This window comes from Poromitra crassiceps, assembly GCF_964638095.1.
Source record: "Poromitra crassiceps genome assembly, chromosome: 13".
NCBI classification, from domain to species: domain Eukaryota; kingdom Metazoa; phylum Chordata; class Actinopteri; order Beryciformes; family Melamphaidae; genus Poromitra; species Poromitra crassiceps.
The window spans coordinates 38,236,735-38,296,734 of NC_139644.1; the positions used below are offsets into that span (position 1 = coordinate 38,236,735).

Genomic DNA, 60,000 nt, shown 5'->3' on the forward strand with positions numbered 1-60,000 from the left:
GATGCGTTAGTGAACACCACTGTGATGTGATGCGTTAGTGAACAACACCACTGTGATGTGATGCGTTAGTGAACACCACTATGATGTGATGCGTTAGTGAACACCACTGTGATGTGATGTGTTAGTGAACACCACTGTGATGTGATGCGTTACTGAACACCACTGTGATGTGATGCGTTAGTGAACACCACTGTGATGTGATGCGTTAGTGAACACCACTGTGATGTGATGCGTTAGTGAACACCACTGTGATGTGATGCATTAGTGAACACCACTGTGATGTGATGCGTTAGTGAACACCACTGTGATGTGATGCGTTAGTGAACAACACCACTGTGATGTGATGCGTTAGTGAACACCACTGTGATGTGATGCGTTACTGAACACCACTGTGATGTGATGCGTTAGTGAACACCACTGTGATGTGATGCATTAGTGAACACCACTGTGATGTGATGCGTTAGTGAACACCGCTATGATGTGATGCGTTAGTGAACACCACTGTGATGTGATGCGTTAGTGAACACCACTGTGATGTGATGCATTAGTGAACACCACTGTGATGTGATGCGTTAGTGAACACCACTGTGATGTCATGCGTTAGTGAACACCACTGTGATGTGATGCGTTAGTGAACACCACTGTGATGTCATGCGTTAGTGAACACCACTGTGATGTGATGCGTTAGTGAACACCACTGTGATGTCATGCGTTAGTGAACACCACTGTGATGTGATGCGTTAGTGTGATGCGTTAGTGAACACCACTGTGATGTGATGCGTTAGTGAACACCACTGTGATGTGATGTGTTAGTGAACACCACTGTGATGTGATGGTTAGTGAACACCACTGGGAATAACTTGCACCTTACAAAGTCCTCCCCTTCCTCTCTTTAATTGTGTTGCCTCCCTTCTCTCCCCTATTTCTTCACCTTTTCTGACAGGATTAATTCAACAATCAGCTGCATGCCAGAGGCAGGTGTGGGACTGAGGTGTGTGCGTGTGTGTGTGTGTGTGTGTGTGTGTGTGTGTGTGTGTGTGTGTGTGTGTGTGTTCGTACGTGTCTGTGCGTGCATGCGTCCATACACGTTGCAAGCATACTCAATCTGTTTCTGTCTGTCTGTCAGCCTGTCTGTATGTGTCTGTCTGTCTGCCTGCCTGTCTGCCTGCCTGCCTGCCTGCCTGTCTGTCTGCCTGCCTGTCTGTCTGCCTGCCTGTCTGTCTGTCTGTCTGTCTGTCTGTCTGTCTGTCTGTAGTCTGTCTGCCTGCCTGCCTGTCTGTCTGTCTATGTCTTTCTTTCTGTAGTTAGTCTGTCTGTCTGCCTGCCTGTCTGTCTGCCTGCCTGCCTGTCTGTCTGTCTGTCTGCTGTCTGCCTGTCTGTCTGTCTGTCTGTCTGCCTGCCTGTCTGTCTGTCTGTCTGTCTGTCTGTCTGTCTGTCTGTCTGGTGGCATTAAGTGCTGATAGGATCCTTGCAGATGTGGGGACTGGGTTTGCTCAACGCACCTTTAAAATATCTTTCAGTGACTATCTTGTTTCCCAGACTTACAATAAAACAAAGATGATAAATCATAAGCTTTTCAAGTTGTGCCAATTAGCCGCTCTCTATGTCAGAGCAAAGTTTAGTAAGTCAGGCGTAACCCAGTTTACAAAGTGCCATACAATGTTAGCCTGAGGCTAGTCACCAAGGTTTCAGGAGGCAATATTGTGCAGACTGACAGCTGGTTTCCACCAACAAAGATTAGTTTTAAACTGAATTAAAGGATAAATTCCCCCAAAAATGAAAATTCAGTCATTACTCACCCCTATGCCGATGGAATGGCGGGTGAAGTTTTTTAGTTCACAAAACAGTGGAGAGTTTCACAGCAGGACAAAACAACAGAAGTGGAGGTGACCAACTTTCAAATGTTAAAAAAGAAAAGCTCCATAGTCCCCATCTCCCATGAGCCAAGTCTCCAGAAGCCCCGAGATGCCAAGTTGAAAATACATCATTTACACCCTGTTTTTATCTGAAAAGTGTGAGCAAAGGTGCCATCTTGTGTAAAACAAGATGTCCTTGCTTCTTTTTATGATAAAGGACTTGGGCGTGCTATACTGTATAAACATCATGGAAGTCTCACAGCATGGTCCCCAGATAAAGTCACACCCGACATGTAAGGGAAAAGTGCCTCCAAACGAGTCGTTTTGACTTCCGTGATTTTGTGACATCACAAAGTAACACTCATTTCATTGCTAGCATAGCTGTGTAGAATTGAAACATTTACAGAAAACAATCACTGCACCAAAGATGGATCTATCCAAACAGATCAGATCAGATCATCTTATCTTATCTTATCTTATCTTATCTTATCTTATCTTATCTTATCTTATCAAAACAGCACATAGTTAATGAGAGGAGAGACAGAGCACATAGAGAAGTCCCACAGAGGCTGGATTTGATGTAGATTTTTTTAATCCCATTTTCTCCCCAATTGTACTTCGCCAATTATTCCCCCTGCTGCCCCGGTCAATGCTCCACCCTCTGCCGATCTGGGGAGAGCCGAGACTAGCACCATGCTTCCTCCCAGACATGATCAGTAGCCAGCCGCTTCTTTTCACCTGACAGCTGGAGCCTCAGGACATAGCACGTGGGAGGATCACGCTATTCCAACCAGTTCCCTTCCCTCTGAACAGGCGCCCCGACCGACCAGAGGAGGCGCTAGTGCAGCGACCAGGACAAATACCCTCAAACCGGCTTCCCTCCCGCAGACATGAGCCAATTGTGCCTGTATGGACGCCCGACCAAGCCGGAGGTAACGCGAGGATGCGAACCTGTGACCCTCGCGTTGGTAGGCAGGGACTTTACCGCTACACTACCCGGACGCCCTAGAATTCATTTTTTTTGCAACAGAATTGATAACCTTGTTTTAAAGACCCATAAGACATGTTTTATAAAATAGCAGGGATCTTTAAAGTGAAAGTAAAAACAGGACATTCAGCTCATGGCTACAGTGAAGATTTCAGCTGTTAAAAACAGGGTGTAAATGACGTATCTTCAAGTCAACCTGCATGGCATCTCTCTCTCTTTTGCTATGAAACTCCAGGACTGTTTTGTGGATGTTGCCTATATCGCCTATCAACACAGTTGGCCGAAACAGCCCGTTAGCAGGCTGTTCAAATGGACATTGAGATTCTACAATGTGTTGCGGTGTGGATCAACGTTGCTATTTTACAATTATCTTGGAGATTGTGTTGACCTCGATTAACTTTGAGCAGGGCTAACTTCTGGTGGTGTAACTTTCAAGATGGCAGCACTTTTGAAGTAGATGGCGGAAACAGAGTTCAGACTCTGCCACAGTTGTCATCTTCTTCCAAAAGAAACAGAACTCTCTCTCCTCTCTCCTCTCCTGCTGATACATTGAAGTCTTCTGCCAGTTGAAGCAGCACATTAACGGTGTGTTGTCTGTTTTCTTGTCCTCTAAAGCTGAAGGGATCAAACAGTAAAAAAAAAAGTATTGCAATAACCCACTATCTTGGTTGATATAATTTAGATTTAGGTTGAAAGAATTAATCTTGATTAATTTTCATAGGATAAATTTATATTGTGTGATACAGCTCTGGATAATGTTTCTTTGTGATATACAAGGAGGTTTGGAGTTTTATGATTATGTCACCTCTATAGTATGCTATAGTAGTTAGATTTCAACATACTGGTGAACAATGAGATGGGTAAATTCTCATTTTAGCCTTAGGCTAAGTATTGTGACCTTTTCACCAGTTGACATTTATTCCCGCTGATCAGTCAGAATGAAAGACAAAAACAAACAAACATGAATCCCGACAAGACAGTTAAGTCTCAATAATTTGCTGAAAAACGAAGAAGTTAAACAAGTTGAGTAAATACAAAAATGGATAGCCTATATTTTGTTCTTTGATTTTGATGGAATCCACTCTCTGAAAAGGTTGATGATGATGATGATGATTGGAATTTCCTTCCTGCCTCAAAAGACAGCAAACGCATGTGGATCACAATTCTACACGTCAGATAACACGTCAGCCCACACTCGCTGGCACCAAACTCCCTGAAGAAGCTCCTGCAAGCCTGCACCCATCTGACCTGTGAAACATGTCAAGCAGCCCTCACACCCTTCCCTCTGCTCTCTCACTGTTGATCCAGACACATATTTCACCTGGGTGAGGTGGAGCTGCTCCTTACGTCTGTTTCATTTACTACAGGAGGCATTGGGCTCTTAACGCCTCCCAGCAAGGCAAGCAATAGCCATCATCATTTCAACATGTCGTCTTATAGCCCCAATTTAATCAGCTATGATTGACCCACTTCAAGCCAAAATTATCTTTAAATTGGGTAGACAATAGTTTTTTTTATGATATTCCATCACGAAAACAAAGACAACAGTGGTTATAAGGTGTTTACAGTAGTTTGATTTCTTTGACATGGTCTCTATAGACACAATTTAGCTCCCAATTTGACCGGCTATGTGCAGCCCACTTTTAGCCAAAACTGTTTAATTGTAGCTCATCTAGCTTTTGTCTGCGCAACTTTTGAGATGGCTACTATTGCATCGTGTTTGCAATGTCAATAATACCCAGTGAGCACCAACCGGGATTTCAACGTTGATTTCTAGTTGAAAACCCGGGTGATATGGTGGGAGGAGGGAAGGGGCATCTGCTGTCAAAAAAGAAAATCTGAAGGAAAGAATTAATGTTTACTGTTCATGTTTGTCATGTTTGTCTGTGATCTGGTGATTTCAAAGTATCACTCCTGTCACATGGAACACTCACTATATTATTGTATATCCTGAAGAAGTTTCAATAAGTTTGATGATTTTGGCCTCTTACATAGCTGTATTTGGCCGCAGGGAGAATATCGGCTCCAGAGTCCTGTTCCACTCTGGAGCCGATATTCTCTGTGGATCAAAATACCTGCAAGACAAATTCTGCAGAGTATAGAGTAGACTTTAAACCTATCCTTTAATATAGATACAACTACAAAGCAAGCCTCTCTCCGTTTATTCTCTGTATTTACAGCATGGAGGTTATGCTCCAAAACCAATGCTGTGCATTGCTGTATTTCAGCATACGCACCTAGCTTGAAATGAACTGCTGCCCCGGTTTACAAAAACAAGCTAAATAAAGAAGACATGGATGTGACAAGTTTGCTCCGCCTCCACTCCCGGGACTCAAACCCACGTACAGGCTGCTTGCTGTGTGACAACTGATGAAGTCCCACTGCATTCACTCTACAGGGAAGTTGTGCACTATTGCTGAAAGGAATGGTTCATTTTTAGCATGAAAACGCTCTAATTAAGGAACGGCTCACGTCATGTGTCACAAGTTGTTGACATCAGAGGATGTGTTGTCTAGCCCCCGCCCCCACATCTCTCTATGTCACACACACACACACACACACACACACACACACACACACACACACGCACGCACTCACACACGCACACACACACACATGCACGCATGTACATGTACACGCACGGACGCACATGCATGTACGCACACGCGTGTGCCTCAGAAAGGAAGGATTTATAACATCACTGATGATGTCACAATGTCTATGACATTACTGATGATGTCATAAATCAGTGATGATGTCACCTAAACAGTGACATCATCAGTGTGCTTGTGCCAGCACCAGAAGGACAGAAATAATCCAGACTCCAAATATTTGCGTAAATCACACTGTAGATGTAAGGTATTCATCCAGGTTAGTTGAACAAAATGAACGAACAAGACGAAGGGTCAATGTTGTCAGTGCTTCTTAATGAGCTGCATCTGGAGGAGTCAGTGTGTGAGGCGGTGATCAGAGTGGATGATGTGGAATTCAACGCCCACAAGGCCGTCCTCTGCACCTGCCAATACTTCCACGCTGTCTTCACCCATGGCTGGACGTCCCAGGACAACATCTATGACATGTGTCAGCAGACATGATGCGTCTCAGTCCGCCTACACCCGCTCTGTCCTGGTGACCGAGGACAACGTGTAGGAGCTGTTGATAGCAGCAGACTACCTTGGCATCATGGGGGTCGTCCACTCCTGCTACGAGTTCCTGGAGGCGCGGCTCTGCCCGGAGAACTGCATCGGTATCTTTAAGTTTGTAGACTTCTACTACTGCCCGGACCTGAGGAGCAAGGCCTTTCCCTTCATCCTGGTGCACTTTAAGCAGATCGCCACGGCATCCGAGGAGTTCCGGGGACTCTCTGGAGCAGCTGATGGACATCCTGGTGCCGGATGATCTGAATGTGAGACAGGAGAGCACGGCGTTCGAGGCCGTGCTCCGCTGGATCGCCCACTCGCCCGAGGAGTGTGCCGGATGATCTGAATGTGAGACAGGAGAGCACGGCGTTCGAGGCCGTGCTCCGCTGGATCGCCCACTCGCCCGAGCAGCGTGAAGGTCACATCTCCATGCTGCTGCCTAAGATCCGCCTGGCCTTGATGACCACCGACTACTTCATCAACCAGGTGAAGAACAACAGTCTGGTTAAAGACAACGCCGAGTGTGAGGCGATCATCCTCGATGCAGAGAGGGCCATGTATGATGTCATCACCAACAGACCCTCCAACCCTCTGACTCGCCCACGCCTGCCTCATGCCATCCTGTTGGCCATGGCAGGCTGGAGTTACAGTGATGTAACCACTAGCATTGAGGTACACGATCCCCGTGCCGAGCTCTGGCTCAATGTACCAAACGTTGGACTTGAGTCTCCCCGGGATTACTACGGTGCCGCTTTCCTAAATGGCATTGTCTACTGTGTTGGCGGGTACAGCAGCATGTGTGGAAGTTCGACCTCCGTACCCGTACTTGGCACGATGTGGCACCCATGCATAATTGCCGCTGCTCTGTCAGCGTGGCAGTACTGAATGGCAGTATCTATGCCATGGGAGGCTACAACAGAAACGTCCATCTCGACAGTGCCGAGTGCTATGATCCTCAGACTGACAAGTGGACTCTGCTCCCACCCATGAATGAGCAGAGGAGCTACGCCAGCGCCACAGTACTTAACGGCAAGGTGTACATCTGTGGTGGTTACGATGGGAAGAGGAGCCTGAACACAGCTGAGTGCTACAACCCAGACACCAACCAGTGGATGAAGATCGCCCACATGAGCAGCAGGCGCTGCCGCTTGGGCATCATCGCCTACAGACAGCGCGTCTACACAGTGGGCGGCCGGGACGACAACGACCGCCTGCGCAGCGCCGAGGCCAGTGGCGTAGGCAGAAATTCAATTATGGGTGGGCCTGGATAAAATTGGGTGGGCCTGGATAAAATTGGTGGGGCAATTGCATGACGAAATTTTGCGCGCAAAATTCTTATATGTCGTGAAGTCGTCATGCATTAGACTCTGGAGATGATGTGCCCTGCGTTTTTAAGCTACAAAACCATTAGCTAGCAAGGCAGCAGCAAGTTTGCCTCTAGAAAACAACCAATTAAAAACAAAAAAACATTTTTTTTTTTTTTTTGTTTGTTTTGGGTGGGCCTGTGCCTACCCAGGCCCACCCGTAGAAACGCCCCTGGCCGAGGCCTACGAGCCGCTAACCAACACGTGGAGCGCCGTGCCCGACATGCTGAATCCACGCAACCAACACCTTTGGCATTGAGGTGATGGACGACCAGCTGTTAGTCTGCGGAGGCTTCTACAGAGTCTTCAAACCCTCCAATAAGGTGGAACGCTACGTCGAGAGCACCAATGAGTGGCACGAGGCCTGCAGTATGAGGATGCCACGCGCCGGGCTCAGCTGCTGTGTGGCACATGGACTGTCCAACATGGCCGAGTACGCCGCGCCTCGCCCCGCCCTGCCCCCCGGCATGTCAGGGGGATCCATCTAGTTTAGTTTATATGTTTGACAATTCAATTTAAAAGGACAATTCATCTTCTTCAATCATTTACTTTAGTTTATGTTGTGTGCGTGTGTCTATCTATCTATCTATCTATCTATCTATCTATCTATCTATCTATCTATCTATCTATCTAGGGCTTGCTCACGTGAAAATTGTTTCAAGTCTAAAATAAAGAGCCTGTCTTTTACCTGCTCCATTTGTAAAGCATCTTGAGATAACTCGTTATGATTTGGCACTATATATAAATTGAATTGAATTGAACTAGACATTGCTTTGTGGTGGTGTAAACACCTGGGGAGCATTACTGTTTGGTGTTGGTGTGTCAACTCAGCCTGACCTCCAGGTGTTGCTGTGTTACATGGAGCATATGAGTTGGAGGACATGTTGGTTACAGGAACGGATGTAATCTTGCATCCAGCACTTGAACAGGGCAGTCGCTTTTCTTTCTCGCTCTCCCTTATCTCCCTTCTTTCCCTCTGCCTGCAACAACACCCAGAGCAAACTTGGATTCGTCTACTCGAAATGACAAATATGGATTTATTGGATTTACTAAGCTGGTCTCTCAACGCAAATCAACTAAACTTTGAAGAATGCGGGGTCCGGGGAGCCCCCACCCTCTGCCCAGACGGATCTTTTCGCCGCGGGATACGGGAAGACAACAGCGATTGACCCTAGGCTGTGACGTCATGAAAATTGAGACGGGCGGTCAGTGAATTTGAACTGTGATATATCATAGAAATTCCACTGATCTGCAATAAGAACTAAGTTGTGAATCAGAGACTTGACACCTGCTGTTGACTTTCTGGTCTGTGTGACCCTGGTCTGTGTGACGTGAAAGGAATTCCAGGCAACCAAAACATTTAATCCTAATCTGGACTCTCTACTGCCAAGGACGCAGCTCTCCTGATATTTCGTCTACAACTGAGCTCTTCCCCCCCCCCCAAACCCCCCGGCATTGTTCCCCCCGACAGCTCTTGCATCATCCACCCCCCCCCCTCTCCCTCTTCCTCCGATACATTCCATCTGGCGCTGATGACAGCGAGCCACTTGCGATGTTTGAGGAGCTAATGCAACGGTGGCGCTGCGCACGCGGCGACCCGGCTGAGGGCAGTAGATGGTCTTTTGGAATCTGTACATAATGCAACAAATGTTTATGTATTGTATAATATTGAAGTGTGCCTTATTACTTTTTCAAACTAGTAATAATGTATCTCAATTCTGAAGTGTGCCTTCATTACTACTATCAAATTAGTAATGATGTTGTAATTTCCACTACTGTCTGATGTGAACCAAAGTGCCCTTCTGGGACATGTATTAAACTGATTGATTGATTGATCTTATTTATCAGTTTAACAGACGTTTACATCAGCTGGCTACATGTGCCCTCATTCGTAACCAATAAGATTAGTTTGTCCACCCCGGGTTGTTAGCAAGCTTGTCCCCGACGAGGTGGGCACTGTGGGTTAACCCTTTCAAACACATAAATCAACCTGGGTATATAACCCTGGTTGGACCTTGGTGTGAAAGGTGTGTGTGTGTGTGTGTGTGCGAGTGTGTGCGTGTGTGTGTGCATTTAAGTGGGCTCATTGTGTCATCCTTGTCTCTATTGCTGCTGCCTGAGGCTGACTGCAGGTCTGGCGTCATCATTATCATCATATCAATATGATGGGCTTGGAATGCTCAGCTGATTGCATGATGTTACAATGAATTCTGGTGGCCCTGTGTGTGTGTGTGTGTGTGTGTGTGTGTGTGTGTGTGTGTGTGTGTGTCCTGGTAGCGAAGTCTCTCATCTCCATAATTGTGCAAGGGAGAGAGGAGATAGTTTCTATTGAAATGTGTGTGTGTGTGTGTTTGTGTGTGTGTGTGTGTGTGTGTGTGTGTGTGTGTGCTAGACAGAGACAGAGCCACCACTATCCTACAGCCCAATCATCCACAAAAATAAAGCCATCATCCTTCACACATAATGCAGATTTGCATGAAGGCCATGTGGGTGTGTTTCACTGGATGGGAGATTTGCATTAAGTGCGTTTGTTTACATTATGCAGACGTAATGACCCTCCCACTCCCCTGGCTCTCCTGCAGCAGAGCAGAGTGGTGGGTGGGGTCATCAGTGGTGGGTGGGGTCATCAGTGCTGATAGACTGCACCTGGGCCCCATGTGCTCCTTGGCCTTAGGGGCCAGAGTGCCTGCTGCACGAAAGAAAGCAGAGTAGTTGGCGGAGGGGGGGGGGGGGGGGGGGGGGGGGGGGGGGGGGTTTGCTCTCTACGGCTTTACAGGCCGAGTTGTTTGTTTGACTTTACGATGGAAAGTGAATGGAAATATCTTCTAACTAAGGATCTCGTGCGCTAGATTCCTTGGCTAGCTAACTCGCTAGCTGCACCCTGCAGCTCGCTGAGCTGGCCCTGCAGCCCCCCCAAGCTCGACGGCTGCGCGGCCTCGTCTGGTAAATGGTAAATGGTAAATGGTCTGCATTTATATAGCGCTTTTATCCAAAGCGCTTTACAATCAGTAGGTAGTCTACATTCACCCATTCATACACCAATGGTGGCAGGCTACCACGCAGGGTGCCTGCACACCATCGGGAGCAAGGAGGGTTAAGTGTCTTGCCCAAGGACACAACGACAGCAGCTGGGAGGGAGCGGGGATCGAGCCGCCAACCCTTGCATCATTGGCCGACCCGCTCTACCTCCTGAGCTAAAGCCGCCCCGCAGCTCGGCTGGCACTCGAGCAATTGTGATGTCACTGATGATATCATAGACATTGTGACATCACAACTGACACTGTGACACCAACGTCTATGACATCATCAGTGATGTCACTCGAGCAATTGTGGGTTTTGGTTACACTCGCGCAATTGTGACTGATGATGTCACAATGTCTATGACATCATCAGTGGCATTACGATGATGTCATAGTGACATCATCAGTGACATCACAATTGCTTGAGTGACACCAAAAATGTTACCACCAAAACGTGACCAAAATTGCAGAACTCCTTTTATATAATAAAGATAAGATATTTTCTAGGCAGATGCTATTTGCACCCGGGTGTAAATTCACCACCACGGATTATTTCCCCTCTCTCATCAACAGCGCTGTGCTGGAGACAATTCTTCCATGTCCCAAAAGTGAAAGGAAGAAGTGGCCAAAACAGAATGGGAAACTATCCATCAATCATCTAAATATATATAGTCCAAAACAAGCAGTTTTATTAGCGAGCATGTATTGACGGTGTGTTAGATGATGTCATCATTCCTACTATGATGTCATAGATCACTGATGATGTCGCAGACGGTGATGATGTCATGATTCATAAGTGTCTTAAATCATGTCGTCTCTGATGGCCTTACTGATGAGGTCACTACGCAGTGTGATGTCATAGTCGGGACCTATTCACCTTATGTTCAGACCTTACAGTGGACCAAATTCTTCCGGGTCCTATTAACACTTCCGGCGGTCACGGCGCCAAATATGAAAGAACGTCATGAAGAAGACAGTTGTTTTTGTAGTGGACAGTGCAGGGTGTAAAACAAAGAACGTAGCCTACTACCGGTACTTTGAGCTCGGTACACAGCAAGCAAGCGGAGTATCCACTGTTAGCCAGGTCAGATAACGTTATCGTCGACAATGACAAGCACTTTCTTGTAAAACATACCTGGACTCCAACAAAGAAAGCTTCAGATGGTTTTCTCTCCTCCGAGGCAGCGCGAGCCACTTACGTCAATAAGACCCGCAGACGTTAACGTAATTCCCTGGAATGCGAGAATTAACGAGCCAGTTACATGGCGTTGCATTCTTAGACATTGCCGTTTGCTTTTATTTGGTATGTTACACACAATTGGCTAAATTATATTAGATTATTATTATTATGTTAGATTATATTGGAGCAGCCAGCCATTTTTTTTCTTCTTTTTTTTGCCGGAAGTCGTCGAACGACCACACAACCAGGTCAAATGGGCGTGGCTACATAAGGTGAATAAGGGTGTGCTCTGCAGGTCCTCTGTAGTTGTTCATAAACTAACCTCACGGCACCATCTGCACAGTTCCCATCTTCGAACTTTGCGGACTCAGCTATCAAGTGCTACAACGTTCCTAGTTATCGAGACTTCAGTTTACCGGTGCAGGATTGCCCTGTGTAAGTACACTGTGTACTTTGTTTGAGCACATTGTTCCAGCTGTAAACAAGGCTATCTCGGTGAGTACTCGACCAATTTGAAAAAAAAAGTGTCACGATGAGTTTATTAGACACATACAGTGTGGAAAATAGATGAGTTTATTAGACACATACAGTGTGGAAAATAGATGAGTTTATTAGACACATACAGTGTGGAAAATAGATGAGTTTATTAGACACATACAGTGTGGAAAATAGATGAGTTTAGTAGACACATACAGTGTGGAAAATAGATGAGTTTATTAGACACATACAGTGTGGAAAATAGATGAGTTTAGTAGACACATACAGTGTGGAAAATAGATGAGTTTAGTAGACACATACAGTGTGGAAAATAGATGAGTTTAGTAGACACATACAGTGTGGAAAATAGATGAGTTTATTAGACACATACAGTGTGGAAAATAGATGAGTTTATTAGACACATACAGTGTGGAAAATAGGGTCCAGGTTGAACCCCCCCCCCTCCCCTGAAATTCTCCTTTAACTAACTCGATTATTTTGGGTTTTGTTTGATTCTTCTTTGTAAAAATGACTGTTGAATGAATGTTTTGTAGCCCCAAACTGCCTGACCTGACTGGTTCCTTCAGTCCAACTGAGCTGCTAACCCAAACGCTATAGCAACTGGATTCGTGTGCTGATGATTGGGTGTCACATAATGTCATCAATGACCAAATGAAAAAGGAGTTGGTTGATTACATCGATTCTGGGAGAGCAGCCTACCACAATTTAAGTCATTACCAACCCAGGCAGGCAGATAATTGTCTTTGAGATTTCGATTCAGTTCCTTTGCCAAACCAACTTGACTTCATCGATTCAATTGAAAAAGCTCATAGGTGAATCGATCAGACAGTCACCAGTGTGTGAAGAATCTGACTAGTTTTGTTTCTGCAGCTCTGGCGGATTATGTCTCTCGCTGTAAATCTCTCTCTCAATCTTCCCTCTCCTTTCTGCTCCCTGCCTCTTGCCTCTCAGTCACTTCAGATAAGACGCTCTCTCTCTGTCTCTCTCTCTCTGTCTCTGTCTCTCTCTCTCTCTCTCTCCCTCTCTCTCTCTCTCTCTCTCTCTCTCTCTCTGCTTTCTGCATCTCAATCACTGCTCCCTCTCCCCATCCTTTCCTTGTTGTGTGTGTGTGTGCACTTTTTTACTGTGTCTGGCTCCTGCTAAATTTGTGTGTGTGTGACCCAGAAAACTATTCAGAAACCATTTCTCATCTGGCATTTATACATAAATTAGGGGTACACCGATACCAATACCGATGTTTATTAAAATAACAATTTGGCTGATAGCCAATGTTTTTTATTTATTTATTTGTTTGGTTTGTTATTTATTCCCCTTTTTGTGACAGGGAAAGAAAGAAATCTTCATTATAAAAAAATAACTGCACTATTTTAAAGTCTTTCAGCCCTTCACACTATCTTTGAATGAACGCAAATTAAATGATAAGAAATTTATGAAACAACCTTTAATATAACCTGCTTTCACATGACAACGATTATTTTTGTGAAAAATCTGTTATGAATGTCATCTTATTTGCAAATAGGTCGATGCCAGTCAACAAGGCAAATATCGGGCGATACCGATGTACGGCCGATAAATCGTGCTTCCCTAATATGAATTTGTGCTCATGAATTAGTCTTTCCATCGGTCACTCATATACAGTATTTGTTGTTTCATAGCATTTCGAGGTTTTAATGAACATGAATTGTCCCCAAAAATATAGGCAATTAAATGCTGGCAAATGGTGTTTGACTCACACAGGTTTTGCATCATTGAGTATCGCAGAGGTGGAAAATACTCAAGTACAAGTATTTTTGTTTGAGGATTTGTACTTTTAAAGTATTTGTATGATGCTATAGGTTTACGTTACATACTATTACTACTATTACTCTTACTTGAGTGATTTAAATAATACAAGGATTTGTCAGTAGGCTACTCTCTCCACCTTGGTGCGTTAGCGTTACACAATTGGTTCATGGTTTTTCCTTCCACACAAAGGTCTTATCAAAAGGTGGGAAGTCGACTGTCTAGTCTGTGTCTGATGATACTATCGCTAGTCATAGGGGAATGCTAACAATGACCATGTTGTTTGGTTACCTGACACGCTGACACAGAAAACTATTTTCCTCACATTGTAGCAAGTGTTTGGTGGAGAAAGTGATCAGATTTCTATTGAAAATGACCGTTAAATAGGTCACACATGAGGCTTCACTGAGGCAGTAACTGACTGTCAGTGGGCAATGCAAGAGGGCAGAGTGAGAAGATGAAGCTATATAGGTTGTGTGTCTGCAGGCCTTCACTCCTTTATTGCCTATTTCAGCGTTAATGAGAAATCTCTCATTCCAGCCCTGTCTCAGCAATCTGCATACAAATAACATGACTTTACACTTCCTGTCTCAGCAATCTGCATACAAATAACATGACTTTACACTTCCTGTCTCGGCAATCTGCATACAAATAACATGACTTTACACTTCCTGTCTCAGCAATCTGCATACAAATAACATGACTTCCTGTCTCAGCAATCTGCATACAAATAACATGACTTCCTGTCTCAGCAATCTGCATACAAATAACATGACTTTACACTTCCTGTCTCAGCAATCTGCATAACAAATAACATGACTTTACACTTCCTGTCTCAGCAATCTGCATACAAATAACATGACTTTACACTTCCTGTCTCGGCAATCTGCATACAAATAACATGACTTTACACTTCCTGTCTCCGCAATCTGCATATAAATAACATGACTTTACACTTCCTGTCTCAGCAATCTGCATACAAATAACATGACTTTACACTTCCTGTCTCAGCAATCTGCATACAAATAACATTACTTTACACTTCCTGTCTCAGCAATCTGCATAACAAATAACATGACTTTACACTTCCTGTCTCAGCAATCTGCATATAAATAACATGACTTTACACTTCCTGTCTCAGCAATCTGCATACAAATAACATGACTTTACACTTTCAAATTGCGTGCAGGTGATACGGCTCGCCTGGGACACGTGTCCGGCAACACTAGTACAGCGCGAAAGAGTCTGGCAAACGAGACTAGTCAGAATGAGGTTTTCCAGTTATAACCTTCACAATAAAAGCCACTGCAATACGACCGATTTGAAAACAGTTGTGTTTAGGCAGGTAAAACAACTTGTTAAGGTAAGGGTTATAGGGCGGGGCGGCTGTGGGAAAATGTTTTATAGGGTATGGTTATAGGGTAAGGGCAGCTGTGGCTCAGGACTCAGGAGGTAGAGCAGGTCGTCCACTAATCGGAAGATTGGTGGTTCGATCCCCGGCTCCTCCAGTTCGCATGTCTAAGTGTCCTTGGGCAAGACACTGAACCCCAAATTGCTCCCGATGGCTGTGCCAGCACCCTGCGTGGCAGCTGGCCCCCCTCGGTGTGTGAATGGGTGAATGTAGGCACATTGTAAAGCGCTTTGGATAAAAGCGCTATATAAATGCAGTCCACTCCACTTACCACTAGGGTTATGGGACTTCTGGTTGAAAGACTTTGAACACGATATCCGGTGTGAGAGACGAGCGTTTAGATCCCCCGTCTACCCTTACCCGGCTAGCCGGGCGCTCTCGCTCATATTGAGCGTTAGCGCCCGGGGACCCTATTAGCATCTCCCATCAGACCGTCGCAACGCTCTCGCGTCTAGGTCTTAAAACGAGTCCTTACCTGAGCCAGAAACTTGAAGTGAAGACGCTATCCGATGCCTAACATCCTCTTCTTCTAAAGAACTGTTGTTGCCGCTTCCAAATTGTTGCATAAAATCCACTTTTATATCGTTGATATCAAAAAGTCCTTGATGCAATACCATTCAGGAGGTGTGGGGGGCAGTACGGACAGCGACGCACTGTGTTTACACTACTGCCCCCCACACTTCCTGAATGGTATTGCATCAAGGAGTTCCATTTTCTCCATAGACATTTCGATAAAACCAAATATAACGAGTTTTAAGGCTCGAACCAAGCCAACACGTGATCCAGAGAATCTTGAGTGACCATAAAACCTTCGGTTTAAGCGAGAACAAAAAATAACAATAACCCGTTGTTATTTTTAGTGTTTATTTTTAGTTAGTGCTACAGTTTTCGACACATTTTGTGTCTAGATTTGAAGCTTGGTTCTCTCGTTTGTAGTTTTGTGAAAGCGTTGTTTGCATTTATAAATGTTGATTTTATTGTCCAACAACATAGGAATCACATGTGAATTCTGTCCTATAGGCTCGACTTTCACTGTAACAGATTAGCATTCATTTCATTGATCTCACTGATGATGAGTTTATTTGTTCTGCAAATGACAAGTCGGTACATATCCCCCGTTCCTTTTTCTTCAGAGGATTCCAAGGGCATGAACCCATTCACTGTTGCACACACCTTTATTACAATCTCCATCTGTCTTCAGAGCAGCAACTCTGTTTTGTGCCATGCTTATTGTGCTACTTTGCAGATAACATATGCATTGGTTCGGAGGCATAGACGCTGTGACTTTGTTGTCAAGGCAGAACTCATCAGGCATTTTGAATCTAAATGGGATTTTGTGTAAACAAAGAATAAATCAAAAACCGGACTCCCTTAGTCTTCACATGTACAGTAAACAACGGGAGAATACAAAATAACACAAAGCCGCACCCATCAGACAAAAGATATATTGCGTTATAAACTGGAAGAACATTGCATATCAATTGTTACATTCTCATTAGTAGCAAAAACTATTTTGTTCTTTTGCATAGAGGAGGAAAAATTCATGACATATTACAACAGCACGGTAAACACTCTCATTCAATTCATGTGAAGCAAATACATTCATTTTTGTTATTATTTTTGCCTGTCTTTCATGATGTTGAGCCATGTGAACTTTGACTTATTTTGCTGTTTTCTCTGTCAACAGAATGTAAAATGGTGAGTGACAAACCTTTTGCATGTGTCCAGATGGTTCATGTGTATCCTTAGTAAACGTATTGAAATGGTTCATGATTGGCGTGTAGAGTTTGGCTGAGTCTAGGCCTTTGATGACATCAGCACAGCGGTCATGACATCATACAGGCACCTGGTAAATTGGTAATTCCATGTGAAAGAGTTCCCAACCTATTCATATGCTCATGTATGACTGAAGGCCATATACATAAATAAGTCTTGAGAAAGAAACATCTCCTGCTAGGACGTCCTTCTTTCAAGTCAACTCCATTTCAGGACGCGTGCTTATGTGACAAGATATTGACTGTGCACTCATATCAGTCTAATGTGTCCCGATTGATAAATTAGATCAAGTAGATTGGTTCTAGAGTCATACACTAATCCAGGCCATGAGCGAAAACATATAATGGTTTAATCCAGAAAATCGCAAATTTCAACGTTGAAAACAGTGCACCCTACTTTAGATGAGAAAATCCCCACAAGTCAGGGTTCATTGGTCAGAGTTCAGAGGGTCACTGAGGCAGCGGACTAGCCAGTGCTCTTGCTTCCCTGTGCTGGAGAGTTGGCGCTGCTCTTCTTGCTGGGCGGGTGGGGTTTGCTGATCTTGTCCTTCAGGCCTTTGAGGTTGTACAGCCTGCCGAAGGAGAAACTGAAGGGAGTCTTGCCTTCCTCCTGCACAGGTGCTTCCCCTGCCCCGACCGCAGCTCCTGAGCCCTGCCTGGCGGTGGCGCTGTGCTGGGCCTGTGTGCTCCTCTGATTCTGGGAGGAGGTAGGCTGGGGTTGAGAGTGGAGAAACGAGGCCTGGGGTTTCGGGTAGGGAGGCTGGCTGTGCGGCTGCCCGGCCCTCCCCTTCCCCTGCAATCCCTGAGGCTGCTTGTGGGGGGAGCTGTGCTGGCCGGAGGAGACGTCCGCCTGCTTCCTCCCGGCTCCGGCCCCAACCACGCCCCCGGCCCCAGCTGTGGCTGGAGGCGGGGCCGCCGGTCTGGGTGGCGGTCTGGAGGGAGGTGACGTGTTATCGGGGAGCACTTTGTTCCCCGGCTGGTTGAGGGGCCGTCCTGCCCCGGGACGCCCCGCTAGAGGCTGGGGAGCCGGGCAGGGACGAGTGGGTCTGTGGGGCTGGACCGGTCGGGACTGGGAGACTGTTCGGACGTCCTGCTGCTGTTGCTGGTGCTGGCCTCGCGGAGGTCTTGGAGGAGTTCGCTGAGCCTGGAGAAGAGGAGAGGAGACCGTGAATAACACAATAGAAGAAGAAGTGAATAACACAAACGCCCAATCTACAATGCAGTGTAAGAAAATGCACAACTCACAAACGCAATTCACTGAGTGACATAAATGCACTCTTGCTAATGGCAAAGACAGAGGAGGCACTTGGGTGTGAAGGTGAGAATGTCATCTACATTTTATTTTTACCTCTGTAAATATTGCATGAGGGACGTGAGCAAAGCCATGCCAGTGACACCTCATTCACTTCAATACACTCTTATTAGACAGAAAGGGCTGGACGCTGAGTGAGTCAAAGCTACGTCAATAAATGTGAAACTCTTGTCATATCTTTACTGATTCATCAATATTGTATCGTGTGAACACATGGCTCATTAAAAGCATGTCGCTTTAATTCACACACAGTCTCCTTGTTCAATAATGTACGACTGTCGTGTGTTTCGATTTAGTGCTGCTCTGCTGGTGCTCACTCAACAGACCCTGCTGCATGGGTAGAGACGCACGCACGCACGCACATACACGCACGCACACACACACACACACACACACCACACACACACACGCACACGCACGAGCACGCACGCACACACACACACACACACACACACACATACACACACACACACACACACACACACACACACACACACACACAGACACACACACACACACACACACACACACACACACACACACACACACACACACACACACACACACACACACACACACACACACACACACACACACAGAATATAAATGGTAATACAGTAGTGCACTCCAAAGAGACAGACAGACAGACAGACAGACAGACAGACAGACAGACAGACAGACAGACAGACAGACAGACAGACAGGTAGATAGATAGATAGATAGATAGATAGATAGATAGATAGATAGATAGATAGATAGATAGATAGATAGATGGAATCAGCAGATTTCAGAAAGCCAATTTTAAGACTTGTTAAGACCTTTTAAATGCTGCTTGAAACTGAAGACCAGTTTAAAATCAAACTAAAGAAACATAGCTGAGAAAACCAAATTTCCAACTGAACAATGCTAATGAAAGTTACGGCAGTATAGACAGTTTCAACTCGACATAAATAAACATTCTAAATTGCCCCCAGCTTACTTCCTGTTGCAGTGTTTGCTCGTACAATAACTGACAGGACATAAGACAGGTTCCAAACTGTTGTTCCCTAGCAACACAATTCCGGGAAATGAATTAGGGACCACAATAATTATATTAAAGCAGATATGAAACATTTGTCCACATAACACCTATCTTTTCCTGTGACTCCAAGGCGCTTCTGCTCACTTCTAAAATGCCCTAAATTCAAGCTTAACACCTTTATTTTCACTATCAATTGGTCAGCAATTACAGGTAGTGACTCAGTCTCACGTTTAGACCAGTTTCTGCGCATAATGCATTAGAGCATTATAGCATAACTGCTAGATCATGTCGGTGCGTGTCTGCCCGTGTGAGTCAGTGACAGCTTCCCTGCAGTATGTGGCTTTGTAGGTGTGTCTCAACATTAATTTGAATAGCCATAGTGAGTAATCACATTACAAATGAGGAATGTGACTTAGTGCAGTATGCAGTGCCATCCATGATCACATCAATAACAGAAGATGAAGCAAACAGAAAACCATCTCAAATTAAAATGATAAATGATAAAGTATAAAGTACAGTGCAAAGTAACAGTCCTTTAAAGTGACATATAATGGGGGGGGGGGTAGGAGGACAGTGGGATAATGTTCACGTAAAAATCCACGTGAAATGTGCAGTAAAAGGCCTTTACGTAATCTATAATGGGGGGGGGGGGGGTAGGATAGTGTCCATTTGGGTCCATGGGGTGGGTGGTGTGGGGAGGTGGGGTGGGGTGGGGGGGGGGGGTGCTGGGTGGGGGGGGGGGGGACCCCAGTCGTTGCAGAGCTAGTCTCTTAAAACAGACTGTCTCATCTACATCCGGCGAATGCAGCTATACAGTCTGTACGTTACACCTGCACAACATGCACAAGGAAGTTGGGAAAAAAACCTTCAGACTGGAAGGAAGTTCTACGGAATCCGACCAATCACGACACGCGAATACGGCATATTGGATTCTGATTGGACTAATGAGCGGAAGACCCGCCTTTCTGCCGGCATATTGGATTCTGGATTGGACTAATGAGCGGAAGACCCGCCTTTCTGCTTCCCATTCCGGTTGGTGCATGATTCTCCCCCACGAAGTACAGACGGTATGGCGGAAGCATTAGAAAATTGCGGAAGCCAACTCGTCTGTTCTAAGAGACTATTGCAGAGCTGGTTGTGCTCAGGGGGCATCATATCTCCTCCTATCTCCGTTTGCAACGGTTGTGCTTCCTATGATGATCTTGATGACGACAATGACAATGGTGAGCGAGTTGGGGTCGATGCCCCCTGCTTTCACCCCAGAGTTCATATTCTGTTTATTCTGTTTGGGTTTGTTTTCTTATCAACATTTAAAACGGGATATATTTGTTTACAAATTCATTTATTGGATCAAACATTGAGCAAAACTTCGGCATTGACTCATGCTGCACGCGGAATCTGAATGGGTGTTGTGCACCAGGCACCCACGGCACAACACACAATGTAGAGAATCCCTTTGAATGTCATAATATTGGTAAAAAAAAAACACTTGTAATTTGAACAAGCATTATTAATTATGAACAATCATACTTTCCCCATTGCTAATTCATTCTAACCATTATCAATACAGTTACTGAGAAATGGAGAAATCTACCATAAAATAAAGTGTGACCAGAATGGGCAGGTTTGGTGCAATATAGGACAGATTTAGAAAAACAAATGTTGATGTTGCTCTTGGTATTGGTGCACTCACATGACTTAATGTGAACTGATAAATAATTACACCAAATCTCGGCTAACCGCTAAGGTTCTGACAGGTCATTGGGTATTTGATTTGATTTGATTTGATTTATTTGCACAATAAAAACAACAACAAAAAACAAGGCAACAAATGAAACTGATTGTGCAGAGCCCTGTACTACGGAACTAGTTTAACAGATCCGCGATAAGTCCCTTTGATCTGGTTTGACTGAACAGGATCAAAGCTATCTAGTTAACTGATACTACGACGCTGGTTTTTTACTAGGTAAGTGGACCTGGGATCTGCCTGTGCACGCGCACGTTTTTCGCTCGTGCACAGGCGCGCGTCCACGCGAAAGAGGTGCACTAGCCAATCACATTATGAACAGCTGAGTTGATCCACGCCCACACCAATTTCCACACCCATTTCCTCGTTCCATGAAAGCGCAGTGCATGATCAGAGTTTTAGCGGATATTTAATGTATCCGCGATTTAATGTCAGAATGAAAATCCGCGTTGGATAGTCTGCTGAAGGGCTGTCTAAAGCAGCAGCTTGTATTCACATCAGTCATTTGATTTACTTCGATCAGCGATTTCTGTCTGATACAGCTGCATACATTGATACAGCAGCAACAAATGTAATCTCAGTCTATACATTTCCACAATCTGTAAGCCTATTTAGACCATAGATTTAGAAACGCATGCTCAATGAATAATGATCTCTATCACTCATGTGTGTGGTTGCACTGATCGAATAATTCATATATAAAATAGCCTAGTATAAAGCCTAATAGCCTACTATAAAAGAGAAAACTGCTGAACTGAATTGAGACGATGCGGATTTTCTGGCATGTAGGAGAATATCACCCTCACTCCATTTGAGGGTCCATTCATGATATGCGCGGCGGTGATTAATAGTGATCATATTTCTCCACGCATCGTTGAGCTGTTAAGACATAAAGTGGTAAGTAGGCTTAATTTAATTATGTAGCCTACAGAGCCACAAATGTTTTTCTTGTTATATTCTCAGTTGACTGCAATCTATTTTTCATATGGCGATCTTATATGAACGGTGAGTGACTCCAGAGAGCCGATTATATGGGTCTGTCATGGATTTTGATCTTATCCTCTGAAGCTAACCTGGTCGCGACCAGGTTAGCTTTGCAGCGTCAGTTGCCATGGTGATTGAAAGTTAACTTGCTTTGTAGTACGGCTAAACCAGGTTTAAACTCAAACTTACTCGGATAAGGCATTAAACTAGCTTCGTAGTACAGGCTACAGGTGAGATAAAAACCCTGGGAGGGTTATAAAGGTATCTCACCTAAATAAACAATACAACAATAATTAAAGAAATTAAAAATGTTTGATCAAGTAACCATGTAATAAAAAGAAAAGAAAACAAAAAAACATTAAGATAAAAAGTAAAATAAAAATAAAATAAGATAGAAAGTTAACGTAATGCGACAATATAGTAATAGTATTAGTAATAGTATTAGTTACTAGTATTAGTAACTACTTAGGTGGGAGCAGTGAATGAAAGAGTAGAGATTTATGAACGAAGTGTTCATCCTGATTGAGTTTCATTTAATTTTTGTTTGGTCACTCTCTGAACCCATTGGACGCCTGACCATCCTCGCTCTCTGGTAGGCCCTGGCCTAGTCTTCTTTTTCTTTCTCCCCGAAAGAAGTTCTCATTGGTGTAAGGATGGAATGTGCCATTTCCATTGGTTGTTGCATCATGTGGGCGGTGTGACGCCCAATGAGACTGTGACTGAGATTAAGGCCGACACAAACAAACTTGGATTTGACGTGACCATGAAAATAACACGTTTTCAATATTGTGATACTAACCCTGTTCTGTATTCATCTAAGTGGACATGCAGCGCAACGAAACCTGTCATTGATTGCACTGTGGAAATGAGTAAGGCCTCTAATAATCGATAGACAGACAGACAGACAGACAGGCAGACAGGCAGACAGACAGGCAGACAGGCAGACAGAGGCAGACAAGCAGGTAGGCAGACAGACAGACAGGCAGACAGACAGAGAGATGACATTTAGCTGTAAGCTGTTGCTGATATTGACAATATGCAAATTAGCCATCCATTTACAAAGATATATTGAAAAATACTTTCAAAGATTTGAAAACAGCTGATTTACTTTGTGTCTCACACACACACACACACACACACACACACACACACACACACACACACACACACACACACACACACACACACACACACAGACAGACAGACAGACAGACAGACAGACAGACAGACAGACACACACATACATACACACACACACACACACACAAGATAGATTGAGCACACTCATCACTTTTCAAATATCTGACACATCCAATGAGAAGCTGAGTTGCCAGCAACAGAACTAGGCTAATGGCTTCACCACCTAAGTGAGAAGCTCGCCGGAGTCTGTCCACACTGTACTGAAACTGGGTCATGGGAAAATTAAATGATCTTAGCTGTGATACATTACAAAAATAAAAAGTTGGGTTAACTACTGTATGACCTCCATCACAAGGCAAACAAACATAATGCTATTAATCCATAAAGTAGTGGATTTGCCACACACTAAATAACTCCGGTTTCATACCTTCTTTCCCTCAGCCTCTCTGGTGGCAGACTGGGTCCTGTCACTCCCCTCTGCACCGCTGGGTCCTAGTGCTGCCACATCTGCTGATCTCTCTCCACCTGAGGACACTTCCTCTGGCCTCTCTCCCTCTGAAGACAACTCCTTAGCTTCATATTCACCAACAGACACTTCTTCCGTGTCTGCTCCCTCAGTAGTTGACTCTGCTGGCTTCGCTCCGTCCGCGACCAGGTCCTCCGCTGGTGTAAAGTCTACTGCCCTCTCTTTCTCGGGGGCTTGGGCCTCCTCGTCCTTTCCGGGTGTTAGCGGTGCGTCGTGGGCAGCTCTTCCCTCTGTGACGTGGTTAGCAGTTCCCTTAGCTTCCTCTGTGACGTGGTTAGCAGTTCCCTTAGCTTCCAAGAAGAACGGGCGGCCTTCCCTCTCCGTCCCTTGGGAAAGCGGGGATGTTTGCTCTGTCCGGTTTCTCTCCTCTAACACGCTCTCCTCTTCTCCCTCTCCACTCCCAATCTCCTCATTTACCATGTCCCCTTCTTTCCCCATTAGTGCTTCTTTCTCAGTTAAAGATGAAGAGGAGATTGTAGTCGTGGTAGAAGACCCAGGTAAATTGTCTGTGTCACTAGCAGAAGTGCTCGTGTCTGTTGTACCAGATGTAGGAGCACTAACACTTGTGTACGTGTCACTAGCAGAAGTGCGCCTGTCTGTTGTACTATATGTAGGAGCACTAACACTTGTGTACGTGTCACTAGCAGAAGTGCTCGTGTCTGTTGTACCAGATGTAGGAGCACTGACACTTGTGTACGTGTCACTAGCAGAAGTGCCCCTGTCAGGAGCACTAACACTTGTGTACGTGTCACTAGCAGAAGTGCCCCTGTCAGGAGCACTAACACTTGTGTACGTGCCACTAGCAGAAGTGCTCGTGTCTGTTCTACCAGATGTAGGAGCACTAACACTTGTGTACGTGCCACTAGCAGAAGTGCGCCTGTCTATTGTACTATATGTAGGAGCACTAACACTTGTGTACGTGTCACTAGCAGAAGTGCGCCTGTCTGTTGTACCATATGTAGGAGCACTAACACTTGTGTACGTGTCACTAGCAGAAGTGCGCCTGTCTGTTGTACCATATGTAGGAGCACTAACACTTGTGTACGTGTCACTAGCAGAAGTGCGCCTGTCTGTTGTACCATATGTAGGAGCACTAACACTTGTGTACGTGTCACTAGCAGAAGTGCGCCTGTCTGTTGTACCAGATGTAGGAGCACTAACACTTGTGTACGTGTCACTAGCAGAAGTGCGCCTGTCTATTGTACTATATGTAGGAGCACTAACACTTGTGTACGTGTCACTAGCAGAAGTGCGCCTGTCTATTGTACTATATGTAGGAGCACTAACACTTGTGTACGTGTCACTAGCAGAAGTGCTCGTGTCTGTTGTACCATATGTAGGAGCACTAACACTTGTATACGTGTCAGCAGAAGTGCTCGTGTCTGTTGTACCAGATGTAGGAGCACTAACACTTGTATTCACTGGCGCAGGACTAAATGTGCTATCGGGGTCATAGAGAACAGAGTCGCTGCATTCATAATACTCCTCCGAGGTGGTGGAGAGAGTGGAGCCTTCCCTTGGAGAAAGGTACCCGTCACTGGCGTCCGACGTGGGCGTCCGAATGTCCGGGGTGTGGCAGCGCGGGTCCGGGGTGTGCGTCCACGAGTCCGGGGTGGGTGTACGCAGCGGAAGTCTGTCGGGCGTCGGAAATCGGAGTCTGTCAGGCGTGTGTGACCGCGGGTCTCTCTCGGGCGTCGGGGAGCGCAACTCGGCAGGCGCGTGCGTGCCGGCTGAGTCGGAGAAGTGTAAGCGCAGGAATTTTTCGGGTGTGCGTGAGATTCGCTTGACTTTGGGGCTGTGCTGGGTTAGGGTCAGTTGGTAGGTGCTGGGTGGGTTGTCTTTTCCGGTACTCGGCGTGATGTCTGCGGGGTGTGGTGAAGCACATGTGTATGCGGTACCATCAACACCATGGTTGGGTGGGGCTGTACCGGAGATGGGGTTGTGTTTCGGTGTTTGTGTTTCAGAAACAGCAATTTGTGTGTCAGGTTCAGGGGATAAAGATCCTACAGGTGCTAATGGGTCAGTTTTCTGTGATTTCAATACATAATACACTATTTGGTGATGTTCTTCTGCCGTTACAAGGTATGTTGTTGGGTGTGTAGCATCCTCAATGTCTTCATTTTGTGCTTTAGAGGACTCCCAGTCCGTTAGCGGTCTTGCTGTATCTTCTGTCTCAATCAGTTCGTTTGGTTGTGGCTTTGGTGTGATCTTCTGGTCCGTTAATGTCACAGTCTTGGTCTCAACTTCTGTTGGTATCGTTTCTTTGGAATCGCTTGTCTGTGATGGTATGTTGGTAATCAAAACGTCTGTCTGGGCCTGTAGTTTGGCGCTGGAGGCCATTGGAGTTCTTGTTCTGTTCTTGAAGTCATTCTGAAGTCCAACTGCTTCCTTACAAATTCCCTCTACATCCTGTGAAGTCCCACTCTGTGCTTGTTGTGTGGCCAAAGATCTGTCTCGGAGTTTCCTCCAGTTCATCTCAATATCTCTCTGCGCTCCCATTTTGCTTCTGCTCTCATTCTGCATTTCTGGTACAGTTTCCGTTTCTTCTTTCGCTTGAGGGCTTGGTTGTGTCTGAGTCTCAAGCCCAATATCCACAAGATGTGCTACGTCTGCTGGAACAGACTCGCGCCCATATAAATTGGTGCTCCGATGTCCACTCCGTTCTTTTTCCGCATCTGGTCTATTTTTGCCAGAGCCGCTTGCGTCTGACAAGCATGTATGACTCTGTTCTGGCAGCCATACCGCAGCCGTACCAACCCGTACTGCATCTGGTGGACATTGGGTTTCAGTCACTATGTCGGGCCCACTGTGGTCCACTGGCAGCCCGGTGCCTGTCAAATTCCCAGTCTTTGTGACAACACTGACCTCCGGTGGATCTGAGCCAGCGCTGCCGACACTGCCTTTCATAACCAGATGGCGGGTACGAGGCTTAGGGACAGGGGAAGTGGAAGCGGAGGGAGAAGGGACGGGACGATCTAGAGTCACAGAGGAAGAGGAAACAGGGGGAAGGGAAGAAGCGGAGGGCGGCATAGAGACAATGGAGGGTGAAATCACTCGAGGAGTAGGGACTGGTGGAGAGGTGGTCCAGGTAGGGACTGGTGGAGAGGTCGTCCAGGTAGGGACTGGTGGAGAGGTGGTCCAGGGCACTGAAGTAAAGGGGATGGAGGTATATGCAGAGGTGAAGCTGACAGAGCACAGGGGAACGGGAGAAGTACCTGTAGAAGAAGAAACAAGGTTGCGGGCAGCGGGAGTCGGGATGGCTGCGTTTTCAGAGGGGTTTTGCGGCTGCGTATGAACAGCCTGTGCACGTAAATCTGCGCGCTGCACCAAGTGTTGTGTTTGTGCGTGTTGTTCTGTCTTCAGCTCACTTCTCATAGGTGTTGTATCTGTGTTCACACTAGCAGGGCCATGTAAACAAGATGTTGTATCTGTGTTCACACTAGCAGGGCCATGTAAACAAGGTGTTGTATCTGTGTTCACACTAGCAGGGCCATGTAAACAAGCGACGTGAGAGGTGTGCACGTTGGTTGAGTCATGGACGTGAGAGGTGTGCAGGTTGGTTGAGTCATGGGCGTGTGTGCTATGTATGTCAGCCATATGTGTGTTTAAACTAAGTTGCCCGACCCTTTTCACCAAAGGGAGGGGCTGTGGCTCAGGGGTGCGGTTGACGCTGGTAAGGGGGAGCATGTTGCTGTTGGATGGCTGAGACGTGTGTGTGAGGTGAGAACTGGTGTTGTGACTTGTGTTGTGGTTTGTGGGTGTGGGTGACGTCAGATTATGCTCGGTAGGAGTCTCTGTTAATTCCGATTTTGAGGTATGTGTCGTGGTGCGTTTGAGTTCGGCGGCGTGCGTATTTGGGTCTGATGGTTGTGCTTTCTGTTCAGGTGCCTGTGTGTTAAGTTTAGCCTTAAAAGGTCCCGTGCTGAGTTGTGTTGGCTGCGCTCTGGTTGCCACAGACTCTTCAGACTTGGTGTTAGCTTGTGTGGGCTTGACTTTCTTCTCCTCATATTTTGCAGTAAACTGTCTGGGCGTAGCGACCTCTGGCAGAGCCGCCTCGGTCAGGCTGATCGGGCTGCTGAACCTGATCGCCTGGCTGGTCTCAAACCTCTCCGAGCGCTGCAGATGGACCTGAGTCGGCCGGTTGGCGTCCCGAATGTTGATGAACCCGATGACGTCGCTGGGGGGGTCGGGCTCCGGCCAGGTGGGCAGATACGGGATCAGGTACGCCTTCTCCAGGTCGACGAGCCCGGGATGGAGGGGGGGAGCTTCTACTATGACTCCTTTATTAGCCCTCCTCTGCCTCCTCTTCCCGAACTCCAGGAGTGCTGGATTCTGGGAGTTGGAGTCTTTGGGGCTGTTGTTGACAGAAGAGGAGGTGGAGCTGAGGCTGTTGTTGCCTAGGGCGAGCAGGGCGTATTTGGGGTTGTAGAGTTTCCGAGCAATGTCAGCGGAGAGAGGGGCCACGGGGGCTGCCTGTATGAGGTACTCGGGCTCGGGTTCGGCCTCCGTGGCGACCTGCCGGAGGTCAACCGCGCTGGAGGTCACGTAAAGGTCACGGAACAGTCGGTCGAAGGCATCCACCGCCTGGCCTGTGACTACGGTGATGAGGTGTCTGTCCAGCCGGGAAGACATCCAGGTGAAACTATGGAACACACACACACGCACGCACGCACAGACACACACATGCACACACACACACACACACACACACACACACACACACACACACACACACACACACACACACATACACACAGAGTGAGACTATGTTAATTCGACCAGGAAATAACAAAACAAACATCATGATAAATAACCCAAGGCCAAGTACACACATTTAAATCACAAATGCCTGAAGCAGCCAGCTAGGTAGAGTCTGGTTGGCAGGAGCAGCCAGCTAGGTAGAGTCTGGTTGGCTGGAGCAGCCAGTTAGGTAGATTCTGGTTGGCAGGAGCAGCCAGCTAGGTAGATTCTGGTTGGCTGGAGCAGCCAGCTAGGTAGAGTCTGGTTGGCTGGAGCAGCCAGCTAGGTAGAGTCTGGTTGGCAGGAGCAGCCAGCTAGGTAGAGTCTGGTTGGCTGGAGCAGCCAGTTAGGTAGAGTCTGGTTGGCTGGAGCAGCCAGTTAGGTAGAGTCTGGTTGGCTGGAGCAGCCAGCTAGGTAGAGTCTGGTTGGCTGGAGCAGCCAGCTAGGTAGATTATGGTTGGCTGGAGCAGCCAGCTAGGTAGAGTCTGGTTGGCTGGAGCAGCCAGCTAGGTAGATTCTGGTTGGCTGGAGCAGCCAGCTAGGTAGAGTCTGGTTGGCTGGAGCAGCCAGCTAGGTAGACTCTGGTTGGCTGGAGCAGCCAGCTAGGTAGATTCTGGTTGGCTGGAGCAGCCAGCTAGGTAGAGTCTGGTTGGCTGGAGCAGCCAGCTAGGTAGATTCTGGTTGGCAGGAGCAGCCAGCTAGGTAGAGTCTGGTTGGCTGGAGCAGCCAGCTAGGTAGAGTCTGGTTGGCTGGAGCAGCCAGCTAGGTAGATTCTGGTATCCTTTCATACAAGAGGCATTGTTGTTTTCACACATGAGGAAATCCTGAATCCTCCGCTGTAGGGAGTGGGGGGGGGGGGCGCATGACGTAGTGTGCTGCAGGGTTTATGTGAGACAGACTTTTAATTGCGTTTCTCAATGTAGACTACATCAGAGATATAGAATGTAGACTACATCAGAGATAGCCTATAGAAAGCAATTCTCCACTCCATGAAAAATAAAAAACGGCTTCAGCACATTATTCTGGTGATAGGGTTCGACACAGATGAGAAAATGTGGGGTAGCGATGTGCCAAAAAGTGAGCCATTTGTGATCTATCAAAAAGTTGCCTGCCGCCCTGCCAAATAGTGGTCGCGGTAACGTTAAATGCTGGAAAAGGCGATTTTACAGCCAGGTTGACAACATATCTGACCCATTTTCTATTTATTTCTCCCCACAAAAGCTATATCTCAAATATATAATGTAACACTATCATCTTGTTGCATTTTCACGACAGACCGGGAGGGAAAGAAACTAAGCTAACTACCAGCTAACTATCTGAAATCGCACAGGAACATTAATGGTTTGTAAAAGTGCCAGTTCACAATACTAGACATTTCTTGGATGGAGACTCTGGAGATGGTACGCCATGGGTGCAGTTATGGAAATCGCCCTCTTCGCGGGCTCATAGATGACGCCCAAGTTCAAGTGCACGGGGAAATCTTTGCTAGTTTCTAGCACTCAAAATCTCCCTTTTTTCTTTGAATCACCACTGGGTAGATTTGCCCCATGGAGAGGCAGGAGTCGAACACACGTGGAGGCAGAACAGCTGATTTGGTGATTGCAGTAGTTTGCAGTAGTAGAGACAGACATAGGCAGAGCGGCCTGTCTGTTCCCGAGGACCGGACAGGAAACGTATTTGTTTATCTGTTTGTTATAACATTGGTATGTTATCGCTAACCTAATGCTAAAAGTGCTAAAAGTGTTATCGTTGCTACAGTAGGCTCCGTCAGCTGTCCCAGCCGCACGTGAAAGTTGCATTGTCCAATGCTGAAAGGCGTGGTGACGTCGCCGTGCAGATACTCGCAAATATGAGACAGGTTCAAAATCGGCGGGGCGGGTCCGATGGGTCTTGGAAGCTCACATTAGCAGAAACTTCGGTTCCAGCCAAGACTCAGGTCCAGATATCTCCAGGAGGGGCGGATCTTGGAAAAACCTCTGTAATCTGAGCCCTGGTTTACCTCTCCCTCTCTCTTTCTCTTTCTCTCTCTCTCTCTCACACACACACACACACACACACACACACACACACACACACACACACACACACACACACACACTGACCTGTATGACCCAGACACAGCTTTGTCTCCGTCCACAAACATGAATCTGTATCCCAGCCGGCCTCGGACCCTGGTGCATGACCGAGTGAAGAACTCTTCTCCCCCTGCACAGCGTACGCGAAGTTTCTAACACACACACACACACACACACACACACACACACACACACACACACACACACACACACACACACACACACACACACACACACACACACACACACACACACACACACACACACAGTAGAGTAATTATGTCATATCTAGTAATGAAATGAAGTAATAGCAGGCAGCAGTCATGAGGAAATGGAAAAATGCCAAAGTATTCGGTCATTAATTCAACTGCTCATGTAACACAATGCCATTCTGTATTTAAAGTCAGAGCAACAATTAACCTGAAAACAACATCGCAACAAACAACCACAGCACAGTGTCAAACAGCCATTTGAGTTGGCTGAACAGCATTAGGTAATTATTGTTATGATTTTATGAGTTGACCTCATATTCCTATTTGAATACCAATTAGGCTGATTGATGGGTAAATAAAATCCACCATATTCTCTTTCCGACACTACTGACTGTATAACTGTGACAGACACTGTATGACTGCATTATCTGTATAAAATGGGAAGCAATGCTAACATTTAACTAACACTGTTAATATTTGAGGGTGAGCCATGCGGTGAACTACAGTAACATGTATGACACCACTAATATCTTCTGAGGGTGAGCCATGCAGTGAACTACAGTAACATGTATGACACCACTATCTTCTGAGGGTGAGCCATGTAGACAGTGTTCAGGTCATGTGTGTGTTTCCCTCTTGCTTCCTGTCTTTCTGATAGCAGAAGGCTTAATCATTTTCAAGGAGACAAAGCATTTAAACATCACAACATCTTGACGCCTCGACACAGCACATTATTCCTGAGCCTCTAACACTAGAAATACTTGTTCTTGTTTTCCCTCCTCGCTCGGTCCCACCCTCTCTCTCACAGTTCATTCCTTCTAACTGATTAGATCAAATCAGCAATGTCTGCTTCTGTGTGTGTGTGTGTGTGTGTGTGTGTGTGTGTGTGTGTGTGTATGTGTATGTGTGTGTGTGTATGTGTGTTCTCCTCTAGGCTGTGGGTGAGGGTGATGAGCCTTGAAGTTATAAAATGCACTAAGCAAGATGTCTATGTAAAAACATTCAGCCTAATGCTAAGGTGGGGCTGCAACAGCGTGTGTCACGTTCCCATACTAAAGGCTAATTCATGGTGGGAAGCTCCACACCTGTGATAAGCGTCGCTCCACACAAATTATGTATTTTCAAAGGAAACGCTGCGTCTCCTAGGTGTGTGTTAAAGGCTGTGTCTCCTAGGTGTGTGTTAAAGGCTGTGTCTCCTAGGTGTGTGTTAAAGGCTGTGTCTCCTAGGTGTGTGTTAAAGGCTGTGTCTCCTAGGTGTGTGTTAAAGGCTGTGTCTCCTAGGTGTGCGTTAAACGCTGCGTCTCCTAGGTGTGCGTTAAACGCTACGTCTCCTAGGTGTGCATTAAAGGCTGTGTCTCCTAGGTGTGTGTTAAAGGCTGTGTCTCCTAGGTGTGCGTCAAAGGCTGTGTCTCCTAGGTGTGCATTAAAGGCTGGTCTCCTAGGTGTGTGTTAAAGGCTGTGTCTCCTAGGTGTGCGTCAAAGGCTGTGTCTCCTAGGTGTGCGTCAAAGGCTGGTCTCCTAGGTGTGCATTAAAGGCTGGTCTCCTAGGTGTGCATTAAAGGCTGGTCTCCTAGGTGTGCGTTAAACACTACGTCTCCTAGGTGTGCGTTAAACGGTGCGTCTCCTAGGTGTGCGTCAAAGGCTGCATCTCCTAGGTGTGCGTTAAAGGCTGTGTCTCCTAGGTGTGTGTTAAAGGCTGCGTCTCCTAGGTGTGTGTTAAAGGCTGCGTCTCCTAGGTGTGCGTCAAAGGCTGCATCTCCTAGGTGTGCGTTAAAGGCTGTGTCTCCTAGGTGTGCGTTAAAGGCTGTGTCTCCTAGGTGTGTGTTAAAGGCTGCATCTCCTAGGTGTGCGTTAAAGGCTGCATCTCCTAGGTGTGCATTAAAGGCTGTGTCTCCTAGGTGTGCGTTAAAGGCTGTGTCTCCTAGGTGTGTGTTAAAGGCTGTGTCTCCTAGGTGTGTGTTAAACGCTACGTCTCCTAGGTGTGCGTTAAACGGTGCGTCTCCTAGGTGTGCATTAAAGGCTGGTCTCCTAGGTGTGTGTTAAAGGCTGGTCTCCTAGGTGTGTGTTAAAGGCTGTGTCTCCTAGGTGTGCGTTAAAGGCTGCGTCTCCTTGGTGTGCGTTAAACGCAACGTCTCCTCGATTTTGTTCAATGTGGACACATGTCATTGTGCTATGTTCTTTATGTAGACTGTGGCATGTTATGTGTTATGTGGCTTATTGTTTATGTAGACTGTGGTATGTTATGTGTTATGTGGCTTATTGTTTATGTAGACTGTGGTATGTTATGTGTTATGTGGCTTATTGTTTATGTAGACTGTGGTATGTTATGTGTTATGTGGCTTATTGTTTATGTAGACTGTGGTATGTTATGTGTTATGTGGCTTATTGTTTATGTAGACTGTGGTATGTTATGTGTTATGTGGCTTATTGTTTATGTAGACTGTGGTATGTTATGTGTTATGTGGCGTATTATTTATGTAGACTGTGGTATGTTATGTGTTATGTGGCTTATTGTTTATGTAGACTGTGGTATGTTATGTGTTATGTGGATTATTGTTTATGTAGACTGTGGTATGTTATGTGTTATGTGGCTTATTGTTTATGTAGACTGTGGTATGTTATGTGTTATGTGGCTTATTGTTTATGTAGACTGTGGTATGTTATGTGTTATGTGGCTTATTGTTTATGTAGACTGTGGTATGTTATGTGTTATGTGGATTATTGTTTATGTAGACTGTGGTATGTTATGTGTTATGTGGCTTATTGTTTATGTAGACTGTGGTATGTTATGTGTTATGTGGCTTATTGTTTATGTAGACTGTGGCATGTTATGTGTTATGTGGCTTATTGTTTATGTAGACTGTGGTATGTTATGTGTTATGTGGCTTATTGTTTATGTAGACTGTGGTATGTTATGTGTTATGTGGATTATTGTGTATGTAGACTGTGGTATGTTATGTGTTATGTGGCTTATTGTTTATGTAGACTGTGGCATGTTATGTGTTATGTGGCTTATTGTTTATGTAGACTGTGGTATGTTATGTGTTATGTGGCTTATTGTTTATGTAGACTGTGGTATGTTATGTGTTATGTGGCTTATTCTTTATGTAGACTGTGGTATGTTATGTGTTATGTGCCTTATTGTTTATGTAGACTGTGGTATGTTATGTGTTATGTGGCTTATTCTTTATGTAGACTGTGGTATGTTATGTGTTATGTGCCTTATTGTTTATGTAGACTGTGGTATGTTATGTGTTATGTGGCTTATGCTTGGACTCCACATCCAGATGGTACTGGGTCTCTCAAGCTGTTATTGCCTTTTTCTCTTTCACTTTAGTATCTCCAAGGCACAAGATGCCAAGGACATGCCGTGTGTGTGTGTGTGTGTGTGTGTGTGTGTGTGTGTGTGTGTGTGTGTGTGTGTGTGTGTGTGTGTGTGTGTGTGTGTGTGTGTGTGTGTGCTTGTGCAGGGGGTGGGGGGGTGTAGATGGTATGTGCTTACCGGTATGCCACTCCCAGTGTGATTTGTATCTAAATAGCTGGCTCTCTTGTGCATGAGAGAGCCTGAGCTTGTCCCAGTGCATCTGTGTGTGTGTGTGTGTGTGTGTGTGTGTGTGGGGGGGGGGGGGGGGGGGGGGGTTGTGCGTGCGTGCTTGTCTCTCAAAGTGCCTGCCCACATGCCCATGCATGAGTGTGCAAGGCAAGCTTCTGTGTGTGTGTATGTATGTGTGTGTGTGTGTGTGTGTGTGTGTGTGTGTGTGTGTGTGTGTGTGTGTGTGTGTGTGCAAGGCAAGCCTCTGTGTATGTGTCTTCCTATTAATAACAACTCATGAAATTGATTTGAACCTGAACTACTAAACACTGCTCTCTGTGTATTCATCACCTCATTGCTGCTTGCCAAATACTGCTCCAAACATATGGCATCCCATCTCTTGCAGTCTGCTAAATAGTGTTCTGAACCATTGTACTGCCAAAAACTGCTTGTGTGTGTGCATGCGTGCCTGCCTGTGTGTGTGTGTGTGTGTGTGTGCGTGCGTGTGTGTGTGTGTGTGTGTGTGTGTGTGTGTGATCATGGCTGGATCTGATCTGATCTGGATGCCACCATCAATTATTAACACTGTGTGGTCTATCAACCATAGATATATGTCATCAACCAACCATAAATGTCTGCTATCAATGTCTTCACTTGGCTGAAAGGGGGTTCAAATTGTAGGGTGGACAAATTTGGAAGTTTGGCTGCATCTATAACGGCCAAATACTGTTCTGAATATCAACACCTCATAACTGCAAAATAATTATCTGGTACTGAATCTCACAACCGCTTCCCAAATACTGCACAGTCAAATGCAAAACATGTGATTAGCGGCCTGCCAAATAGTGCTCAGTGCTCTTCACCTAAGATCACCTGAGATGTGCTTGCATTGGCTCTCTTCCATTTGGTTTGTTTTGGTTTGTTTGACAGCAAGATGAAGATTTAATTCAGATCAGTCATTCAATTCACTGTAAACAAGGTGGCATTTTGCTATAAACATGTAAATCACTTTCACCTGCTGTGACATGACTAAAATCTGTTTTGTGATCACTCCGGTTTTTTGAGGTACCCATCCCATTAGGTGACTGTTTGAGAAGGCACAGTTAAAGGTAAGTTATTATGTGACTGTTTGAGAAGGCACAGTTAAAGGTAAGTTATTATGTGACTGTTTGAGAAGGCACAGTTAAAGGTAAGTTATTATGTGACTGTTTGAGAAGGCACAGTTAAAGTTAAGTTATTATGTGACTGTTTGAGAAGGCACAGTTAAAGGTAAGTTATTATGTGACTGTTTGAGAAGGCACAGTTAAAGGTAAGTTATTAGGTGACTGTTTGAGAAGGCACAGTTAAAGGTAAGTTATTAGGTGACTGTTTGAGAAGGCACAGTTAAAGGTAAGTTTCACGATGCAATGATGTGATAACTTCATCAGTACAGTGTCAGTTGGAAGGGTTTGGACGTACTCGTTTCAAGTGTCTGTGTGTGCGCACAAGAAAGAGCGCGAGCGAGCACGCGCTTGCATTTACGTCATTAAAAGAATCTCATGACTGCAATTCCCGGCCTCTAAGTTGGGAATGAAAGTTACTGCAAGATATGTTGTCTGCTTCGTGCGTTAGGAGCCACCACCTGGGCTAATCTCAAAATTCCTGATACACTGATTTTTTTTAGAGACCAAGGTTTTCGATATCGTATGAGCAAAGGTATCGTCTTAGATTTTGGATAACGTAATATCGTGATATGGCACAAGTGTTTTTAAAGGCTGCATGCATTACAGTAAAGTGATGTAATTTTCTGAACTTACAGTAGCTGTTCTATTATTTGCCTTTAAGGGCCAATTATACTCTACTGTACGTTAAAGACAGAGACCGAGACGGACAGAGTCTTCTGTCCATACTCTGTGTTCATTTCGTGCGTTTTCTGTCCGTCATCTGAAACGGAGCAAAACCACACACACTCATGCATTTAACTCTCTACTGCCAACTGGTGGATGTATTGCTTAACATGATACCAACATGAAAGAAGCATGGAAGTATGTGGGCACTGGCCAGTGACGATTACACCGTTTGAAACGGACGCATCTATTTATGTATGAAAATGGAGTATAAATGAGCTATTACTCACTTAGTCATTACATCCACATTACTGATGATTATTTATTAAATAAAGATATGGTGCAAATATATTGTGAAAACACCAATAGTCAGGCGAAGGAAACCCTGTCTTTGCATTTTATTTTGATCACAGTCTTGTTGTAATAAGTGCTTTTACATCTCACATGTGGCTTTGACTTACAACTTAACATTTAGGCCACTTTGTAGAAAATACCAAGATATATATCATTCAGCCTAAAAATACAGAGATATGATTTTTGGTTCATATCGACCAGCCCTAATGATATGTGTGGATGTGTTGGAAATTCACGCTAATCCAAGACTCTGTGGAAGTTCAACAACCAGAATTCCTGCTTCACCAGATTTAGAATGAACTTTCCTCAACTGATGATACAGGTGCAGGTTTCCACAGAGAGAACATCCTTCTGGGCTTCTCTCACCTTGAGGTGTCCGGCGTGCATGTTGGCCCTCTGACACATGGACAGGAAGTGAGGTAGGGCCGTGCGCTCCAGCAGGATGTAGACAGACACCTTCCTCTTGAAACCGGCATCCAGCAAGTCCCTGAAGATATCAACATCTGTGAACATGTCCATCACCACCGCGATCACCTGGAGACAGAGATGTGGAAAAAGTACACACATTCTTTACTTAAGTAGAAGTACAGTTACTTGTGTAACAAAAGTAGGAGTACTCATTGAACTTGTTTACTCAAGTAAAAGTAAAAAACAACAACACTACAGTATCTGAAATGTAATAAAGTACAAAAGTAAAAAGTACACTACTCTTCTTTTTTTGCTGTTTGTCTCTATGAAATGTCACAAAAAAGTACACAACTGGATTACTATGCAGAGGAATGCTAGGCCATTGAAGGTGCATGACATACATTGAGAATTGCGTATTTACTCTCATTTGCCAAACCAAATACCATTTCAAGCTGTTCTACAGGTTTGACGAAAATATGACGAAAGGTTTGCTCGTGCAACAGGACACCGTGATGACAATAACGAGTGTTCTACAAGGATGCCACTTAAATATGACCCATAAATCATTAGCCAAGTTCTGTCGGCATTATCCTGAGGAAAATGCCCATGGGAGGTTTCAGTCAATCAGCACATACCACCAGGGCCGGATTAACACAGTGTGATGCTCCAGGGTGACCCAGACTTGAAGTGACCCCCCCCCCCCCCCCCACACACACACACGTAAAAAGTGAAATTTACTATGGCAATAAATACCACAGATTTACATGACTGTATGAAGTAGAGCCTCAACACACACGTACCAGACACAAGACACAATGTAGATGATGGGGACTCACATCATCACACATGAATACAATTCGGCTAATTGAATTTACAAGAGTCTCAGCTTTCCAGTCACACTCAATTTCTGCTGTTCCAATATTGTTTATGGATGCTATATGCAGAAAAATTCAGAATAGGCAAAAATAACACATTTATAATGCATGCAAAAAACGGCATGTTTTTTTTTAAGAATAAAATGGATTAGCATAAAGTGGGCGACTTGTGGGTACCCTTAGAACCCATTATTATTCAGATATCTTGAGGTGACAGCTCAAAGGACCCCTTTCAATATGGCCATGCCCGTTTTTCCCTTGCCAACATTTAGTCTAAATTTGGAGCTGTATTTACCCCCCTTCCTGACAAGCTAGCATGCTATTTTTGGTATCAATGGTTGCCTTAGGTCTTCTAGTTTCAGATCATATCAGTAGCTTCGCTCTAGCTTTAAAAAGCTACAGCCTCTGAAAGACAGTACAATTAGCTGCAGAATCATTTTGGCTGATGCCCCAAGGCAGCTGATGCTCCAGGGCACTCACCCTGCCCATATAGTTGCTAATCTGGGCTCGCATACCACTGAGAAGGGCTGCTTCATCAGAAAACATGTTCTGATGTATGTGTGCCTTCTAGGGCTGCGTATCGCTACTCAGTACTCAATACCTTTAAAGGTGTCGCTCCTCAATAACCCACTACCAAGTAGTTGACTTCTCCAGTCAAACGATACCTGGTCCTGGAATCATCTGCAGAGCTCTCTTCATCTAACTAACCTAGTCTCTTTGGGGAAATTTAAAGCCATGTTAAAAGTCTTTGTAACCGAGAAATGCAACTGCCTAAACTGAGTTGGATTGTGTATTTGATGTTTGTATTAATTGTCTGTTTTATTTGTATTTTAATTTTAATTTCGTAACTGTAACTGACTTGTAACTGACCTGTCTTGGCCAGGTCTCCCTCGGAAAAGAGATTTCAATCTCAAGGGACTTCCTGGTTAAATAAAGGTTAAATAAAAACAAAAAATTCCATCCCTTTTCTAAACAGCTCTAGAAAAAAACTATTATTTGCATGGCAGCCAATCACCTCAAATGTTCTTCCATTTAATGCGACGTGTGATTGGCCCACTACGCTATCGCAGCAGCTACAACCCACCGTTTGTGGTGGTGAAGTCTAGCACGGTGTATGTGGCAGAGTTGGCAGTTTCGAGATGTCACCAAAATGTTGAAGAGTATCATCATTTCTTAAACAATACTCAGCCCTAGTATTTATACTCTGCCAAGACAAATCTGATCTACAGGTTTGAGGAAAATACGATTGCTGATATGATATGTTTGTGCAACAGGACACAGTGAAGACAATAATTAAGGAATGAGTGTTCTCCAATTATGCCACTTATATATGACCCATAACTCGTTTAAAAATGCCCATCGGAGGTTTCAGTCAATCAGCACATACCACCGAGAAGGGCTGCTTCATCATAAAACATACACAGCCTGGCACTAATACACACAGACACACACACACACACACACACACACACACACACACACACACACACACACACACACACACACACACACACACACACACACACACACACACACACACACACACACACACACACACACACACACACAAAGCAGCATGTCCATCAGGCTCCCTGACTGAATCAATATAGGCAGGTTATGAGATTTTGTAGCTTTGAGATTAAACTCATCGCGACTCGTTTTGCACGTTCGCGGGTGGGGTGTGGTGTTTATCTGTAATAACACAGGTTCAATTAACTATGACGCAGCAACACGCCCACACATAATCATGATGACACTCAACTGGACGAGCTGTGAGAATATATTCTATATATAATCCTGACTTGCTTGTGTTGTATTAAAATCTCCTGTATTTATTATAGGTCGCTTTGGACAAAAGTGTCTGCCAAATGGGAAATTGTCAATTGTAATACTGAATCCTTTTGCATGAGACCGTTTTATGAAATAAACTATTAATATTTAGCATAATATCAAAAGAGTGACTGATGGTCAGAATTAGGGCAAAAGACAAAAATAGGGCGAGTTTTTTCTAGAGCTCGACCGATGCGTTTGATATATGAGGGATCATTGCAAAAAAAAATTGTAATATAATGTGTATAATAATATAAGATATCGGCCGATATATCAATATCGGATTTTTTTTACTCCCTAATATCGGTATCGGCATCAGCCTCAAAAATCCGGTATCAGTCGGACTTTAGTTTTTTCTTTTGTTGTTGTGTCAGAGTCCTGAGGCTTCAGATCAGATTGCAATTCGTCTTCAATGTGTCTTGGGGGCGTTTACACCTGTACTTTCAAGTGGTCAAGCACAATCTGATGACAGAAAACGCATGTTAATGCCAGGTGTAAATGGCCTCTTTGAGTCCCTGATAACGCAGCTTCACCAGGCTGCACTTTGCCTCTGCTCTTCACTGTATTGGTTCTGTACTCTGACCTCACACTGACAGACAGCCATGGCTGCAGTATAGCCTAACTGTCGTTTTTTCTGTTGTATACACAGAATTGCAGGCGAATAGGTTTTTCACTATTTTACCAGCTCGCTATATTTTTAGACCTCCAAATGATATCTCCTATCTATCAACTAAAAAAGAGAGTTTGAGCAAGAGTTGCAGTGGCTTCGCCGTATAGATGACAGTGTGTCAAGACTATGTGGATGCAGAAGCAACATATTCACTGGGTATCCAAGGGAAGGCAGAGACATGTAAAAACCTAAGTCATCCTGCAGCAGGACTTCTCAGTTCATGTCATCAACACTGGGCCACAGACCCTCATTTGATCAGATTTAGCCCTATAGGGACCCCCAAATGTCCATATAGGCATGGGGAGATAGATATGTCTGGGTAAAAGTAGTGAATAACAACCATTTTGTTCATTATCTAATGAATTATCTATAGTCAATTCAATTATAGTTGAAATAAACTGTTTCTCACTTTGCTGGAAGCAGAATTGAGCAAATTGGACACTGGTAGGAAACAGAAACCACAGACACAAAGGCGAGCTGCTACACCGACAGCCGTGATTCTCAACCTTTTTCATATCAAGGACCACATTTAGTCCACATAGGCTACTGTAGAGCTACAAACCCCCAAGGCCCAAGCGTTTTGATTTGCTCTCTTCTTGGACCCAAATCTGAGAATTATTTATTATTAATTATTTATTTATTATTATTATTATCAGAAATAGGAATTTATCCAAAACTCCATGACTGTCTGCTATTGCGGAGATAACAGAGAAATATGATCAACCTTCTGAAAACATTCTTGTTGAGTTAGCTGGAGTAATATGCTGAAATGATTTTGGAACTTATGTTGGTTCATATTGGTTGGTTCATAAGACCAGGGACCATGTTGGAAATAGGTTTTTACACTTTTACATGTAGGCTATATAGCCTATCCCTTGGATGTTGTTCTTTATCCAGAATAAAATCAATTAATATAATGGTGAAGTTTAACAATGAATCAATTTGCTGGGGACCCACTGGAGGGAACCCTGGTGGTCCCCGGGCCCCACATTGAGAACCACTGCCCTAAAAGAGTTATGCTATCACTTTGACCACTTCCAACGGTCGGGCGAAATAGCCTACCTTTTGCGCCTGCGCAATTGTTTTCCTCACAATCTCCTTGATGTGCGTGTTGCCCTCCAGCGGTGGCTGCGCGTACACGTTAATGCGCGTCACGCCGCGATACGAGATGGAGCCGGGCCAGCCCAGGTCCATCTGCGGCAGCGACGTGTCGGACAGCTCGGGCCAGTAGTGCAGGGACAGCGGGGCCTCGTCGTCCTCCGCGTCCAGAGGGTAGAGGTCGGAGCCCGGGTCGTACGGCTCGGCCGCACTGGTCACAGCCTCAAGCTCCGGGTCGGACAGGAAGGCCCGCAGGCCGCGCGCCTCCAGGAACTTCCCGAACGCCTCGCGCCCGTCCCGGATGAGAGCCTCCAGCGCGAGCCGCTGGTCCTCGCAGTACAGGAACTCCGGCTTGGACTCGTGCGTGCGCGGGTTCACGTGGTTATCGTCCAGGCACTGGATCTGGGACAAAGCCATGCCGGCTCCAATCGAAAACACTACCAAAAGAAAAACTAGAGACAATAAAAAAAAAAAATCCACAAAGTTACCTCAACTTCAGACTGCAACAAATTGGCATAAAAGCGTCATAATTCCAGTCATAGTTACTCCATGAAATCCCTTTCTTTGGTAAAGCCTGTAGTAATTCCCTTGAATGGACATGTTGGATTTAGCACTTGTTGGCCATTAGGCTATTATTTCCGTTACCGACTGAACCGCTCGCCTAGTGAGAGTGAGTGAATGAGTGACACGCAGCCAGCACCGCCCCACAGGTGTGACCCTGTCACGCAAACACACACGAGAGGGAGAGAGAGAGAGAGGGCGGAGGGAGAGAGAGTTAGGCGGGGGGGGGTGGGGGGGGGGGTGAGAGAGAGAGGGCGGGGGAAGGGAGAGAGAGGGAGGGCGGGGGGAGAGAGAGTTAGGCGGGGGGGGAGTGAGAGAGAGAGGGCGGGGGAAGGGAGAGAGAGAGAGAGAGAGAGAGGGAGGGCGGGGGGAGAGGGAGTGAGAGAGAGAGGGCGGGGGAAGGGAGAGAGAGAGAGAGAGAGAGGGAGGGCGGGGGAGAGAGAGTGAGAGGGGGGGGAGGGAGTGAGAGAGAGGGCGGGGGAAGGGAGAGAGAGAGAGAGCGGGAGGGCGGGGGGAGAGAGAGTGAGAGGGGGGGGAGGGAGTGAGAGAGATAGGGCGGGGGAAGGGAGAGAGAGAGAGAGAGAGAGGGAGGGCGGGGGGAGAGAGAGTGAGAGGAGGGAGGGAGAGAGAAAGAGAGCATGTGTTCCGCTTAACCCCCCCCCCCCTCCCGGCTGGGACGTCCCGTGTGGTTGAGTCACAGTGTGTCAGATTAATGAGCCCATCCCTCCCTTTTGAAATCCTCATTAAATCGTTATGTTCCAGTTTGCTGAGCATCACAGGCAGCCTCCAGTGCTGCTGAACCTGTTCTGTCACGTTTCCTGCTGCTCTGTGCCAGACAGGAATCCAATGGAACGTAAAATGATAGGCTAGATTACAGAAAGCAGAATCCAATAGGGTTGGATTCATATATTATTTAAAAAAATCTGCATGACTGCTCCTACCCACCGCCGACGAGTCTAAGCGATAAACTCGCATGTACTTGCATGTACTCGCACTCGCCCTGCAGCTTGGTTGGCTGCCTCCTTGCTGTATTTCCCTCTTCAATTGGTCGATTTCGAAATGCCCCTCCTTCCCTCGCTGCCATCTTGTCGCTCACCAGCTTGCAAAGCATGCTGGGATACCTGGCGTCAAGACACCGCAGGCGACAAGACGAGAGGAGAGGAGGGGCCAAAACCGAAATAGACCAATTGAAGACGGGAATACAGCAAGGCAGCCAACCAAGCTGCAGGGCGAGTTGCGAGTATACATGCGAGTACCTGCGAGTTTATCACTTAGACTCGCCGGCGGTGGGCAGGGGGTCTGAGTGCATAGGCCCTGCAACCCCCCCCCCCCCCCCCCACCCCACCATGGCAGTACAGATCTATGATGCCATGGGTGGCTACAACGGAAACTTAGATGGTGTCCGGGTCCACAGTGCTGAGCGCTATGATCCGCAGACCAACCAGTGGACTCTGCTCCCACCCATGGGCGGGCGGAGAAGTGACTCCAGTGCCACAGTCCTCAACGGCAAGGTGTACATCTGCCGTGGTTTTGATGGGAACCACTACCTGGAAACAGTTGAGTGCTACAACCCACACACACTACAACCAACACACACTACAACCCACACACACTACAACCAACACACACTACAACCCACACACACTACAACCCACACACACTACAACCCACACACACTACAACCCACACACACTACAACCCACACACACTACAACCCACACACACTACAACCCACACACACTACAACCACACACACTACAACCCACACACACTACAACCAACGCCAACATGAGCAGCAAGCACAGCAGCTTGGGCGTCATCGCCTACGGACAGCGCGTCTACGCAGTGGGCGGCTTTGATGGCACCAACCGCTGACCGACACGTGGAGCGCCGTGCCCAGAATGCTGAATCCACGCAACAACTTTGTCATCGAGCTGGTGGACGACCAGCTGTTGTACGCGTAGCACGTTCTCCATCTTATTCACCTTATTCCTGGACTTGCGTTTCCCATGATTCTCAGCGGTTGCCGGTTGTCGACTTCCTGTTTACATTTTCTTCACTAGTAAGGACGTGCGCGCCGCTGTCAAAGAGTGGGAACGTTTGGCTTATTTGATCTGAAATGGCTAAAAATAGTAACGTTGTGTGGTTGCATAGTGGCGATATTTTACAAAAACGAGGTGAATGTCAATTCACTCGTACTGTATGGGCTTATTTTAGCCGAAATTGCTAAAACATAGCAGCCTATGTGGTTGCACAGCGGCAGCTTTCGTTTTGAAGGCTAAACGTCCAAACCGGAACTCTTATTATTTGGTCATTGAACGGAGCTTTAGCGGTCTCTCTCTTTCAAGATTCAAGATATTGTCACTCCGTTGTACAATTATGCACGTGTGAAATTATTGTGCTGGGGGGCTCCATTACAAGACATAGGTACGTACAAAGTCACAACAATTATTATGATTATTTTCAGTATCTTTTGCTATGAACGGTCCTGGGCGGAAACAGGCAACCGGCAGCTGGAAACAGGGAGGGAGGGTGTCATGGAAGCGCCCACGGTCTCACCAGGAAACTCGTGAATAGTCTGGGATACCCTGACTATGACTCTGACTCTGGCTGTTTTGCTTGAACACGCCAAAGGAGTGCCGTTCATTGAACAAACTCATATTTTGGTGAACGTGTGAACTGAACGCAGCCAATTTGCACCGAATGTGTCTGAGTGAGCGTCGTTAACTCCTGCAAGAGTTAACGATGCTCTGTTCTCGCTCTTTTCTGACCTTGATTATTTCAGAATCAGAATCAGAATAACTTTATTGATCCCTGTGGGAAATGAGGTCATGCTACAGTTGCTCACACTCAGATAGGGAATATAAACATAGAGACATTATAGGAAGCATAGAATAAACCAAAAAACACACAAATAGAATAGAATAGAAGTTAGGTAGCTTATATACACGAAAGTGTCACCAATGTGTGCCTCCTTGTCAAGTACCATTGAATAGAAGTGAATAATGTGAGGTACATAATGGTCTTATATACAGCAGCAGTGTGAGAGATGGAGACAGAGAGATTACAGAGAAAGAGGAGGAAAAGGGAGATGAAGTAAATTAACGGAGACAGAGAGATTACACGGGGGAAAAGGGGGTCAGAATGAGACAAAATGAGAACGAGTGAAAAGGGGAAAGAGAGAGAACTGATAGGACTGAATGATGGTAAAAAAAACGGTGTCATGGTCGGATGTAATTCTTGGTGGTTCTCTGATTGCCATGTAGCCTTAATATGACCATAGCATAGATCAATATGGTTTTTGACCCTCTAGTGTAGCATTTGACATATTGCTGATAGTGTGACAGCACCGATGCTAAAGTGTGACAGCGAAGGCGCTAACTCCTGACACAAATATGTCACCAGGGATGCGCTGGTCTCTCTCTCTCTCTCTCTCTCTCTCTCTCTCTCACACACACACACACACACACACACACAAGTCGCACGCACGCGCACACACACACACGTCAAAGTGACTCAGCGGTTTTTAAAAATAAAATAAAAAATGCCCAGAGAAGGAAAGCGGCAGCATTATTTCAATCAGAGAGAGACCACATGTGCTAAAGAACAGCTTACATGTCGTCGCTGTCGGGCGAACACCTTGTATCTCCAAATTCAACGCAAAGAAATGGATTTAGTGGGTAAACGAAAATAACCGGTGAAAGTTTCAAGTAGGCTAGTGGCCTCAGATTTAGATGTGCTGATCCTCATCCCGGGCCGCTTCACACTCGGCTGCGAAACAATCCAGTGAGTGAGCTGAAGGTCCCCTCATCAGGACCACCACATCATCCGCGAAAAGCAGCGATGGCATCCTCTGCCCACCGAACTGCAACCCCTCCCTCCCATGACCACGCCTCGAAACCCTGTCCAGCTAGGTGACACGGCGCAGCCCTGGCGGAAGCCAACCCCCACCGGGAACGAGTCCGACTTCCTGCCGAGAACCCAGACACAGCTCTCGCTTTGGGCCATATAGAGATTGGATGGCCCTGAGTAGTGACCCCCTTACCCCATACTCTCTTCAGCCTCCCCCCATTCCACAAAGCACATGTAGAGTGGATGGATCACTCCCACGCCCCCTACAGGATCCTTGCCAGAGTGAAGAGCTGGTCCGTTGTTCCACGACCAGGACAGATTGTTCCTCTTGGGTTCGACTACCGGCTGGACCTCCTTTCCCTTTCCAGCACCTTAGAGTAGTAGACTTTCCCCAGCAGGCTGAGTCATGTGATGGCTCTGTAGTTGGCACACACCCTCTGCTCGGACCCCTTTCTGAACGTCTATATAAGCACTGAAAAACAAATATAAGATTAGTATTACTTTAATTGTGGTGGAAACCAGGGCAGTTTGGTAGTGACTAGTGAGTGTTGAAAACCGGGACATATCCGAGAGATATCTGTCTGGCGAGCTGGGAGAAGACAGAAGACAGACAGGTGGTTACCTGTCTGTCTTCTGTCTTCTCCCGGCTCGCCTCCGCTGGATGCTGGTAGTTTAATGACTAAAGCTGTGTTCACACCGAGATATTTATTTCTGTGTTTAAATCGCTCCGCAAACCGGGAGCGCACTCCGCCCTCGGGCCGAGGTGTTCATACTCAGAGCTCGGAGAGAGGGAGAGACTATTTGTGCACAATTGGCAGCACCTGTGTCGGCCCGCTGATAGATGTGGGCGAGGTGCAGCGAGCTTGAGAAACGAGAGAGATCTTCACTGAAACAAGCAGCACACAGCTCTAACGTTAGACAGGATGAAAACGCAAACAACACAACTGTGTTTTCCCCCGATGCAAGAATGAATAAATAGTCCGGGGTTACGGCAGCCAATCAGCGTTAAGCAGAAAGCAACTGTTGGCAGCGAAATTTCGCTCGAGTTGGGATATTTAATCTCGGGCGACAAGCGAATTTTCGCCCTATCTCTGTCGCTCAGATGCCCAGTGATTTTTCTCCCGGGGGAATATACGCTCAATTGCTCGTTTGCATTGAATTTGTATGTAAACTCGATGCCAGCGAAAAACTTTAATACGTCGGTGTGAACGCACCTTAACTGTCATGGGCAAGCCACAGGTGACTCCTCAGTCAGGAGTGAAAAAAAGACATGAGAGAGAGAAAACAGCAGAAGAAGAGTGACAAGGCCCAGGTGCATTGTGGGAGCTGGGAGGTCACTTTCCTGCTCCTGACATCCTGGTGAGAGGTCAGCCAAGCGGTGTGGCATTCCATGCATGGCATGAGTCAACTGTGGGAATGTGTACATCCACCATGACACGTATGCATGGACCACACACACACACACACGCACACGCACACAAACACGCACACGCACGCACGCACGCACGCACGCACGCACACACACACACACACACACACACACACACACACACACACACACACACACACACACACACACACACACACACACTGTTGACAGCAGCAATGACAACACACTCATATTGAAGTGTTTCATGCCAAAGAGAAATCTCGATTTAACACCTTAGATCAAATGATTGCTGTAATCAAGAGAGAACTCACTACAGGCTACTGAATGTTATTAAAGCTATAGAGAGGCAAAGTCAGCGTCACTTCCTGCTTCAGCATACGAACCAGCATCTGAAAAATATCAATGGTGGTGTGTGAACGGTGTGTGTGAACGGTGTGTGTGAACGTGTGTGTGAACGGTGTGTGTGAACGTGTGTGAACGGTGGCAGACGATACTTTTTTTATCCCGTTTGAATTGTGCCATGAAGTCTACATGTAAATGCTGTGCCCCTAACGGGCTCATTATAATATATATATATGTCACACTATCACATAATAACTTATAATATACTGTACATATACAAATAGATATATTTGTATCACATCAATCACATATTTTTGAACAATGAACTGTGTGACACATGGTTTCCCTCCCTATAATAGAAACAGCATTTTGCAATTAAACGCTTTAGTTAAAAAACTGTATGAAATACCAAATAGGGAAATGTATAACTTTATTTAAATGATTTGTCGTTACATGTTAAGGAAGACAGTTCCAAGTTATTACTGTTGATCACATCAAATGTGGTTCTCTCAACTTTACACGCTGTACACGCACGCACGCACGCACGCACGCACGCACGCACGCACGCACGCACGCACGCACACACGCACACACACACACACACACACAGTACAGCTAGAGGAATCTGCTGTGTCAGTATCCTCAGAGTGTCTGGCCCATATATCCCAAAACAATGCCTCTCTGTTGTGCTCTGTTCCCAGGTCCACCGGATCTCCTCCTGGGTCCATTGGATCTCCTCCTGGGAACGTCAACAAGACACTGGAATGGACAACACCCTGTCCTTCCTCCATAAGCTCCCATGGGCCAGACTATTTTTCATTAGGTTAGTGAGTGTGTGCTGGTGTGTGTGTGTGTGTGTGTGTGTGTGTGTGTGTGTGTGTGTTCTCCACAGTGTGTAGGTCCAGGTCTGGGCTTTCCTTCCAAGCCAACAACCACAGGTTTAAAGAAGAGTAGAGGTGTGGTATCAAATGGAAACAGGTGATTGGGCGGGGCTTGTGATTGACAGGGGGGCGTCACAGGGGAGTGGGAGGAGTCAGTTACATAAAGAGCAGGTCGGTGGCTGCCCATTGGTTGACGAGCCTCGCCGTCCGCTGTCCAATCGGCAGACCGACAAGTAGCAGGAGGGGGGTGTGGCGTCAGGGGCGGGGTCAAGTCTTTCACGGACAGCTCATTGGTTTAACTATATGTTTGATTGACAGGCCGGGTCATTGGCAGTGGTAGATGGGCTGGACGTACTCCGGGGGGAAGTAGCCCACGCGTCCGTGGCAGCGGCCCTTCCAGCGCAGCGAGTCGGAGCAGTCGAGGAGGTCGATGACATCACCGCGCAGGAAGTGGAGCTGCGACGGGTGGTGGGGCGTGAAGTCGAACAGAGCGTGGGCGTGGTGAGGCCGCTGTGGGGGGGTGGGGGAGAGAGGGGAGAGAGAGGGACAAGGAGATGAAAGGAGCAAAAGAAAATATTATTAATAAAATATTGAAATTACCACTCACGATACAGTCTAGGGCTGTCCCGAATACCATATTTAGGGCTTCAAAGATTCAGGGAGATGAATTCGATCAAAATCGATGCTTCAAGTGGGGAGGGGGCAAATACACAAAAATAAAGAAAAACTCGGGTAACGTTTCACGTACGTTCTCGGCTGTGGCGATGACGCTGTGTAGCGACTCGAATATAAGTCAACAGCAACACTGTGACACACGGTAAGCAAGCAACGCACAGGAACAAACACCAAACGTATACCGTACTCACAAACATGTCAGCACCACAGCTCATAGTCGACTTTCTTGTAGGCTTGCCATGGTATGGAAATTATAATAATGTAGTGGACTTAATAATAATAATAATTATTATTATTAATAATAACAATACAATTTATTTGATGGTGCCTTTCACGACACTCAAAGGTCACCTTACATCAACAATAGAACATACAAATAAAACGATGAAATAGTAAGCAATGCATACAGTAAGATATACAGTACTATATATACTATACTATACTATACTTTATATATAATAAACAACAATCAACAGTAATAAGACATCATCAGTAAGACAGCAGTTATGAGTGGAGAGGTTAGCGAGATCAGTAAGGTCAGTTAATTGTATTTGAGAGAATAGGCAAGTTTAGCAGTGGATATACATATAATGGAACGATAGCCAAAAGCATGTGGGAATAGTATTTTTACCATGCTGACTCGCCTACAGTGTGACATTTCACATCATAGGTGTCTATGAGTTGAGAAAGACTACCAGATTTTTATGGGGCGCCCAATAAACACATGACATGACATGAAATATTGATTTCAAATGACTTCATTACGAGCTACAGTAATTTACAAGCTTCTGCCAAACAAATGGTTCAACATGACTGCAACTGTAGCAACATGCTAGCTAGCGTTAGCATCCATGGGCAACAGCAGAACTGTAACCAAATCCAATGAGTTCAGAACTGAGTATTTAACAAACAGTGTTGGAGGTAATGTGTTACAAAGTCATGCGTTACTGTAATCACATTACATTTGTCGGTAACGAGTAGTGTATAGCACTACAGTCAAAGACGGCCCAACTTCAACTCACTTCCTGTCATTTTGGCACGCAGGTTTTGCTCAGGGCTTTCCACAGACACGCCCACTAGGAGGTTTTCGGCAGGTCTGAGTCTATTGGAGTCAATGGGAAAAGTCAACGTGATCTCAGATTATGACAGATCCCTTTGCCCCCATATTCATTAAAGTAAATAGTCGGCCCATTCTCCGAAGCCACATCTCTTCTGAATATTCTGACACTAAAATGGCATTTTTCCGACAGATCAGGAGAAAATTTAACTTGTTCAAGACCTGTCTCTGTCTCAGCAACACACTCTCGCGGGATTTGGCAACAGGAACTCACGTTAGCAGGGAGCGATTAGCTAAAGCTAAAGCTGAAGTTTGTTGATGTAGTAGCTAAATCTGTGGCTAGAAAAAATTAGTTTCAACTGTATTGAGCTAACAAGGGGCAGCTTTGTATTTATATGTGTGGTTTGGAGTTTGGGGAACTCACGATCTCCATTTCAAGTTAGCTTGCTAGGTCAGCACTAACCCCGCCTAAAGCCTGCTTGAAGAAGAAAACAAGTGGGGGCGGAGGGGGGGAGTAAGGAGACTTGAGGAGAGGTGACCATGTGACCATTTGCATTCAACAGACTTACTGCTACCAGTTGTTAGAATTGGCGGAGCCTGCGGTGACCCATCTAGTAGTAATAGAAGATCTATGCTACGGTTCCTAAATCCAGTAATCACATTACAGTTACTAATCAAACACTTGCATTACTTGCGTTACATAAATTCTTGTTCGCCATTCATTGATATGCATATTCATGCTTTTCTCCTTGTCCAATCACAGTCTCCCACGCTCCCCCTCTCTGGCTAATATCCAATCAGCTCAAGCCACTCCATCTCCCTCGCTTTTCTGCTGGCCATTCACCTAACCGGAATAGTATATCAGAGTCCATGTTTTTTACTATGTCGTAACTCACCTATGTGTGCTGTCACCCCTCAGTTGCTGATCATCGCCGAAGCAGATGTTTCGCCCCACCTCCTCCTCCCCTGACAACCACCAACGTCATGAAGAATTCCCTATGGGGGGATTTTCTATCCTATATATCACTGACGTCCTCCTCACATCTCAGGAGGTGCGTCATCATATCATGGAGTCATACGCCAAATCTAATTTGTTTATTGTATCATTAAGGTTTAAATTTTGAACGTTCTTACTAGTCTCTTATTATTGAATTACATTTTTAAGCAGTAATCAGTAACTGCTGAGTAACTTGCCCAACACTGGTCCAACACTGGTGACAATTGGTTAGGTTTAGGCATGAGGAATGGCGATTCGATGGTTGAGACAGTCTTTTGACAGGTGGATATATGCACATACTTCGAATTTGTTGCACGAAAGGACAGGAATTTGAGGGTAAAGTGCAATGTTTGCAGAGGGCAGAAGCAATTTTCCCACTGCTGTGAACATGACATGAAATTTTTCCAAGCACCTGGGAAGGCAACATGCTAACAACATAAAGCTAGCAGCGAAAAACCCAGGGACCCATGCTGTCAATCTGAAGCAATCAGCAGGTAACGTCAAAAGCAGAGATAAACAGGCTTGTTGCATCATCAGAGGAAATGTCCATTTGTTTCTACAGAATCGCCATCTTTCAGAAACAAAGATCATGTGTAGGTCCTCCTTATTAGGATCGGGATTTGTGCTGATACGTGGGCATATGTAGTAAGGTTTATTGTTAACTGGCAATTACGTGACAATGCATCTCAGGCGATGTTGAGGAGCAACACAAAAGTAATGTAATGAGTAGTGTAACAAATTACTTGCTCCAGGGAGTAATTAAGTAAAGTAAGGCATTATTTTTGTTAAGGTAATGTGTAATATTCACATTTTTGTATAACGACCCCAACACTGCAATCCTAAACAAACAAAGCAATCGTTATTATACAAGGGAGCATGTGGGCAATCTCTGTTCTCTCTCTGTTTACATTTTTGTCCCCCTGATGATGTCATAAGTGATGTCATCAGTGATGTCACTTGAGCAATTGGGGCAACTAATGATGTCATAGTGATGTCATACCATCACTGATGATGTCATCATTGATGTCAGCAGTCATGTCATAGATAGTCATCGTGGCATCATTGTGATGTCACTGTCTCACTGATGATGTCATAAGTAACGCACACACACACACGAGACTGAGGGAGAGGGAGAGGGAGAGAGAGAGCCTGACGGAGAGAGAGCGAGAGAGCGCGCCAATAGAGGAGGCGAGACCACGCAGCAGCTGAGCTGAGGGTGAGCTGCAGGGCGGGCGAGCCCGCACAGCGAGTGAGCCTAGGAATCGAGTGCGCGCAGCGCGCAAGATGCCTAGTGGAATAAATAGCTACTAACCATGTGCACCACAGACTGTTTTGTTTTCACTGTGGCATTTAAATGATGGTTATGTTGTTAGGTTGGATGGTCAGGTTAGGTACACACTGTTTCACACAGTGACTCAGAGTGCTGTGTTAGAGTTGGGTGGGCGTTAAAATAATAGGCTGTAGAAAAGGTATCCTCAAATGTTTCAATAAAATAGCTGCATAGAAAACAAAGCCACAAACATGAAGGTATGACTAATCTGCTGTGATCTGATGTGGAATGACATTTTTAAAAAGGAAAAACCATCACGACCTAATTCACAATCGGCCTTATACAAATCATGAGAATGAATTTGTGCATAAATGAACATTCCTGACCATTTTCACTGTCACTTACGCATCACCTTATATTATCTTGGACCAGCCATTTCGAAGAGATACACGTTTGATAAATCACAACTTTATTTTAAGCATGTGTTATTGAAAACATAATGTTAAATACTTTATAAATGAAAGCAAGTAACTGCATTCAGGCGGTGTTAACAGGCTATCTCATTGTTTTGATTTCCTCTCATCAGTAAAACAACAGGGGATCCCCATCAAATTGATAAATGAATGAATGACTGGTCTGCTCTAATTGCGAAACAAACTCTCTGAAGTGAAAGTTCTGTCACAAAACTATATTATTATCATGTATCTTTGCACATTTTTAAGTCTGTAAACTCAACTCCTTCCTAGTGGGTATAGTGCGTATACCTGCATATCACATAGATTACACCTGCCTACTCCTTGAATAGGACTTACTCTGAGTCACTCTGAAGAGGACTTACTCTGAGTCACTCTGAAGAGGACTTACTCTGAGTCACTCTGAATAGGACTTACTCTGTCACTCTGAATAGGACTTACTCTGAGACACTCTGAATAGGACTTACTCTGAGTCACTCTGAAGAGGACTTACTCTGAGTCACTCTGAAGAGGACTTACTCTGAGTCACTCTGAAGAGGACTTACTCTGAGTCACTCTGAAGAGGACTTAGTCTGAGTCACTCTGAATAGAACTTACTCTGAGTCACTCTGAAGAGGACTTAGTCTGAGACACTCTGAATAGGACTTACTCTGAGTCACTCTGAAGAGGACTTACTCTGAGTCACTCTGAAGAGGACTTAGTCTGAGTCACTCTGAATAGGACTTACTCTGAGTCACTCTGAATAGGACTTACTCTGAGTCACTCTGAAGAGGACTTACTCTGAGTCACTCTGAATAGGACTTACTCTGAGTCACTCTGAATAGGACTGCCAAATGACTAACTAAAGGGTGACTGCAAATCATTTCATTCCACTGTTCAGTTCATGGATTACAGCTGGCACCACCCAATGCTTTGAAAACATACCTGTATTATTTAGGGCTTATTTAGTCATGTGTTATATTTAGTCAATCCTGTACTCATACATAACTTTCCATAACTGTGCCCATGGCACATCATCTCCAGAGTCTCCACCCTAGAAATCGATTTCTAGTATTCATTATTAGATGAATACTAATGAGATGAATAATGAATATATAGGATAGGCTAATTGCTATTAATAGGGCAGTAGTCTAATATAAAGGTCAGAGAAGGAGGCTTGTGAATGGAAGGTCACTGGTGGACCAGCTGAAGTCAATAAGTCATTCTTTCCAGCCATTCTATACAAAATAAAGAAAGGTCACTCGGTAGAGTGGCCACCCGCACTGCCATGCCCACTTTATGCCAATTGACGTGTAAAGTTGATCAGTTCTTCCTTGGCCCCAGTGTGCGAACTATACTGTGGCTTTCGGGGGAGCCGACTTTTGAGGGGCTCAAATTCATAAAAGGGCACTACAGCCGGAAATTTGAGGCAATTTGAAGGCCAATTTAGGGGTATAACTCATTTTAAATCAGCACGCTCAAAGACACGGATACAGCTCTTGTCTGTTCCACTTTTCTCTCCAAGAGAGAAAAGCGCGCTGCGCACACAGAGAGGGAGGGAGGGTGACAGAGCACAGAAAGGCAAAACGGGCGCACTGCTCTCCATATACACTGCATCCACAAGAACATGATATCTCTGCCCAACACTTTTATCCACTCCATAACGCACATGTCCCACTCACTGTGAAGTTCCTGACGCATTCCATCTCACAAACAGTCCTCCATATGCGGGAGGACTCGGAGGTAGGCTATTCCAGCTTCACCTCATCGTCACTTTTTCCACATCTGCGTTTGAAGTAGAAGCGACTTGTTGCTGTTCAACTGACGGCTGCTTCCATTTCTTCGTGAATGTAAAGTTTGTCAAACTGCCTTGTTTTCTTTTTGACATCTTGCTGTTGTTTTAAATCTGACCTGCCGGCGTGAGTGACGTTTGATTTGCACCTGCGCCGCCACGCTTCGATGTGGTGATGATAAGAATAACATGCATGTCGGTATAGGGCTTACAGTGAATTTGACAGTGATTGAGCACACTCTGAATCATACGATTAAAATAGCGTAATTTTACGCATTATTCACTATGAAGGTACAGAAAAAGAAATAGAAAATACATGGGGTAATATATATTAGTCAATAATTTAGAGACCCCCCCAAATTTCACAAGTCAGCCTTTCAGGGGGTCTACTACTTCTTTAAGGGGAGCCAAAGCCCCCCCAGCTCCCCCGTAGTTCGCACCCTGCTTGGCCCACGACCAACCTTTCTGCAAAGTTTTGTGATGTTACGTGAATCCGTGAATCCGCCCATTGCCACACCCCCTTTTGGCCAGTGGGCGTGGAAAGCTAATCAGTTGGTCGATGACCTACTTTTCTAGAAAGTGTTGCGCGAATCCGTTGCAAACAAACAGGGGCGAACAACAAGAGCTCCCGGCCAACTCCGTCGGCAGAGGTAATTAATATCATTCAGAAGCTATTTAACATCTTTGGAGAGACACTGCTGCCTGCTCATACTGGCACATTCACTGAGATGATGCGACAAAAGCACTAGTTGGCCACGTCATCATGATATGACAGATATGTGTCAGTTACACGAACAATAAAATGGTTATCACACAGGAAAACAGTGCCACGCCTTAACAACTTATTTTGTTCTCCAGCATTCTTAGTTGATGTGAGTGCAGTCAAAGGATCCATGCCAGGTTTCACTTTGCACTGTATTTCTTGACAGAGCACAGCAGATGTAGTGTGGAGGTGAAGATGATCCTGCTAGTGACACACAGCTGAATACAAACCAGGAGTTGGAGTGGATGGAGGAAAGGGAAGGAGGTCAGTCACCATATCTACCAACGCAATACACACAAAGAATACAGGGAAGTGAAAGGTATGGCGTTGTTTTAGTGTTCAATGTGTTTACTGTTCACTTAAAAAATAAGACATTCAGACTGTGACGGAGCGCACATTTCATTGCAATTGAGAGCCCCAGGGATGACGTATTTTTGTAGTCGGAACGCGGAAGTCCCGGACTTCCTGGTTCTTCTGTTTCTGCCTATGGGATTTTTGAATGGGTTTTTGCCGCGATGCTTCAAATAAGGTCTCTGGGCAACGCAAGCTTAATCAAACGCAAACCAGTGTTCAGCCGGATAATCTTCACACATGAGGACCACTTTCATGAGTTTTGAAGCGTAAATGCGAGCCCTAGAAGTAAAAAGCTTGTGCTAAGCTAATCCAGAACTACACACAGTGTCGCATAGGCGTCCCCGTCACGTCACCACTCAACCTGGAGTGTTGTTGATGTGTGCGCTGCTGTGCACTGATTACCCCGGGCTGAACCAGGTGAGGGAAAGAGAATTTCCGTGTTCGTCCTTTGAAGTGATGACGTTATTGACGTATAATATCCCCGTCGACTCAACAGTGTAGTCTCATTTAGCCATTTGCTAGCTAGCCGCCCTTTTAACGGCATGTAAAAGCTTAAAAACTCATAAAAGTGGTCCTCATGTGTGAAGATGATCCTACTGAGCACTGGTTCGCGTTTGATTAAGCTTGCGTTGCCCAGAGACCTTATTAGAAGCATCGCGCCAAAAACCCATTCAAAAATCCCATAGGCGAAAACAGTGAAGAAGTGTTAGCATCGATTTTTTCCGGACTCGTTCCTGGGGCTCTCTATTACTCCACTCATTCAGCTCCATTCCCCCTTTAACTACCATAACGAACCCTTGAGCAAAATGCTTAACTCCCAACCTGCAGCTCCTGCAGTGGACTTGAACCTGCAGCTCCTGCAGTGGACTTGAACCTGCAGCTCGTGCAGTGGACTTCTTCACTGGCCACCAGTAGAAGACTGGCTGTCCTGGGCAGCTTCCCCACTGATTTAAGAGATGAATGCCCGTCAGGCCGGATGCTACAGTACCAAACAGGCAAGTCATTTGTGATAAGCTGCAACCTACTTGGCTCTGCGGAACCCGGCCTAATTTGTCACTCCGGGGATTAAAACCAACGCACAAATGTCCGCTATCCTACAGTACCCAGTGGGCTAAAACACTGGTGTGTTTCCATGACAGGACCCACTCGCACAGGCAGCAAGCATGAAGACTAGAGAGGGGGAAGGGGAACAGGAGAGCTGCCCCGCATGTGAAAAAGAAGAGACATATTGAAGTAAAGCAAAAAGACAATCAATAAATGTGGCTTATCTTCAATAGAACATACGATTCAGATTCAGCTTACTGTAATTTCCCCAAGTTTTGTTCTTTTTAAAATGAGACACTTCTATTGATCCAAGCAAGTGCTCCATTAAGTCATTCATATTTAAGTCACTATCACTTTGAACCTTCTTTTTTCCACATTTTGTTTTTCCATGTGGTGTGTGCGCATGTTGACATGCAAGTTTGTTGATACGCCTTGGCATTAATGCCCCTGTGAGAGATTAATTCTTGAGCTTTGCAAATGAAGTGAAGTCTTAGACGTAATTCCAATCATGTAAGACTACTTCAATCATGAGAGGCTAGTAAGAAGGTTCAAATCAACTTTAATGATACAAATTAAGGTTTGGCGTACGACTCCATGATATGATGACGCTCCTCCTGAGATGGTGAGAGGAGGGCGTCAGCGATGCATAGAATAGAGAATCCCCCCCATAGGGAATTCTTCAGGAGTCATGACGTTGGTGGTGGTCAGGGGAGGAGGTGGGGCGAAACAACTGCTTCTCGTGATCACAGCAACGGTGTGGTGACACAGATAGACAGACAGAGAGACATACTCACCCTGGCGAAGTGCTCGGGGTCTCTCAGAAAGACGGTCCTCTCCTTAGCGATGCTGTTGCTATGGTAAAAGTCCACCAGCTCGTTGAGCGAGGAGAAGAGCTCCTCCCACACAAAGTACTGAGCAGAGCGATCCTGCAGCACCTTGAAATGCTGGACATGGTCCCCATAGCTGCACAAAACAGAGTGAGACAGAGACAGAGACAGAGAGAGACAGAGAGAGACAGAGAGAGAGAGAGAGAGAAAAAGAGAGAGAGAGATATATTTAACATTCCCGCCATATAGTGTAGCCTATATAAATGGATCTAAATTGAATGTAGCTGCTACTGTGAGCAACCTTTTTAACAGTGGCCCATTTTGGGCCACTGTTAACTGACTGACTGACCGACTGACTGACTGACATACATGTATAGGCAAGACTAGATATAGGCCTACACTAGTAACAATATTACTTCAATTCCCATCATACACACAGCACATTTATGAATGCAGTCTTGTTGTAAGAATAATTTGAGAACTATTTTTGTGCAGCTCCAAAATCATAAAAATAGCAAATGGCAGCAGCAGAAATAGCCCCAGTGGAGAGTGGGAGTTGAGTAAAAAGCGTTTGGCCCGGTTCCTCTTGGCACCTCTCCTCTCTCTCGCTGTGCGCTTGTTGCAAAGTCCCAGCTTATCTTTAGAACGCCGGACATCTCGCCGCCATGACACCGTTACTAATTGCGGCCAAGTCGATGCACGACGCCCGCGGGCGGGAGAGCGGGGGGACGTGTGGGAGGCGTGTTAATGGTCACGTCGTTCAAACGGCCCCACGTTTCCTTGGTAATGTGCTGCTTTATTGATCTATGTGGGCGAAGTTCTCAATGTGCGATTCAGTGTTTTTCTTATTAAACACCCCCCTAGAGTCAAAAATATGTTTTTTCTTTCTTGTTCTTCCGTTGGATGTTTGAGCTTCACTGTGCAGGATGACGTCTGTGCAGAGTTGCTCACTAGAAGGCTGCATTTCCACATTCGTCTGCTGAAAGTGGAAAGTTTCTTCTGTGCTCTTTGAAAAATCCAATTTTAGGTGGTGGGCCTACGAACATCACAAGTAGTTTGGAAGCCAATCCCGGTCCAATATTCAACTTACACAAGTGTGACGTCTGAAAGGGGCTTCATGTCTCCAGTGCCCATACACTGAGAATGGACTTTACAGTGGGAGTAGGAGACATCTTGTGTCCAGCAGGAAAACATTTGAGATGAAATAGGTTTGCATTTTCACAGACTCTGACATTTTGAACCAGGGAAGAGTAGATGTCATTTTAAGGATTTTAACAAGATGTGATCGGAGTCATCGGAAAGATTCACCTGAACGGCCGCTCAAGTCGGAACAACAAGTCGGGACAACAAGTCAGAAACAACAAGTCGGGACAACAAGTCGGGACAACAAGTCGGAACAACAAGTCGAAACAACAAGTGGGAACAACAAGTCGGGACAACAAGTCGGAACAACAAGTCGGGACAACAAGTCGGAACAACAAGTCGGGACAACAAGTCGGGACAACAAGTCGGGACAACAAGTCGGGACAACAAGTCGGGACAACAAGTCGGGACAACAAGTCGGAACAACAAGTCGGAACAACAAGTCGGGACAACAAGTCGGGACAACAAGTCGGGACAACAAGTCGGGACAACAAGTCGGAACAACAAGTCGGAACAACAAGTCGGAACAACAAGTCGGAACAACAAGTGGGCAACTCTGTGAGAATTTTGGTACACGAGTTGACGACTTGACGTCATATATGCAGAAAACATGGCGGACAGGAGTGGATGTTTTGTTGACACCAAGAAACTTTTTATGTAATTACTGTATTTTGCATCAACTATTTGTTCACATGTCATCATGTCGTTTAATATGGTATTACCATTAGTTCCATATTGTTTCCATATTTTTTCAGCCTACGTGCATATCAACATGACTCTGCACTGGGACGTCGTTTCTATTTTTCTATTTTTTTGGGCGCTGGTTGCTATGGTTTCCATATTTCCGATCATCCCGACACTACAGAGCAGTTGGAAGAACGACTGGCCAACTCGGAAAATTGAACCATCCGAGGAGCACGTGAATGCACGAAGAGTGTGGGCAAAAACCATGAGACACAAACTAGTATTCAAAGTCGAGTATTTGACATACATCTTAAAACATGACTTTAGGGGGTCTTTAACACATTCAGTGCCACAGCGCTTCAGTAAAATTGTCTGGAGCCTGTGCCAGATTCACTTCCATTCAGTTGAAAACAGCTATAGAATTTTTTCTATTATGGCTATATTAACGGGGCTGGACTTTAATGAAAGATTGAACACTCCTGCTTCTTCCAAAGAAGAAATTTTGTTTCTAGACAGTTCCATTATGAAATTACAGCCTCTCAAAAAAGTGCA

The 60,000-nt window shown here is 45.5% G+C and overlaps 2 protein-coding genes across 3 annotated transcripts in view; both read right to left on the minus strand.

The window, feature by feature from the left end:
- Positions 1 to 16,149: 16,149 nt before the first annotated feature.
- Positions 16,150 to 41,863, minus strand: LOC310788138 (uncharacterized protein). Its single transcript, XM_083649651.1, has 5 exons — positions 41,329 to 41,863; positions 36,850 to 37,017; positions 30,587 to 30,711; positions 23,646 to 28,386; positions 16,150 to 18,158 (listed from the first exon to the last, which is right to left on the minus strand). The coding sequence occupies exons 1-5, from the start codon at positions 41,779 to 41,781 to the stop codon at positions 17,481 to 17,483; spliced, it is 6,165 nt and encodes a 2,054-aa protein (XP_083505777.1). The 5' UTR covers positions 41,782 to 41,863; the 3' UTR covers positions 16,150 to 17,480.
- A 6,097-nt stretch (positions 41,864 to 47,960) lies between these two features.
- grapa (GRB2 related adaptor protein a) overlaps positions 47,961 to 60,000 on the minus strand; it is a 38,685-nt gene continuing 26,645 nt past the window's right edge. For both annotated transcript variants that reach the window (XM_083648752.1, XM_083648751.1), the window contains 2 exons: positions 57,589 to 57,757; positions 47,961 to 48,900 (listed from right to left, as the gene is read on the minus strand). In XM_083648752.1, coding sequence (XP_083504878.1) covers positions 48,715 to 48,900; positions 57,589 to 57,757 — 355 coding nt within the window. In that variant the 3' untranslated portion in view covers positions 47,961 to 48,714. The remainder of the gene's footprint in view (positions 48,901 to 57,588; positions 57,758 to 60,000) is intronic.

Bases quoted from the DNA above. Each gene is read 5' to 3' on its own strand.
- LOC310788138 (XM_083649651.1), bottom strand. From the start codon at position 41,781: ATGGCTTTGTCCCAGATCCAGTGCCTGGACGATAACCACGTGAACCCG. The intron at 37,018-41,328 runs GTAGGCTATTTC...CTCTGTCTCCAG, and splicing joins CAATTGCGCAGGCGCAAAAG to GTGATCGCGGTGGTGATGGA. The intron at 28,387-30,586 runs GTCAGTGTGTGT...TGTGTTCCATAG, and splicing joins GCTGTGTCTGGGTCATACAG to TTTCACCTGGATGTCTTCCC.